General features: G+C 47.3%; 1 protein-coding gene and 1 non-coding gene across 3 annotated transcripts; one reads left to right on the top strand and one right to left on the bottom strand.

The window, feature by feature from the left end:
* Positions 1-4,096: 4,096 nt before the first annotated feature.
* On the top strand, positions 4,097-10,901 carry lepa (leptin a). 2 transcript variants are annotated; one of them, XM_038812060.1, is made up of 3 exons: positions 4,097-4,170; positions 5,314-5,491; positions 10,086-10,901. In XM_038812060.1, exons 2-3 carry the CDS (start codon positions 5,342-5,344, stop codon positions 10,461-10,463), a joined length of 528 nt encoding a protein of 175 aa, XP_038667988.1. In that variant the 5' UTR covers positions 4,097-4,170; positions 5,314-5,341; the 3' UTR covers positions 10,464-10,901. The 2 variants fall into 2 exon arrangements, with proteins under 2 accessions (XP_038667988.1, XP_038667989.1); XM_038812061.1 differs by lacking the exon at positions 4,097-4,170 and adding an exon at positions 5,181-5,213.
* Positions 10,902-47,178: 36,277 nt separating this feature from the next.
* trnam-cau lies at positions 47,179-47,250 on the bottom strand. The gene has a single exon. It is a non-coding gene; the product is annotated as a tRNA-Met (tRNA).
* Between the last annotated feature and the right edge of the window lie 24,839 nt (positions 47,251-72,089).

The following is a 72,089-nucleotide window of genomic DNA, read 5'->3' as shown; positions in this document are numbered from 1 at the left end:
AATATTGCCATTCTGGGACAATAACGGCTGGAGCCTTTGCTTCATCACAATATTGCAAAGCTTTCCTCAAGGGCAATTAGGAATGTGCAACAAATGCTGGCCTAGCCAGCGGCATGGTAGCACAGTGGTTAGCACAATTGTTTCACAGTCCCAGGTTTGATTCCCGGCTTGGGTCACTGTCTGCGGAGTATGCACGTTCTCCCCGTGTCTGCGTGGGTTTCCTCCGGGTGCTCCGGTTTCCTTCCACAATCCAAAGATGTGCAGGTTTATAATGGGCTGGCGAATAATTCAGTTGCCAATCAATATTTTTCGTTTGAATTAAATTTTCCTCTTTAAGTATCCATTTGATATAAATCCCAGAGCCAGACAAGGCAGTGTGCCAATTATATTAAATGGATCAGATGTTCAGGGAAAGGTTTGGACGCGGTTATTAGGTTGCTCACCTGGCTTGTGTATTTAGGTCCAAGACTCTAAATCATAGATGCAAGTGGCCATTCAGCCCATCATTATTGAGCCAGCTCTTTGAAAAGAGAAACCCCTCTCTCCATAGCACCATATATTTTCTCCCGGTTGAGTATTTATCCAATTCCTATTTGGAAGTTATCAGGGCAGCACGGTAGCACAGTGGTTAGCACTGTTGCTTCACAGCTCCAGAGTCCCAGGTTCGATTTTCGGCTTGTGTCACTGTCTGTGCGGAGTCTGCACCTTCTCCCCGTGTCTTCGTGGGTTTCCTCCGGCTGCTCCGGTTTTCTCCCACAGTCCAAAGATGTGCAGGTTAGGTGGATTGGCCATGCTAAAATTGCCCTTAGTGACTAAAAAAAAAGGTTAGGTGAGGTTACCGGGTTACGGGGATAGGGCGGAGGTATGGGCTTAAGTGTGGTGCTCTTTCTGAGAGCTAGTGCAAACTCAATGGGCCAAATGGGCTCCTTCTACACTGTCAATTCTAAAGAAAAAAAATGAGGTGGTGGATGGGTTGCCCATCAAGCAGGCTGCTTTGTCCTGGATTGGGTTGAGTTTCTTAGGTGTTGCTGGAGCTGCACTCATCCAGGCGAGTAGTGAGTATCCCATCACACCCCTGACTTGTCCCTTGTAGATGGTGGACAGGCTTTGGGGATTCGGGATGGTGTGTACATGGACCCCCGGATGTCTTTTGACAAGGTGCTCACCTGGGAGATTGGTGGAGCAGAATAGGGGGATGGAACTTGAGGAAGTGGAGGGAATAGAAAACTGGAATAAGAATTGGGTACAAAGGAGATAAAAGAAAGTAAAAGTTAAGGACAGTGTTTCAGCGTGGTTGAATGTGGGTAATAGTTTACTGATGGACATTACATCTGCTGCATTTCACCCATCATTTTTGTAAGTCCCTCAAAGAATTCTCTGAGGTTTCTACAAGGATATTCTATTTTCTCTTTATCTAGAAATGTGGTAATCTTATCCTTAATTAAAATTTTCCCCATCACAAATATTCCATTAGCCAACTTGTAATTACTCAGATAAATTCTGTCTCATTTTTTGAAAAATAACTACTTTCCAACCCTGCAACACATCTGCATCAACAGTGCCCTGAAATATAATGTTCAAGGCCTCACAAATCTCCTCCCCTCCCCACCATCCTCGGGAACCGAGGGCGGAAGGATGTATCCTACTGGGTCCTGTTGCTTTGTGTTCCCTTAACCTATATAAAATATTTTCCTTTCCTTCATGATATCATTCATGTCCCTCTCAACCATTTTAGGATTTCCTTCATCTCTCCTTTTCTTCCCTATAACCACTGACTAAATACTTTCCCATATTTAGATCATCATCCACAAATTGACGAGCGTCGCCTCTCAGGAATCCCATTTTGCTGATATCATTGTTTAAATACTTTGTTGTTTCTGCCATGGTTCAGTTGGAAGCACGTTTACTCTGAGTTAGCAGGGCCTGGATGTAAGTCCCACTCCAGAGATTTGAGCATGCAATCCAAACTGGCACTTCAGTGGCGTGCTGAAGGAGTACTGTTGGAGGTGCTGTCTTCTGGATGAAATATTAAACCAAGGCTCCATCTTCCCTCCTAGGTATGGACAAGATTCTATGGCACGATTTGAAGAAGAGCAGGAGAGCTCACCCTGAAACAACACTTAAAAAAGCACAAGTCACAACAACAATTTATACTTATCTAGCGCATTTCACATAAAAGGCCCAATGGTGCTTCACATGGGTAGTATATTTTTTTTAATGGCACTGAGACATGTATCAAGATATCAGGTTAGATAACGAAAGGGCCCCGTCAAAGAGGTAGGTTTTCAGGAGTGCCTTAAAGGAGGTAAGTGAGGGGCAGGGGTTTAGGGAGGGGTTTCCAGCGCTTAAGGGCTGAGCAACTGGAATTGCAGCCACCAATGGTGCTGGCAGAGTGATTAAAATCAGGGATGCCGCAGGGAGCCATCATAGAACCATAGAATGCACAGTGCAGAAGGAGGCCATTCAGTCCATCGAATCTGCACCGGCCCTTGGAAAGAGCACTTTTTCCCCATAACCCATAATCCCCCCCCCCCCCCAAACCCTTTTGGACACTAAGGGCAATTTATCATCGCCAACCCACCTAACCTGCACACCTTTGGACTGTGGGGGGAAACCGGAGCACCCGTAGGAAACCCACGCACACACGGGGGGGGGGGGGGGGGCGGGGGAGAAAGTGCAGACTCCGTGTTAGGTAAGTCAGAAGGTTATGGAGCTGGAGGACATTACAGAGGAAGAGAGGGACAAGATCCTGGAGGGTTTGAAAACAAAGATGAAAACGTTATTGCCTGAACTGGAGCTAATGCATGTCAGCAACCACGGGGCTGATAAGTAACCAGGAGAACGACGTTGGTAAAGACACAGGCAGCAGAGTTTTGAATGATTTCAAGTTTACAGTGGTTAAAATATGGGAAGCCAGTCAGGAATGTGGTGGAATGGTTGAGTGGAGAGGTAACAAAGGTGCGTGTGAGGGTGATTGAGCCACAGGTTAGCTGTTCTGGGGGTGGAAATAGTTGGTCTCAGTGCTGCCACAATGATGCTTATCTGGGGGTCAACTATGGGTTTTGCAGAGGGGACAGAAAATGATGGATTCTGTCCTCCCCAAAATTTGTTGGAGGAGATTCCTGCCCATCCAGCGCTGGGTATCAGGTGAACAAGCCTGATAATTTAGCAACAAATTAGAATGGAGGAGTGGAGAGAGGAGAGTGGAGAGAGTGGGGAAATTAATGCTGCTTTTGAGATGCTGTCTTTGAGAGAGGCAACAAGTAGATGAGGAGGGGGGCGGGGGGGGGGGGGTACATTCTTGGATCTTTGGGAGACTTGTTACTATCACAATACTGTTGTGGGATCTTGCTGTGTGAACAGTGACTATACTTCACCATCACGTCATTGGCTCGGATGTCCTGAGCGAGTATAAGACGATATATAAATGCACCAGTTTTGCTTTCGATGTTTTATCTTTTTATCTCTGATAATCACGCCTCATTTCTTATCCCACTCATCACCTTTTTGTCTTATTTTCTCAGCTTCTTCCAGGCAGTGTGGTAGTCCCTCGGCGCGACACTTGAAGTGGCAACTACGGCGTGCTGAAGTTTCTGGAGGGAGTTTCACCTCCCCATCGCCTTTCTGAGGCTGTGGCAATCCAACAAGATACATTATTAAATCCAACCTTTAAAAATCCGTCGCAAATGAAGAAAGTGACATACAGATCTGGACAAAAAGGACAAGAAATCGACTGTAATAAAAAAGAGGCTTCAATAAAGTTGAATAAAGAAAAGCATATTCTACCAAAACAGCACTGAAACATCTGAATGATTACCACCGTTTGGGGTTTTATTTTTAAATGATCTTTCATCTCTGAAACCTTCTGTGAACTCCTAGCTGCTGGATTGCACTGACAACCCGGCCCTGCTCCAAGATTTCCTTTCAACTTTCTCTCTCTCCCTTGTCATACAAGATACATGAATTCGCTCCAAACCCCTAACATTGCTCATCCAATTAGCGATGCAGTTTGGCCAGGTCGGGAGAAAAAAAAACTGGGGACAGGTCGGGTTTCCAAAATGCTGAAAACGACATGAATCACCCGCCCGTTGTGCAATTGAAGTGGCAATATAAGCAGGGCCAGTTCAACTTGAGCAGAGTTGAGAACACGGGTGACAAGCCAGTGTACAGGTATGGAGACTCTTGAGATTGGGAGGAGCAGGAGAGGGAGGGGGGTGGGCTCCAGCCTACAGGGGGGGGGTACAGATTGTGGGTTGGAGACAGGCTCTGAAAAGTTGGGTCTTCAGAGAGGGGACTGAGATGCAGATAGTTTTTTAAAATATATATATAACTTTTGATATCCATTTGAGTTTAATCGAAGCAGCACGTGATGCTTGTTACAGACTTTACAACTTGAATGAAACAGGTTCCTGTCCTGTTAGTGATGTCAGTGAACTGGGCTCCGCCCGGGACTACAGCAGAGAAGGGGAAAGATTTTAACAAATAATTGAAACTTTTTTTGTATCATGTATCTTTCCCCTTTTCCCCCCTGTGTCTCTCTAACTCTCTCTCTGCTTCTCTCGCTCCTCTTCAGGGCATCTTCAAGTTGTCATTCTCTTTTCCCCCAAACTTGTGCATTTATTCCTCGCTCCCTGTCTACTCAGACTTTCTTCCCCCTTTTTCCCTCCTCACTGAATCGACCCCCACTTTCTCGCAGTCCCACTCTCTTCTCTGCCAGGATCTCTGCTTCTTTACCTCCCTCGCTCGACTCCCCTTCGTTCTCTTTCTCCCCTGCCTGCTCTTCCCTTCCCATTCTGCCGCCCCCCCCCCCTCTTTTATTTCACCCATCTCTCTTTCCCGTCCACTACTTTCTCCGCCTGGTTCTTGCTGCTTTTTGCCCCTCCCAGTCGCATCTTTCTGCCCACTTTTGCCGTGGACTCTCTTGAACCCTGTCTGCCTCCATGTCCGAACCTGTCTCTTTCTAATTGAACTGTCCTCTCTTCCTTCTGGGCGATGCAGTCAGACAGATTCTCGCTGTGTAGCAATGATATTTCATAGAAAGTTCGAACTATTACTCAACAAGCACCTGACAAGCTCACACACCTCTGAATAAGAGATGCAAACTCTCGAAAGGGACGTGTAGCAGCGATGGAGATCTAAGCAGGGAGCAATGGGCCACGGAATGGTGCTGGAATGGGGCAAGTTTCTGGGGAAGGGAGAATATTCCCTTTAAGGTATATTTTCCTAATATTTTTCCCCCAGGTGTTTGGCCCAGAATGGTAAGGATTTGTGTGTGTGCATCGCTGCAATAAAGTTGTTTTCCACTGTTGATAGATCCTCCAATTCATCCCCAATTCTCAAGATGAAGAGCTTCGCCCTGCCCGCTTGGACCGTCCTGTGCATATTGGTGCCACTCTGCTCCGGGCGTGCCACTGTGACCGAGAGAATCATCCGAGACACCCGCCTCCTGGCCCAGACCATCATCAGCCGCGTCCAGGAGCTCAATAACCAGGTAGAGTTCATGATGTGGAGATGCCGGCGTTGGACTGGGGTGAGCACAGTATAGAGTTCGGCAGCATGGCCTCAGTCCCCGGCCACAGCCAGTGCAACTTGGGACTGAAGGCGGGGCAATGGGATAAGGATAGGAAGCAGGATGGAGGGAAGATCGTTTTAGCATCACCGCTTTCCAATGTCCCAAATCCGATGCCAGTTGTGTCGGGGTAGCCTCAGTCTTCACCCATCATTGCGACGAGTGATGGGCTAGTCTGTTTGTGTTGGTGTTGGTTGGGGAGGAATGTTGACCAGGATACCGGAGAAATTCCTAGTTATCGGTGCCCTGGGATGTTTGACATCCACTGGAAACATTGAGACGCAAGATCCACAAGGATATCGAACTGGGATGAGAGAGAGCGCGAGAGAGGGATAGTTAGATAGATGGATGGATAGAGGGGTGGATAGATAGATAGATGTATAGATAGATAGATGTATAGATAGATGTATAGATAGATAGATGTATTGATAGATGGATAGATGTACAGATAGATCTATAGGTAGATAGATAAATAGATAGATAGATGTATAGATAGATGGATAGAGAGATAGATAGATGTACAGATAGATCCATAGATAGATAAATAGATGTATAGATAGATGTATAGATAGATGGATAGAGAGATAGATAGATCTATAGATATATAGATAAATAGATAGATAGATGTATAGATAGATGGATAAAGAGATAGATGTGCAGATAGATGTATAGATAGATAGGTGTACAGATAGATCTATAGATAGATAGATAAATAGATAGATAGATGGATAGAGAGATAGATGTACAGATAGATCTATAGATAGATAGATAAATAGATAGATAGATGTATAGATAGATGGATAGAGAGATAGATAGATGTACAGATAGATCTATAGATAGATAGATAGATAGATAGATAGATAGATAGATAGATAGATAGATAGATAGATAGATAGATAGATAGATAGATAGATAGATGTATAGATAGATGGATAGAGAGATAGATAGATCTATAGATATATAGATAAATAGATAGATAGATGTATAGATAGATACATAAATAGATAGGTGGATAGATATATAGTGTTTCGATTCCGTTGAAACATAATTTACCGAAACATTTGAAAGTGTGACTTTCAACAGTATTTCATGTATTCAATGTATTTCAACAGCCTGACTTCAGAAGAGCGATGTTTAAATGTAAAATGTTAGCATGTTTCACATGTTTTAAATGTCAGCATGTTTAATAATTAAAGCCGGCTACTCCGTCTCAGTGAAAGTAACAGCTTCAGGGGAACAAACGATGGAGGAGGTAATTTCGGGCGAAAGAACGGAATAAAAGAGTGAAAGTTAACAGGAAGAAAGGCAAGTGTGGAAGAGAGAAAGTCAGAGGAGGGAGTGACAGAGGCGGGGTTAATAAACTGAGTTTGGGCGTGAATCCAACCGGGTTGGAGTTGGAAACATTTCGTTGTCATAACAAAGCAGTTCCCATCCTTTAATTGTGTCCATGTCAGGTAAATTTCACCACCCTTCACTGTGACAATCTCTAAACAAGATTTCAAATGAAGCATTTGATCAGCCGCGATTTGCCCACTGGGTCGATGAGAGGCGCAGTCACTTCCTGAATGTTTGTCAGTTGCCAAGCGCCAAAAACAAACCTCGAAAGCATAAAGTCGGCCTGGCGAAGCGGAAGGAGAGCCGCCAGCCCTTCCCAGGCAGGAGGAATTAAAGAGCCATCGCTTTCTTGTGGGCGGGGAACATTCCTCATCAGAGGCCAGAGTGAAAAGGTGGTGGCCCAGAGTGGGGAAAGTGGGATTTTCCAGCCAGGATTCTCTGCAGTTAAGAGAAAAGAATTGAAGAAGGAAGGAGCGAGGGAAATGACAGCTGGAGATTTCAGTGTGAGGGGAGGGAAGGAAGGGAGGTGAAGGTGGGCTCTCTGCTAACTCCGGGAGCTCAGGCATTTCACTCCCCGGCCTCAGCCGGACCTGGGCAACATCTCCAGGCGAGGGAGGGGACATCTTCCACCTGTGTTGAATGTTGACTGCATCAGCTCAGTATGAAGGTAGTGGAGGGTTTGTTGGAGAGGTGAGAGTTTCACTGGAGCAGTGCAGAGCGGCTGAGGGCCATGGTACAATCCGCACCCCTCCCCAATGTGCAAGAGACCGTGTGAGCGGCAAATACAACAACAACTGGCATTTGTGTCGCACCTTCCAGGAAGTGAGATGCCCCAAAAGTGTTCGCAGGGAGGGGTGACCAAAGAACTGTCTCACACTCCAGCCCCCACCAGGAGACATTGCTTCGAAAGTTTCTGCCCAAAGGGTTTGGTGATAGAGACAGACCCTAAGCGACGTCTTCAAGGAGTGAGAGAAAGGCAGGTGGAGAGGTTTGGGGTGGAAATTGCAGGATTTAGGGCCGCCAATGGTGGAGCAATGTTAATGGGGGGGGGGGGGGGGGGGCAGAATTGGAGGAGCGCAGAGATTTCAGAGGACTGTAATCTTGAAGGATATTGGGGGGGGGGGGGGTGCAACATTAAGGAGGGATTTTTTATTACAAGAAGGAAAATGTTTGAACAGAAGAACAGCAGTAGACCATTCAGCCCCTCAGGCCTGTCTGGCCATTTAATATCATGGCTGATCTATGGCCTTTGGCCCATTACCCTTAATAACTTTGATTAACAAAAATCTATATCTCCGATTTCAAATGAACAACTGTTCCAGCTTCAACTGCAGAGTTGCAAATCTCTCCCACCCTTAGAGTGAAGAAGTTCTCCCTATCATCATCTCCTGAATGGTCTGACCCGAATTTTTAGACGACAATGCCTCGTTTTCCAATCTCGAGCCAGTGGGAATAATTTATCTTTATCTACCCGGTCTTTCCCAGGTTAATATCTGAAATATTTCCATCAGATCACCCCATAATCTTCCAGGTCTAATGTGTGTAATCTCTCCTCATAGTTTAACCCCTGTAGTCCAGTTACCATCTGAGTGGGGAATACAGAACAGTAAGTCGGAAGAAGTACAAGTAAAAAGCTGCTTTATCCGATTTGGGGTTCGGGATGGTGGAAAGAGAGGCCTCAAAGGTTAGATGTTGAATTGAGCTACATGATACCTAAACCCAAGACAACCCTCACTGCCCAGTTCAAACTAATACAAAATACCATAATAACTTGAGCAATTTAAGGGCAGCACGGTAGCATTGTGGATAGCACAATTGCTTCACAGCTCCAGTGTCCCAGGTTCGATTCCCGGCTGGGTCACTGTCTGTGCAGAGTCTGCACATCCTCCTCGTGTCTGCGTGGGTTCTCCGGGTGCTCCGGTTTCCTCCCACAGTCCAAAGATGTGCAGGTTAGGTCGATTGGCCATGCTAAATTGCCCTTAGTGTCCAAAATTGCCCTAAGTGTTGGGTGGGGTTACTGGGTTATGGGGATAGGGTGGAGGTGTGGACCCTGGATAGGGTGCTCTTTCCAAGAGCCGGTGCAGACTCGATGGGCTGAATGGCCTCCTTCTGCACTGTAAATTCTATGAATAATGAGATACAGCAACATTGAAACTTTACTCCAAGAATCTGCACGTCCAACAAGGGAGCAGATAGAAGGGGGAAAAGGTGAAAATGAAACATTTAACTGTCATGCAAGTTGTTGAATTAAGACTTGAGCAGAATCCATTACAAAATAATGTTGTTCCTCACAGGAGTATTAGCTGTTAACAGGTCCAATTGCTAATATTGCACAGTTATTTTCCTCTGATTAAAATGATCAGGTATTATTAACCCCTTTGAGGAAAATGTCCCAACTGCAAACAACCAGAAATTATAAATAGAAAGGGGATCTGCGAAATATGAAATTAAATCAGAAATTGCTGATTGTTTGTCTGAGTAGTATGAATACCATTAGCAGCATGTGAAGCAAATGACAATTTGGCTCAGCCAGTAGCACTCTTCACTCAGAGTTAGATGTCCCACTCTGGTGTAAGAAATCCAGGCTGATGTGTGCAGTGCTGAAGAAATGCTGCACTGTCGAAGTTGCCATCTTATTGCCAGTCCGGCACAAGTACTGAAATTTGATTACATTAGGGGGTGCTCGGTATCCAGAGACCCCAGTATTTTTTATGTATAAATTTAGAGTACTTGATTCATCTTTGCAATTGAGGGGCAATTTAGCATGGCCGACCCACCTAGCCTGCACATCTTTTGGGTTGTGGAGGCAAAACCCCCGCAAACACGGGGAGAATGTACAAACTCCACATGGACAGTGACTCAGAGCCGGGATCGAACCTGGGACCTCGGCGCCGTGAGGCAGCTGTGCTAACCACTGCACCACCATGCTGCCCTTGAGACCCCAGTATTAAAGCTGAAAACTATCAGTGCCATTTGCACTGGTAACGTGACCCACACTTGTAACCCCTTAACCTAAAAAGCAAAATTATGGCAGTTTTTACTTGGCAGCAGGTAGATGGATAGATGATCCTGGTAGAGAGGTAGCTTTGTCCATTGAGCTTTACTGGATGATTAAAGTGACTCTATAAATTGATGCCAGTGATAAATAGATAAAATCAAGTGTGTTGTATTTTTCTTTCAGTTCAAGCCATCCCCAAGTCTCGTAATCAGTGGACTTGACCTGATTCCGGAACCACTCAAAGAGAATAACGTGGAGAACCTGGGCACTGTGGATGAGGCACTGGGGTGCTTTATTGAGAGTCTGTCCACCCTCCAGATGGATAACTCTATGCAGGTGCAAACTGATGTGAAGAACCTCAAAGTCCTGGTTAAGTCATTAGCCACTTCATTCGGCTGCTCCAGCTCTAGGTGCGAAAAGGCACATCACCTGAAGAGGTTTCTACGGAGGAATTCTGCTTTCATTTTCACCATAAGGCACGTGGTTCTGGACAGGCTCCAAAAATACCTTAATAGGCTGCTCAGGACTTTGGACAACCCCAGGAGCTGTAGGGCTTCTTAATCCATGGATAGGTCCATTGGATACTTGCCTTGAGCATTTGGGAAACGCACCAGCAATACAAGAGTGTGCATTAATGAGACATTGCTCTTTCTCAGCTGTATGTAGTTTAATTCCACAATTCTTAGTTGGCAAAAGGAGTGTTATAATTGGATTCAGAGTCCCTGGGCTAGGGAGGAAGAAATCAGCCAGGGCTGTTGCTCCTGACTGCTAGCTTGTGACTCATGCTGGAAAATATGTCCACGTGAATATTGGGTGAGAACACAATTTTGTGCCTCCTACACATTACTAAGACTTGTAGAGTAAGTAAAATGTGAGGGGAAGAGTGGGGAAATGAGTCATGAATCACAGCCTTAAGATTTGGACGGGAAAATGTTAGAAGGGAAACCATTTACATGTACCTAACTAGAAACCATTTTGTTGACGCGTGATCCCCATAAACATATCACACACACAATTTACAGTGCAGAAGGAGGCCATTCGGCCCATCGAGTCTGCACCGACTCTTGGAAAGAGCACCCTACCCAAGGTCAACACCTCCACCCTATCCCCATAACCCAGTAACCCCACCCAACACTAAGGGCAATTTTGGACACTAAGGGCAATTTAGCATGGCCAATCCACCTAACCTGCACATCTTTGGACCGAGAGATATTTATTAACTGACATAAATACTCACCAGAAGTTAAAATATGAAGTTGCAGAGCAGTGTGACAAGTTCCTGAAAATCCCAATTTGCATTGACAAAACACACTTGCAAGCATCCCAACTCATATAAAGGGATATAATATCTCATTGCAAAGACAATGCGACACGCTATCAATATTTTGTTTGTTGTTTAATACAGGATAACAGCTTGAATGTAGAAATAGGTGAGAGAGAACGAGACAGAAAAATGGGCATCTTTCTGTCCCTCCCTTTCTATATATTAGCCATTCCCTACATCCACACAGCGACATAATAGAATGCAAATGCTTATATTTGGCAAACAGCTTGTAAACGGAGTTGTAAATCAGTCCAAATCAAACCCTATTTTGTCCCCTACCCTACATTTGGCTAATTGGCTTCAATATTTTGTTGAATCTGGCTTTGGTGGAATTCTTACAAAGAAACACATTAAATCTAAACCAAGGTATTTTTCAACTGTTGTTGAAGATAACTGATGATTGATGCCAAAGCTTCCCAAAAGGTGACTGAGGCTAGACCAATCAAAAATTTCAAAACTGGCACCAACCAATAGACCTTTTGTGCCATAAGGATAGTAAGGGAAATGGAAACACGGATTGTAAATGGAGTTGAGATACAGATCAGCTATAATCTAACTGAATAATGGAACAGCCTCAAGTGGTGCAATGGCTTCCTATGTTTCTGTCCCACAGACCAAGAGGACAGGCTGGAAATCTGCTCCCAGTTCCCTGTCAATTCCTTTTGTGAATTTACTTGTTGTAAAATTGCTTTAAGGGACAGCAGACAATAGTTTATTCAATCCACTGGTAATCACCTTCCATTGCCAGAAATTAGATATGGAAACATGTTTGAATTACATCCACTCCACTGTGTCTGAACCATGAGCCCTTAGCTGTAAACGTAAACTGATCCAAAACCCTGCTGACTGAATCCTAACTGATAGTAAGTCCTGTTCATCCAACACCTCTGTGCTTGAGGCCTACATTGACTCCAGATTTGGCAATACCTCAATCTGAACATTTGAATTCCTGGATTCAAATCCTTCCATAGCCTCACCCCTCTCGATCTCTGTAATCTCCTCCAGCATTCCAACCCTCCAAGATCTCTGCATGTCTCCAATTTTGGACATTTACATATCCCTGGTTTTCAGCGTTCTGCAATTGGTGGCTGTATTTTTGTCTACCTCGGCCCTTACAACCGTAGGACATCCCAAAGTTTTGCAGCCATCAACGTACTTTGAAGTGTTGTCACTGATCCAGTCCACTGTAGTAATATTCCAGTGAAACCATATAGTGGATCCCTGTTAAACTGGAATTATGCAGCTACAGGAAGTACACCAATGTCTCATTAACGTTTAACACAGTAGATTTGATAACTTATTTATTTATTTACAGCAAGTAGACTTTACAGGGTAGGAAAGATTTAGAAGCAATACCATTTCCTTGTCAGAAAATCCTTTTCAAGGCAAAAAGCGATAATGTTCCGAACTTTTGCAACTACTGTCACTATCAACTGATCATGCCGAGCATGGCCTAAGCTCCCTCTGTGCTGCCTCAATAAGCATATCTGAATCCTATTTGTGCATGGTTTGATGCTAAATGAAGCTTCCTTCACATTCACCCAATAAAGTGCCTTAATTCCACTCTTCATTGGAGTGGCTCATTGCTAATGATTGGAACAGGGAATAATTTACAGCTGTGTGTAACTCAGTGACATATTCTGTCTCACAACCTCACAGTGCTGTACGCTAACCCATCTGACGGTTAGTTCTCCAACATAGATCTGGCCTTGCCTCCTAATACCGCTCTGCTAAAGTTCATAATTTCATTGGAATACTGGTTGTTAATAACGCCAGTGATTATGTTACTTTGACACACGTGTGATGTTCCCTTCATCTCAGTGCTCCTCCCTGCTCACACACTGTATTTACAAAATACGTACTGTGGTCACTTAGAGTTCTATCAGCTATCCAGTCAGATTGAAACAGGATTAAAAGACTCAATGACTGTATTGCTTCTTTATTGGGCAAAAGTAACTTATTTATAATAATGTAGATTTAAAATTGACGCTTGTATTTTTAACTTATTAAAAATAAATGCACTACTTTAATATTTAAATGTTACTGTCTTATTTATATCTTTCATTAATGTCTGCTTTATCCAGAACACTTTGATGGTCTTAAACTGTCCAACCCACAGAGCACTTTCCATTCTGTGATTCTGATAATTGGTCCCAGAAATGTCTGGCTGCTAACACATAGCAAGCTTTCAGTGCACTGAACTGATTCAATGCAATTTTGAAGAATTATAGAATCTGGAAATTGCTGGAAAAACTGATTGTCAAAGCTTTCTGTCTTGCACTCATCAGGACAATCACAAAAATACCAGTGTCAGGGGGAACAACAACTTAATACCACATGAGAGGAGAGTGCTGTTTTTTTGGCAAGTGGACTTTGATTGGCAGGGGGCATTGCCATGGAGAATACACCAGTTAATAGTGACTGACAGTTAACTGCCAAGCATTTTTGAAAATTTAAACCAGGCAGCTTGGCTTTAATTAATCAAGGCATTGCCCTGAGGAATGAACCACTGAATGACTATTGTCTATTTTATTTAGCTGAAACAGGCACAATGTGCGTACATGTTCTTTCAGTCTGCAAAAGAACAGGGCCCTGTGTATTATTATATGTAGCTTCTGGTACATGCAAATGTGTCACTGTGAGCATGTTACTATTAACACACTGAGGTGCTATCAGTCACCATTAACTGGTGCATTCTATTTGGTAATACCTTCACCAAGTTGTGTTTCCCTGGCATTATTCTTACATTTGCCCTGGTGAGTTTCAAGATGAAAAGCTTCAACAAAATGGGTGGAATCTTACCAGAATTTGGCAAAGTGTCAGACTCGGATTGAAAACTGGTGTGATATTCTCCAACTGCACAGACCAGTTTTCTCTCCAGATATTGAGTCTCTTCGAGAGAGAAAATAATGAGTGGGCGTGGTTAATGCCATCATTCTGGCAGAGTAGGGGCTCATTGAGCCAGCACAAAGCTCCACAGAGATTCGTCGGCATCTTTAAAGGACTCTCCCAATGAGAACTGCAGCCTAACAGCCCAGAAACCCCATCAGGGAACTTTTGGGGGCTTTCCCATACCACCACACACACACCGAACAATCATTGCCAGAATACTAACCACCCCCATCCGATATTCATCACCGACAATCCCCCCACCCTCTGGTCCCCACCCTACAGACAGCATGGTGGCACAGTGATTAGCACTGTTGCTTCACAGCTCCAGGGTCGCAGGTTCGATTCCTGGCTTGGGTCACTGTCTGTACGGAGTCTGCACATTCTACGTGTGTCTATGTGGGTTTCCTCTGGGTGTTTCTGTTTCCTCCCACAAGTCCCGAAAGACGTGCTTGTTAGGTGAATTGGACATTCTGAATTCTCCCTCAGTGTATCCGACCAGGTGCCGGAATGTGGCGACTAGGGGCTTTTCACAGTAACTTCATTTGAAGCCTACCTGTGACAATAAGCCATTTTCATTCAATTGTAGAATGATAGTATCATTCAGCAGAGACAGAAGCCATTCAGCCCATTGAATGTGTGTCAACTCTTTCAAAGAGCTACTTCATAATCTTCCACATATCCCTACAGAACCTTTGTTTACAAGTATAGATCCAATTTCCTTTTGAAAGTTATTATTGAATCTGCTTCCATCACACTTTCGCGGAGTCGTTCTGGAACATAACTTGTTGAAAAAATTCTCTTCATCTTACCAATTTGCCAATTAATTCTGTTTTCTATTTACCGGCCCTCCAACAAATACAGTTTTTTGTTATTTAATGAAAACCCCACATCGTTTTAACCATCTTCATTAAATCTCACCTTAACCTTCTCTGGAAAATAATCCCAATGTTTCAAAGTAGGCAACAGTTTTAGATAGAGGATCTGGATCGGCGGAGGCTTGGAGGGCCGAAGGGCCTGTTCCTGTGCTGTAATTTTTCTTTGTTCTTTGTATAACTGAGAAACATAAGTTAATGTTACACATAAATACAATGACTACAAGTTAGAGGATGGGTATTCTGAGACGAGTAACCCAGCTTCTTTGTCCCCAAAACCTTTCCATCAACTAAAATGCATAGTCAGAGGTGTAATGGAATCCTCTCCACTTGCCTGAATACTCTCTGCTTACCTGGATGAGTGCAGCTTCAACAACACCATTCAGGATAAAGCACCCTGACTGAATCGCATCCCATCCTTCAGCTTAAACATTCACTCCCTCCACCACCGGTGCACAGTGGGAGGAGTGTGCACCATCTACAAGATGCACTGCAGCAATTTGCCAAGGCTTCTTTGACAGAACCTCACAAACATGCAACTTCCATCACTTAGAAGGAAAACGGCAACGGGTGCATGGGGACACTATCACTGACATGTTATCTTCCAAACACACCCTCCTGAGTAGGAAATCAAATCATGAATCTCCATCGCTAACAGCAGTGTAGAAATCCTCACACCAGTTGATTGCAACAGTTCAAGATGACAAGGACATTTGAAGATTGGCCATAAATGCTGGCCTTGATGCCCACAATCTGTGAATTAATAATAAAAATGCATTTAACTCACTCCTTTAATGGGATTAAATGACTTACATTCACAGGAGTGTTACCCAACAAAATGTAACACTGTACCAGTCTATTGCTATTTCAAGTGTCACACACAAACTTCCACATTATATTTCAACTGTGCAATGTTTCTGCAGCAGTATCTGCCAATCCTTTGACCTCCTCCACATAGAAGGACAAGGTCAACAGGTAAAGGGGGAGAGGACCATTTCGGTTTGCCCTTCAAATTGCATACCATCCTGACAAACATATCTCAGCTGTTCCTTCATCGCTACTGGGTTATGATGTTTGAACTCCATACCCAGCAGCGCTGTGGGAGTATCTTCACCAAACAGACTGTAGTGATGCAAGAAGAAGGTTCACCACCACCTTTTCAAGGACAACTAGGGACGGGCAGAAAATGTCCATGAAACACACATCCTGAGAATAAATTTTTAAAAAGCATAAACCCAAAGGGCATTTAAGACAGGTACAAGATGGCAAAATCTGACATACGGCAGTGTTCTTTCAAAAGAAAAGGAAAATAAGGTCAGAGTGATGAGCTACAGCTTAATCATGTTTGACAATAGTTAGGATTTAAAGAGATACAACTTCACCTTAGCAGCAGAAAAATACATTATGTGGAGATGCCGGCGTTGGACTGGGGTGAGCACAGTAAGAAGTCTTACAACACCAGGTTAAAGTCCAACAGGTTTGTTTCAAACACGAGCTTTTGGAGCACTGCTCCTTGAGGAAGTTCCTGCTCCTATTCACCTGAGGAAGGAGCAGTGCTCCGAAAGTTCGTGTTTGAAACAAACCTGTTGGACTTTAACCTGGTGTTGTAAGACTTCTTACTGAAAAATACATTGTGAACTACAAGGTGTAAATCATTCAGTTTCCCACGAGCAAAACCCCAAGGATTTATCCACCAGCACACGTACAATTTTTGTAATGAGTACTGTCACACATTGTTACAGGCAGGGCCGGCTCAAGATACCGGCAACTCGGGCAGTCGCCCGGGGCGCCATGTGCTAGGGGCGCCGCGTAAAAGACTCGGGTCCCGCGCATGCGCAGTTGGACCGGTGCCAACCAGCGCATGCGCGGTGGCCGCCCTCCCTCAGGCCGCCCCGCACAAACATGGCGGATGGATCCAGGCTCGCCGGTGGTCACTCCGCCCCCCCCCCCCGGGCTCACTCTGGCCCCCCCCCTCGGGCCCCCTCCGCCCCCCCTCGGGCCCGCCCCCCCCCCCCTCGGGCCCGCTCCCCCCCTCGGGCCCCCCCCTCAGGACCCCCCCTTCGGGCCCCCCCCCTCGGCCCCCCCCCTCGGGCCCCCTCCCCGCTCTGGCCCCCCCGCCCCCCCCCCCCTCGGGCCCCCTCCCCCCTCTGGCCCCCCCCCCCCCCCTCGGCCCTGCCCCCCCCCCCCGGCCCCCCCCCCCGTCAGCCCCACCCCACCCACCCCCCCCCCCACCCCCGGCCCCCACCCCCGAAGGGCGCCGAAGTTCAGCTTGCCCGGGGCGCCAGCAACCCTAGGGCCGGCGCTGGTTACAGGTGCAAACAACACCATAGCGATCATAACATGATTGAGTTCAATGTAATGTTTGGCAGGAAGTAACACAAAACAGCTGCTAAGATTCTAGATTTAGGTGAGGTTAACTTCAATGCAATGACTCAGAAACTGTCCAAGGTAAACTGGACAAATCTGTTAATGGGTAATCCAGGTGAGAATTTTCAAAAATGGCTTTAGTGTGATTATAGGACCAGTTTATACCCATAAGGGACAAGAGTTCTACTTGCCATAAAGACACCCATAGACAATTAAAGGGGTAGCTTTAGTTAAAATAAAAAAGCACTAAGTTAAAATCAAAAGCACACAAAAACATAAAAACAGATCCTGGCAACTAGAAGAGATACAAAGAATAGCAAAAGGTAACAAAACAAGTAGAAAGAGCTACAACAGGATGCATGAAAACTTGCGAGGGATATCAAAATCAACACAAAATGTTTTTACAATTACATTAGGAAAAAAAAGTGGGTGGGTCAGGAGCAAAGTGTGTAAAGCAAAGAGTTAATGGCTATGTCAATGGGACAATGGTGTTTGTGATGATGGAAGCAAAACATCAAAAGTCAGATGACCAAGAGACTGCAAGAGGGTAAGATCCAGAATGACTTGTATCCAGAAAATCATATGCTTATCACAAGGTCTTTGTACATAGTTCTTAATAAGTAGTTTCAAGAAAAACTATATACCGATGATCGCAAGTCATTCACAGAATAAGCAAAACCTCATCAAGCTGTGGTAACAACACAAAACATGATGGCAGTGCTGGACGTTTAAGAAACTGAGGCCACAGATTGGTAACCCACAGGTGAAGAGCTTGAAGCAGCTCAACCTGGCAATGAAGATTCACAAAACTTAAACATACCTTGATAGGGGACAGTGAACCACACATGATGTCGACAGCTATTGAACAGCCACTACCGTTTTCCAAAACATCAAGGGTCTGTAGAAAGTGGGAGACCATTTGAAAGATATTGAATGGCTTCAAGTTTACCTCAAAAAGTACAAAAACACACGGTCAGTGCCCATTTATATTCAGTTGGGGCCATAGCTGATGATGTGCTGCCATAACAAGGCATTGAGGAGACCTCAGCATTCTGTGAAGAGACTTTGAGGGCCTTTGATAATTACTTCAGCCCTAAGAAGAATATGGCCATTGAGAAGGTGAGATTAAACCAGAGGAGCCAAAGGCCAGATGAATGCATTGACTAATTTATTAACAACTTGTATCAACTGGCCAGTAGTTGTGGCTATGGAGCTTCAAAGTATGAGTTAATTATCAACCGTACGATAGTTGGCTCAACGATGCACTGTTGAACGTTTTACAAACCAAAGAGGACTTAATGCTAGAGAAGGCTGAACAACTTGCAAGGTAGACAAAGCAGCGACAGCAGAATTCGGGTGTACTACGGTGAGACGTCAAGACATGAGAGGGGTTGATCCAGTATATAGATTCAAAGTTGAGCCCTGCATACTGAAAAGCCTGTGAAAAGGCCCACCAAAGGTTTGCGGGGGGGGGGGCTTTCACCTATTTGAAAATGCTCCAGATGCAGCACCAACAGACAGCACTGCCACAAAGACTGTCCAGCAGGGGGAGCCAAATGCGTCCTCTGCAACAAGCCTGGTTATTTTAAACAATGCAGCAGATCTAAATTTCAAGTTAGAGGAAGGAAGATGGAAGGAAACTGGGAATACTGCATTTCAACTCGACGATTTACTGACAATTCCCAAAGAGAAATCAAAGATTCCGATGAGCAGTTTTGGTTGGCTGAGTTGGAATGCAAGAATATAAAACAGAACTGTTTCCATCTCAGCCTTTTGAAGGAAGTAGGTGACAATAATCTTTACATCCTCACTATAATCTTTCCAAGTTCTCTCAATTTAACAGCCATTCATTTGGATTGGGAAATTACACACATCTCTGCATTATTTTTTTAAAATCGGGGCAAAGGAAAGGAATCTTTCACCAGTTAGCCTTACGCATGTTGTTAAAAAATTACTGGAATCTATAATTAAGGATGTAGTGACTGGACACCTTGATATTTTTCAGTTGATCAGAGTGAGCCTGCCTGATGTTTTCTGAGAGATGACTAAAGTAAAATAGACTTGAGAAAAGTTATAGCTCATGGAATAAATGGCAACATGGATCCAAAATGTAGCAATGTGGGTCCAAAATTGGCTGAATGTTAGGAAGCAGAGAATATGATTTTTCAGGCTGGAGGAAGGTTTGCAGTGGAGTTCCCCAGGGATCGGTATTCCTGATTAATGATCTGATATTCCTAGCTTTTCCTGATATATGTTAATGATCTAGATCCTGGTGTGCAGGGGACAATTTCAAAGTTTGCGGATGACGCAAAACTTGGAAGTATTGCCAACTGTGAAGAAGACAGTGCAGAACTTCGAAAGGACATAGACAAGTTGGTAAAGTGGGCACATCAGTGGCAGGTGAAATTCGATACAGAGATGATGCATTTTGGTAGGAAGAACATGAACAGACAATATAAAATAAGGGATAAGGGGCGGGATTCTTCCAAAGGGCAGCTAAGTGCCGACGACGGAGTAAAAACAGGAGTGTTTTACTCAGGTGTCGGCGCCCGTTCCGGACCCCATTCTGCGGCCGACAGGGGGCTAGGACGGCGCTGGAGCGGCCTACGCCAGCCTGATCCCGGCCTGAACATGGCGCCGGGATCAGTGCCAACTAATGCATGCGCAGTGGCCTTCTTCCCCGCATTGGCCCCGACACCAAATGGTGCAGGGCTACAGGAGCCGGCACGCAGTAAAGGGGTCCGGGGGGGGGGGGCAGAGAGGCCGGCCCACCAATTGGTGGGCCCCGATCGCGGTCCAGGCCACTACGGAGGAGCCCGGGGCCGGACCTCCCCCCCCCCCCCCCCCCCCCCCCCCCCCCCCGCCCCCGCAGGCCACCCCCGCAGGCCACCCCCGGGCCCTTCAACACCAAGGTCCCGCCGGCTCAGAGGATGTTAGAACGGTGCCTGCGGGACTCGGCTTTTTGATGACAGCCGCTCGGCCCATACGGACCGGAGAATTGGCGTGCCAGCCCATGCCGGCCCGGGCCGGAGAGTCGGCGCATATCCCGGCTGGCGCCGCGGACGCGCCGATGGCACCGATTCTCCGCACTGCGGCGAATTGCGTCCCGGCGGTGTGGCGTGATTCGGCAGCTCAGCGCTGATTCTCCGACCCGGCAGGGGGTCGGAGAATTCCGCCCAATATTCTTAATGAAGGTGCAGGAGCAGAGGAACCTTGGTGGGGATGTGCATAGGTCACTGAAGGTGGCAGACAGTTGGACAGAGCAGTTAATAAAGCATATAGTGTCCTGGGATTTATTAATATGGGTATAGAGCGCAAGAGCAAGAGGGTTATGCTGAATTTACACAAGACAATTAGACCACAGTTGGAGTGTTATGCACAGTTCTGGGTACCACACTACAGGAAGGATGTGAGCGCATTAGAGAGAGTACGGAAAAGGTTTACAAGATTGGTGCCAGGGATGAGAAGCTTCAGTTATGAGGATAGATTGGAGAGTTTGGGACCTTTCTCTTTGAAGAGAAGAAGGCTAAGTAGAAATTTGATAGAGATGAGGGGGCTGAACAGAATAGATTAGGTAGAAACTGCTCGTAAAGGAATGAAGAGCAAGAGGGCGCAGATTTAAAACGATTTGCAAAAGAAGCAAATGTGATGTGAGAAAAAGCGTTTTCACGCAACGAGTGGCTCAAGGCTGAAAGGCACTCCTGGAATTGTGGTGCAGGCAGGTTCAATCAAAGCATTAGATGATTACTTGAGCAGAAACAATGTACAGAGGTGCGGGGAAAAGCAGGGGTACGGCACCAAGTCATGATGCTCGTTTGGACAGCCAGTGCAGGCACGATGGGCCAAATGGCCTCCTTCTGCACTGCAACAATTCTGTGCTCCTGTGAAGTAGTGGAAATGTAGTGGCACCACACCATGGGAAGAATATACTAGCCTTGGAAGGATTGCAGAATAAATTTATCAGAATGACTCCTGGATCCCAAGGATGAAATTATAAGGAAAAGTTACACAAAATGTCTGCATTGCCTGGAATTATGAACAGGTGCCTGAGGAAGGAGCAGTGCTCCGAAAGCTAGTGATTTGAAACAAACCTGTTGGACTTTAACCTGGTGTTGTAAGATTTATTACTGTGCTCATCCCAGTCCAACGTCAGAATCTCCACATCCTGGATAATGAAGGTCAAGAGGTGATTTGATCTAGTTTTCAGGATATTAAGGGAGCTGGTGGGGTAGGTGGATATTTCTGGTGGTTGGATAATCAAGGACGAGAGAGCGCAGACTAAAAGTCAGATCTTTCTGGGCCGATTTTAAGAAACACTTCCAAACACAAAGTGTGATAGGATTTTGGAATGTTCTTCTGCAAGTGACAATTGGTTCTAGGTTAATTGTTACTTTTAAAATGGAGATTCACAAAAAATTTGTAATAATAATCTTTATTAGTGTCACAGTTCGGCTAACATTAACACTGCAACAAAGTTACTGTGAAAAGCTCCTTGTCGCCATACTATGGGATCTATTCAGGTACACTGAGGGAGAATTCAGAATGTCCAATTCACCTAACAAAGTGATATGGGACAAAGGCAGGTATCTAGTATTGGGTCGATCATGATTCCACTAAATAGTGCAACATATTCGAGGGGTTAAATGTCCTGCTGCTGTTCTTATGTTCCTGTCTTTGAACAAAAACAATGGCTATTCTGAAGTCTGAAATTGACAAGAACTTCTAATTGCCCTCTGATTGACCTCTGGAGTTTACAATCAGTTTGACGTGGCATTTAGCCCCGAAGCTCAATCACGCATTAAGCCGCAGCTGGAATATTGTGACCAGTTCTAAGCATCTCACTTTTGGAAGGGTGTCTTGTAGAGGGTGCAGAAGGGATTTACTGGAATATTGTCAAGGTTCAGAGACTTTGATGATGAGGAGAGATTGGAGAATATGGTGTTGTTCTCTTTGGATCGGTATAACTAGAGGGCATTTAAGTCAAAGCAACTAGAGTGGAAATGGGGAGAATTTATTTTTTATGCAGTAATCTGGGATCTGGAAGTGATCTGCAATGTACTGCCTGCCTGAAAGGGTAATGAAAGCAGACACAATAATAATAATAATCTTTATTGTCACAAGTAGGCTGACATTAACACTGCAATGAAGTTACTGTCAAAAGCCCCTAGTCGCCACATTCCGGCGCCTGTTCGGGTACACAGAGGGAGATTCAGAATGTCCAATTCACCTAACAAGCACGTCTTTCGGGACCTGCAGGAGGAAACCGGAGCACCCGGAGGAAACCCAGGCAGACACGGGGGGAACGTGCAGACTCTGCACAGACAGTGACACAAGCCGAAAAACGAACCTGGGACCCTGGAGTGGCGAAGCAACAGTGCTAACCACTGTGCTACCGTGCTGCCCTGATAACTTCCAAATAAGAATGGGATAAATACTCAACCGGGAGAAAATATATGGTGCTATGGAGAGAGGAGTTTCTCTTTTCAAAGAGCTGGCTCAATAACGATGGGCTGAATGGCCACTTGCATCTATGATTTAGAGTATTGGACCTAAATACACAAGCCAGGTGAGCAACTTAATAACCGCGTCCAAACCTTTCCGTGAACATCTGATCCATTTAATATAATTGGCACACTGCCTTGTCTGGCTCTGGGATTTATATCAAATGGATACTTAAAGAGGAAAATTTAATTCAAACTAAAAATATTGATTGGCAACTGAATAATTCGCCAGCCCATTATAAATTCATGCTACTTTCTGATCTGCGCTCTAATTGGAGTGGAGGGCCTGTCTTACACGTGAGCAGGCAAATCTCATTCACTCTGAAGATGTTGCAACTTGCTGCGGATAACTGCCAGCTATTATTCATTTCAAGGGATCGCGTAGCCTAGTAACTGGGATATTTATTCACAATTGTGCAGATCATGGATCCGATCCAGGGAATTTCCCATTAGATCAAATCTTCTTAAATTAATTCTTCTCTCTCCTGTCCTGAAGGTGCTGACTCATATTGTTCACATGCACCGCTACCCTTTAATATCTCAAGCGGTTACTTCACAGTGTCAATTAGCGGTTTGATTGTTGTAGCGATCGGATTGCAGCCCAATCCCAGTCACACTCAACAGCCGCAAATCACTGCCTTGATTTCCTTTTTCAATTTGACCAAAAGCAGAAATGTATTCATTCAGTTGAAGCGACAATTCTTAAGCCGCATCGTTAGAATCTCCCCCCCCACCCCGCTGCCTTTCAAACCTGTTCCGGTTTTGTATCAGGCTTGTCACAAAATTACAGCTAAATAGGACCGAGAGAAGTGAGGTGGCCTAACCAACAGCACTTCCACCTGCCACCAAAAGCAATAGTGCTCTTTCCACAAGTGGGCAAATGACCAGGCAAAGGAACTACTTAACTCAACAGTGCCCCTCGCTGGCGGTCAGTGGTGTAGCCCTCCATTGACACCCGCAGTCAATACTTCAAATTTTGTTCTGTGAACAATCTATGAATCCAATAGACCTCAATTGCATAAAAGTGATAATAGGCCAACATTTAAAAAAATTTTAAATCAATTGTTTGAAACACTGATGCAGAGGTAGAGACCCCGATGGTATAGAATTTGGAGAAGCTATTCAAGGAGACTAAGTGAGTGTGCAGAGTTCGCAAGAGGACAGGGTGTACATGGGGTACGGGAGGAGATTAAACAGATGGGTAGACTTCCATGATCGGAATGAGTGAATTGATTCTAGTTGATGTTGCTCTCGACCCACCCAATTAATCTCCTCGTGGTAAGAATGGAATAAATGGAGGTGGGTCTCATGAACAAAATGAGTTTAGAAGGGGGGGTGGGACAGAAACTAGAGGGAAAATTAATGTTGTCCTCAACAGTCAAGAATATTTCTGTAAAATTTAGCCTGAGCCAAGGTTTTGACTCTGTCAGCGTTTCCTCATTTAACATCCCCAAACTGAATTCCACCATGATAACTGTGTCAGAAACAAAATCTAATTGTCTAATTCTAAATTGTGCCAGGTAACATCAACCTTCCAACCGCCATTAATATCCCTGAGCTGTACCTGCCCTACAAGCGCTTGTTAGGTAACGTAGAGAGAATCAATTCTATATCAAAGCCTGATCTGGGAGTGTTTGTTGAGGCAGTGTAGAGGGAGATCCAATTTGAATCTCCCCTATGCTATTTCTGACACGGGAGATGCAAATGGAACATTTTCCCTTCCCCACAAGCTTAATGAACACAAAAGCATAAATCCAGTGATAAAATCATTATGTAAAGATGCACTTTATGCACCTGAAGATTTTCAAACAACCCCTTTAGATCTTGAGGGGACTTGACGGGGTGGAGGCTGAGAGAATGTTCCCCACTGTGGGGGTGTCCAGAACGAGGGGGGCACAGTTTAAAAATAAGGGGTCTCCCATTTAAGAATGAATTAGGAGTAACCTTTTTTCTCAGTGGTTGTTCATCTGTGGAGTTCACTTCCAGAGATAAAAAAAAGAAGGTTGGGTCATTGAATTTGTTCAGGGCTGAGTTAGGTAGATTTTTGATCGACATGGATTTTATTTTAAAATTTAGCGTACCCAATTTAAAAATGTTTCCATTTAAGGGGTAATTTAGCATGGCCAATCCACCTACCCTGCACATCTTTGGGTTGTGGGGGTGAGGCCCACGCAAACACGGGGAGAATGTGCAAACTCCACACAGACAATGACCCAGAGCTGGGATCGAACCCGGGTCCTCAGCGCCATGTGGCAGCAGTGCTAACCACTGCAACACCGTGCCGCCCTAATCGACATGAGTTATGGGGGGCAGACAGGAAGGTGGAGTTGAGGCCTCAATCAGGTCCGTCGTGAACTAATTGAATGGAGTAGCAGGCTCGAGGGGGTGAAGGGCCTATTCTTGCTCCTAATGCTTATGTCTTTGTGTTCTTTAGTTCTACGGTGCATGAAACATTCCCCATTAAAATGAAACAGTTTGCCAAATGAAAGGAAAATATTTGGGAGAATTTTCAAGTGATTCTCCTGTGTGCTGGTGACTGCGGTTTATTTTGTAGTCTGTGTTCTGCACATGGTCGCCCGCAGGAGAGAATGTCCCGTTGGGCCAATTCCCAGTCAGTCTGAAACTTAGCCTCGTAGCTTTTGGCAAATGTGGAGGAGAGTCAGCCTGAACTACAACTGCATAGATTGAGCAACATTTTTAATACTTGCCAACATTCCTGGAGAAGGGAACACAGAATGAAGAGGTCACACAGTTTGGGGAAGGTCTGAGGAAACTGAGTCACGTAGGTTGCAGTTGATCTACGTCAATATGTTTTTAAAAACAGAACAGGGAAATACGCTTCACGGATTACATTTTTTATTAACTGCATTCAGTGTCCTGGTTAAAGCAAAGTAGGGATTACGATGTTGGGAAAAAGTATGCGTAAAGGGACAATGAGCAATGGAACTTCCTCACTTTCCACTTTCACTGACGTGCGATGGATTCTAGAATTTTAACCCTTCACTTCTCCCAGGTACAGTTCTTCATCCTGGCGCTCTGGCTCTGTGGGGACAGTAGGAGCCAAGGTCGAGGAGGAAGTCATTCAACTTCTCAAACCTGCTCCAGAATCACAGATCTGTGCCTTAATTCTGTTTATTCACCTTGGCTCCATTCCCTTAATAACCTTGCCAACAAAATTCCATCAATCTCAGCTTTGAAATCTTCAATTGACTCCCAATCCTCAGCAACATTTTAGGGAAGAGAGTTCCTTTCAATCTAAAGATTCTCCAGATTTATTTAAAGTTCCCAAACGATATTATTCAACTGGTGTCAACTGTATTCTGCGGATAACATTCTGAGCCAGAGGCATCCTACAACCGGACATCCCACAGGAACCCATAATTGATAAGGAAGAGGTAGGACATTTGATCCACCCTATCCCATCCATTTACTTCATCCAACTCTTCGTCAAATTACTCCAAGATTTTTCTCTTCATTAATTTATCTGGGAGTCTATTACTTCATAGAATCACTGAACGTAGAAAGAGGCCAGTCAGTCGATCGTCTATACTCCCTCTTTGAACGAGCTGTCCAGTTAATTCCGTTTGCCCTCTCTTACCCCATAGTCATGTAGTTTTCTTTTCCAGCTTAATGATCTTGTAGCAAAATTGAAGCCTATGAGATTAAAAGGGCATTAACAGTGTAGATGGGAATTGGTTCTACTTGATGTAAATTAATGACCTGGGTTTAGGTACACAGGGCATAAGTTCAATGTTTGCAGAAAAGACAAAACCCATGAACATAGTAAGCACTGAGGAGATTAGCAGCAGATTGCAAAGGAAAATAGAAAGTCTAGTGAAATGGAAAAGCATGTGTTGGATGAAATTTAATGCAGAGAAGTGCTGAAGTGATACATTTTAGTCGGAAAAATTAGGGGCGCGATTCTCCGCTCCCCACGCCGGGTGGGAGAATCGCGGGAGGGCCGCTCTGGCACCCCCTGCCATTCTCCCACCCTCCCCAAAATGGCGTGTTGCGTTTTGCGACACGGCGCTCGGAGAATTGCTGCTCGCGTTTTTCCCGGCGACCGGCGATTCTCCGGCCCGGATGGGTCGAGCGGCCTGACGACCCTGACGGGTTCACACTGGCGGTAACCACACCTGGTCGCTGCCGGCGTGAACAGCGCGCGACAGGTAAATGTGGGGCCTGTGGGGGGCGGAGAGGAGATCGAGCACCACGGGCGTGCTCAGCCCTAATTTCTCCTCATTACCCGCCATAACAGAAAGATGTTTTTAATTTCCCCTTTTCAAAATGGTAGTGAATTTCCCAACCCCTCAGTTCTGGAGTGATTCAATCTTTCATTTTTTCTAATAAATTTATCTTTCCAATTAAGGGACAATTTTGCGTGGCCAATCCACCTACTCTGCACATCTTTAGGTTGTGGGGGCGAAACCCACGCAAACACAGGGAGAATGTGCAAAGTCCACACGGACAGTGACCCAGAGCTGGGATTCTAACCTGGGACCTCGGCGCCGTGAGGCTGCAGTGCTACCCACTGCGCTGCCATGCTGCCCCGATTCAATCTTTATTAATAACCCCACAGCAAATGTGAGACAGGGTGAACTAAAAGGGGTTAGTTTATTTTACATAAATTCAAAATGCAGGAGGGGGTTTCCGTAGGTAGCCCCGATACATTAAAAGAAGGATAAGGGAAAGAAAGAGGTACAGACCACATGAAAAATAAGGATTATTGTCTGATGTGAGTCCAGAATTAAACTCCAATGGTGTATTATTTTACAGAGCCAGCAGGTTGAAGACAGATGCTGGATAATCCACTTTTCCAGTAAAGGTGATTTCCCCGATGGGCCAGGTACATAGGGATAATTTAAGGTTTTTTACTTCATTAATGGGGTGTCGGCCTCACTGGCTAGGCCAGCATTTATTACCCATATCTAACTGGCCTGGAGAAGGCAATGGTGGAGCTGCCTTTTTGAACAACTGCAGTCCATATGGTGTAGGTACACCCACAGTGCTGTTAGGGAGGCAGTTCCAGGATTTTGACCCAGCAACAATGAAGGAACAGCGATACATTTCCAAGTAAGGATGGTGAGTGATTTGGAGGGGAACGTACAGATGATAATGTTCCCATGTGGCTGCTGCCCTTGCCCTTCCAGATGGTAGTAGTTGTGGGTTTGGAAGGCACTCATCCGGGCAAGCGGTAAGTATTCCATCACACTCCTGACTTTTGCATTGTAGATGGTGGACAGACTTTAAGAAGCCAGGAGTTGAGTTATTCACCGCAGGATTCTTAGCCTCTGACCTCCTCTTGTAACTACAGTACTTATACGGCTGGTCCAGTTCAATGTCTGGTCAATGGTAACCCCCCCCAGGATGTTGACAGTGGGAGATTCAGCGATGGTAATGCCATTGAATCTCATGGGGAAATGGTTAGATCTTCTCTTATTGGAGATGTTCATTGCGCATTGTTTGGCACTTGCCATTTGTCGAAAATGGCTTTCAAATGTGCCTGAAAACTGAAGTCATATACCTTGATCTCACTGCAGCCTACAGCACAGTGGGGCACAAGGCCTACTGGCCAAGCTTTCCAGGGTCCTACCACCCTGGTTTGTTGATATCATCACCTCTCTTGTTCAAAACAGACTATTGCGAGTCCATCTGGGGCCCCAGGCCAGGACATGGAAGAGGCAGCAAAACACCCTACCTTAAGGATAAGTACTGACTCCCACCCTGTTCAACCTGTACATTAATGACCTTGTTAGACACATCCAGCCACAAGTTCAAGTACATAGATAACATCTACTGTGCTTACCAAGCGAGAAATTTCAAGCACATTAGCAGTACTCTTAATGATGACCTTAGTAAACTCTCTGACTACTGTCAAACTGGTGTCTCAATGCAAGTGCTGCCAAAATGCATCATATGTCTACCAGTTTGACAATGCAAGATGTCACCAAGAACATGATTTCTACCTAAACGTCAGCCACATGAATCATTATCCTACACTTACCTATCTTGGTATAGTTTTGGACCGTACACTGACCTTCAAGCCACACCTGTTGAAAGTTGCAGCTAAACTGAAGACTCACAACAATCTCATTAGCAAACTGGCAGGAACCTTATGGGCAGCCAACATCAGAACTTTAAGAATCTCCTCTTTAGCTCTCTGCTACTCAGTAGCTGAGTACTGTTCTCCTGGCTGGAAGAACTCTGCTCACTGCAAATTGGTAGATGTACAGCTGAATGAGACAATGAGGAACATCTCAGGAGTAATCCAGTCAACAAACACAAATTGGCTACCTCTGCTCTGCAATATTGTAGTTTAGTTCAGTTGGCTGCACAGCTGGTTCATGATGCAGTCAGGCCAATAGTGTGGGTTCAATTGCTGTACCGGCTGAGGTTATTCATCAAGGCCTCCCCTTCTCAACCTTGCCCCTCACCGGAGGTATGATGATCCTTAGGTTAAATCACCACCTCAAAGACGAAAGGAACCTATTGACATCTGGGACTATGGCATGATGCACGATCAATTGCACGAAAGACTCAGATTGGTACAACTGTGGCTTTATTACAGTCAGATGCGTGGCCTCCTGCTGCAGCTGGCGAAATGGCTGATCAGGAGGAGGTCATGCATATTTATACGGCTCCTTGTGGGCGGAGCTAGTCGGCAGGGGCTACCGGCGAACCTGTAGTGCAGGTCCTACCTTACATCCCCTAATACAGGTGCACAGTGGTTCACCACATAGCAATTAAAAAAATAATTTAAACCTGGACAGAGATTTGGTTCTGCTACTGTTTTGTTGATGGGAGATGGCAGGATATATTCTCCACAAGGCAGACTGACTGGTTCTCCCAGCTCGCGGGAGATCATGTGATGTGACTTCTACTTCTCCATTTTGGTTTGGCCAAAGGATTTTTGAGTTGGTTAATGTTTCAGCCATTAATAATTTCAAAGAAGATTTTCAGAGTCCTAGCAGACAGGTAATATCCATTAGCTGGTTGTGGCCTTAGAAATGCAAATAGGACTTCCGGTTGCGGCTATGACTAGCTGAGCCGCACATTTGGAAGCTCCTGCGACAAAGGTGTTTTCGGGCCAATTGGAGGGCCCCAACGGTGCTGAAAAGACGAATCCCGGTGGGGGAAGGTCCCCTGATGAGAACTAGACCGATTTTATGGTCGGTACTCGGAGTGGAGCGGCAAGAAAAGTGGCAGCAGCTCCCCAAAAAAAGCGGGGGAAGAAAATCAAAATGGCGGCCGGCGGCGCTCCGGAGGGATGGAGGGAATGGGCGGAGGAGCAGCAGGCCGCTCTCCTCCGTTTTTTCACGGAGCTGAAAGTGGAGCTCTTAGAGTCCATGAACGCGACGACCACCAGGTTGGTGGGAGCCCAGGCGACCCAAGAGGCGTCGATCAGAGAGCTGCAGCAGGAGATGACCGCGAGGGAGGAGGAGGCCACGGTCCTCGGGGCAAAGGTGGAGGTGCACGAGGCACTCCACCTGAAGTGGCAGAGCCGTTTCGAGGAGCTGGACACTCGGATGAGGAGGAAAAATTTGAGGATCCTGGGCCTAGAAGAAGGCCTGGAGGGGTCGGATCTCCCGAGATATGTTGCGGAGATGCTGAGCTCCCTGATGGGGGAAGGGGCCGGTCCTGCGCCCCTGGAGCTGGAAGAGGCATACCGGGTCATGGCCAGGAGGCCTAGGGCAAACGAGCCCCCGAGGGCGGTGCTGGTGCGGTTCCAGCGGCTATGTGATCGGGAGAAAGTCCTGAGGTGGGCAAAAAGGGAGAAAAGCAGTAAGTGGCAGAACTCGACGGCAAGGGTGTACCAGGACTGGAGTGCGGAGGTGGCAAAGCGGCGGGCCCGGTTCAACCGGACGAAGGCGGTGCTACACGCGAAGAGGATCAAATTTGGAATGCTGCAGCCGGCGCGCTTGTGGGTCACCTACAAGGACCAACATCATTATTTTGAGTCCCCAGAGGAGGCCTGGACCTTTGTACAAGAAGAAAAGCTGGACATGAACTAAAACCTGGGAGCACCGGCGGTCGTAGCCGCCTGGGTACTCTTGATTGAGCAAGTGGCCCTTATCTTTTCAGGCCAGGTCGGAGCTGGGTAACAGTTTCTTGGATTACTTGGCTTTTCTTGAACGTTTGACTTTTTGAATATCTTGAAGGTTTCGAGTTGTTTGATGTTTCTGTATATTTGAACTGTTGAAATTTCTATTGCGGGTCGTTTTCTTCTTATGGTGTGTTTCTTCCCGTCTCCAACTTCCCTTAGTCATTTACCCTTTTTACCCCTTTTTCTTCGGGTGTTTGGTCCCCTTTTTTTTTTTTTTGTTTTTTCTTCCCTCTCTGGTTATGGTTATCTGTGGTTATTTATACTGTCTGATGGAGGGTGATGGTTAAGCACATTGTTAGTTGATAGCTATTTAAGTATTTTGTTATTTAAGTATGTAGTTAAGTATTTATGTATTTAGTTGCCATTGGGTATTTATATTGTTAAGTTGGGAAGACGGGACGGGGGGGAGTGGGTTGATCATGCGGGTTTATCTCTGGGGTTTTAAGGGGATCCTTCACGGGCGTGGATGGGGATGGGGGGGAGTGGAAGATGGCGGGGCGGGGTGTGGCCGGGCGAAAGCGCGGGCTTTCCTCTGTTTTTCCCGCGCGCGGGATGGAGGAGAGAGGAGGGGAGAAGAGTGGGGCGTGGCCAGTAATGGCGGCCTTTCCCGCGCTGGAGCGGGGTCAGAGTGGAATGGCGGGGGGGGGGGAGGTCCCTCCCCCCCCTCGAACCGGGAGGAGTCGGAGTGTGGCAGGAGCAGCCGGGTCAGCGGAGATCAGCTGACTCTCGGGAGTACGATGTTGGGCACATCGCGGCTAGGAGGGGTCCTAGCCAGGGGGGGGGGGGGGGGGGGGGGGGGGGGGGGGGGGGGGGGGGGGGGGGGGGGGGGGGGGGTGGGGGGGGGGGGGGGGGGGGGGAGGGAGGGTTAGGGGGAGATACCGGGTTGCTGCTGGAAAGACCAGGGACGAGAAGGGGAGAGCTGGGGGGGGGGGGGGGGGGGGGGGGGGGGGGGGGGGGGGGGGGGGGGGGGGGGGGGGGGGGGCATCGCTATGGGAAACGGGTCAGAAAGGGAGGGATGACCCGGGGCGAGCAAGGGACAGAACATGGCTAATCGACAGGGAGCAGGGACGGGTCGCCCAGCGATCCGATTGATTACGTGGAATGTAAGGGGGCTGAATGGGCCGGTTAAAAGATCAAGGGTCTTCTCGCACCTGAAGGGACTGAAGGCTGATGTAGCGATGTTGCAGGAGACTCACTTGAGGGTAGCAGATCAGGTCCGCCTGAGAAGGGGGTGGGTGGGACAGGTGTTCCACTCAGGCTTGGATGTCAAGAACCGGGGGGTGGCGATTCTGGTGGGAAAGAGTGTGTCGTTCGTGGCGGCAGAAGTGGTGGCAGACAAGGAGGGCAGGTATGTGATGGTGAGGGGTAGGTTGCAGGGAGAGAATGTGGTGCTGGTGAATGTGTATGCCCCGAATTGGGACGACGCGGGCTTTATGAGGCGCCTGCTGGGCCTCATCCCGGGACTGGAGGCAGGGGGCCTGATCATGGGAGGGGACTTTAATACGGTGTTGGACCCTGGGCTGGATAGATCGAGTTCCAGGACGAATAGGAGGCCGGCAGCGGCAGAGGTGTTAAGGGGGTTTATGGAGCAGATGGGAGGGGTAGACCCATGGAGATTTGGTAGGCCTAGGGCGAGGGAGTATTCTTTTTTCTCCCACGTCCACAGGGTGTACTCCAGGATAGACTTTTTCGTATTGAACAGGGGGCTGATACCGAGAGTGCAGGACACGGAGTACTCGGCCATTGCGATATCGGACCATGCACCACATTGGGTGGACGTGGAATTGGGGGAGGCGCGGGATCAGCGCCCGTTGTGGCGCCTGGATGTGGGGCTGTTGGCGGACGAAGAGGTGTGCAGAAGGGTTAGAACGGGCATTGAGAACTATCTGGGTACGAACGACACGGGTGAGGTGCAGGTGGGGACGGTCTGGGAGGCCCTGAAAGCAGTGATTAGAGGAGAGCTGATCTCCATAAGGGCACACAGAGAGAGGAAGGAGAGGCAGGAAAGGGAGAGGCTGATGGGGGAACTCCTAGAAGTAGATAGGAAATATGCGGCGGCACCAGAGGAGGGGCTACTGAGGGAGCGGCGCAGTTTACAGGCCAGGTTCGACCTACTGACCACTAGGAAGGCGGAGACGCAGTGGAGAAGGGCGCAGGGTGCGGCGTATGAGTACGGGGAAAAGGCGAGCAGGATGCTGGCACACCAGCTTCGTAAGCGAGATGCAGCCAGAGAGATTGGGGGAGTGAGAGAGAGGGGTGGGGACGTAGTGCAGAAGGGGCAAGAGGTGAATAGGGTCTTCAGGGACTTCTACAGGGAATTGTATAGGTCTGAACCGCCGAAGAGGAGAGGGGGAATGGAGAACTTTCTCGACAAATTGAGGTTCCCAAAGGTACAGGGGGAGCTGGTAGAAGGGTTGGGGGCGCCGATAGAGCTGCAGGAGCTAATTAAAGGGATAGGCCAGATGCAGGCGGGGAAGGCGCCGGGGCCGGATGGGTTCCCGGTGGAGTTTACAGGAAATTTGTGGACTTGGTGGGCCCAGTGCTGGTGAGAGCCTTTAATGAGGCGCGCGAGGGGGGGGTTTTGCCCCCAACAATGTCGCAGGCCCTGATCTCCTTGATTTTGAAGCGGGACAAGGACCCGGTCCAGTGCGGGTCCTACAGGCCTATCTCCCTCTTAAATGTAGATGCCAAGCTGTTAGCAAAGGTCCTGGCAACCAGGATAGAGGATTGTGTGCCAGGGGTAATACATGAAGACCAGACGGGGTTCGTGAAGGGACGCCAACTTAACACAAATGTCCGGAGATTGTTAAACGTGATCATGATGCCGGCAGTGGAGGGGGAGGCGGAGACAGTGGTAGCGCTAGACGCGGAGAAGGCATTCGATAGGGTGGAGTGGGAATACTTGTGGGAGACGTTGGAAAGGTTTGGGTTTGGGGAGGGATTTATCAGTGGGTAAAGCTGCTCTATTCGGCCCCGATGGCGAGTGTGGTAACAAACGGGAGGAGGTCAGAATATTTTGGGCTCCATCGAGGTACTAGGCAGGGATGTCCCCTATCCCCCTTACTCTTTGCATTAGCGATTTGAACCGCTAGCGATGGCACTGAGGGGTTCAGGGGGGGTGGAGGGGACTGACAAGGGGAGGGGAGGGAGCATCGGGTCTCGCTCTATGCGGATGACCTGTTGCTGTATGTGGCAGACCCGGAGGGGGGAATGCCGGAGGTTATGGAAATACTAGCGGAGTTCGGGGACTTTTCGGGATATAAATTAAATCTGGGGAAAAGTGAGGTCTTTGTAATACACTCGGGAGACCAGGGGAGGGAATTGGGAGGCTCCCCTTCAAAAGAGCAGTAAAAAGTTTCAGGTACTTGAGGGTGCAGGTGGCAAAGAACTGGGGGACCCTCCACAAGCTGAACTTCTCTAGGCTGGTGGAACAGATGGAGGAGGAGTTTAAGAGGTGGGACATGGTGCCGCTGTCGCTGGCAGGGAGGGTGCAGTCAGTTAAAATGACGGTCCTCCCGAGGTTCTTGTTTTTGTTCCAGTGTCTGCCCATCTTCCTCCCTAGGGCCTTTTTCAAGAAGGTAACGAGTAGTATCATGGGGTACGTGTGGGCACATGGCACCCCTAGAGTTAGAAGGGTCTTTTTGGAGCGGAGTAGGGATAGTGGAGGGCTGGCGTTACCCAATCTTTCAGGATATTACTGGGCGGCAAATGCATCGATGGTACGAAAGTGGATGATGGAAGGGGAGGGGGCAGCCTGGAAGCGTATGGAGAGGGCGTCCTGTGGCAACATAAGCTTAGGGGCACTGGTAATGGCACCATGGCCGCTCCCTCCCACGAGGTATACCACGAGCCCGGTGGTGGCGGCCACCCTCAAGATCTGGGGGCAGTGGAGGCGACACAGGGGGGAAGTGGAGGGTTTGATAAGGGCACCACTAAGAGGGAACCACAGATTTGCACCGGGAAATACAGGAGGGGGATTTCTGAGCTGGCAGAGGGTGGGCATTAGGCAACTGAAGGACTTGTTTATAGAGGGGAGGTTTGCGAGCTTGGGAGAGCTGGAGGAGAAATTCGGGCTCCCCCCGGGGAACACGTTCAGGTACCTCCAAGTGAAGGCATTTGCCAGACGACAGGTAGAGGGGTTTCCCGTGCTTCCCGACAGGGGGGCGAGTGATAGGGTGCTATCAGGGGTCTGGGTCGGGGAGGGGAAGATCTCGGACATTTATAAGATTATGCAGGAGGTGGAGGAGGTACCAGTAGTGGAGTTGAAAGACAAGTGGGAGGTAGAGCTGGGGGAACAGATAGAGGATGGGACATGGGCAGACGCCCTAGAGAGGGTCAACTCGTCGTCGTCATGTGCGAGACTGAGTCTCATTCAATTTAAGGTACTGCATAGAGCCCACATGACGGGGACAAGGATGAGTCGGTTTTTCGGGGGTGAAGACAGGTGTGTCAGATGTTCGGGAAGCCCTGCGAATCATGCACACATGTTTTGGGCATGTCCGGCACTGGAGGAGTTCTGGAAGGGGGTGGCAGGGACGGTGTCGAGAGTGGTGGGGTCCAGGGTCAAGCCAGGATGGGGACTTGCGATCTTCGGGGTTGGGGTGGAGCCGGGGGTACAGGAGGCGAGGGAGGCTGGAATAGTAGCCTTTGCGTCCTTGGTGGCTCGGAGGAGGATCTTGATTCAGTGGAGGGACGCAAGGCCTCCAAGTGTTAACACCTGGTTAAACGACATGGCAAACTTCATCCAATTGGAAAGAATCAAATTCGCCCTGAGAGGGTCGGTGCAGGGGTTTTTCAGGCGATGGCAACCCTTCCTGGACCTCTTAGATCAGAGATAGAAACTGAGGTCGCGACAGCAGCAACCCGGGAGGGGAGGGGAGGGCGGGAGGGAGGGGGGGGGGGGGAGGGTGTGGGGGAGGGGAGGGGGGGGGAGGGGGGATAGCAACGAAGGAAACACGGTATCGGGGGTGTCACGGCAAGGCCTGCCCGAGGACACTGCCAGAAATGACAAGATGGTCGGGCGGCCGGTTCGTCGGCGGGGGGGGGGGGGGGGGGGAGGCGGGGGGGGGGGGGGCGCGCGGGTAGGGGTGGGGGGGATTCTTGTTAAGTAGGGGGGTTTGACTTTGTTTTGATATAATTCAAATGTAGGGGGGGTTAAAATGTTTGTACTCTGAAAAATTTCTTCAATAAAAAGTATTTAAAAAAAAAAAAGAAAGAAATGCAAATAGCATTTGTTCAATCCCTTTGTAACTTGGTGTCTGCAAGCACGGGGCTTTTTAATGTATCTTCAGGGATAATGCGATTATAGCTGTTCTGAATGTCAGGAAGGCTCTCGTGTTTGAGTCATAATCAGCAATGGTTTTGTGCATTGTAAAGACTTTATCCAGTTTTAAAGATTTTATAAACATAAATATTTTACAACAATATAGAGGGAGGCCTTGCCTCTGGGATAGAGGAGAAGATATATAATCTTAACAATGCATCTTTAAAGTAGTGAAAGAATAGAGAAATGTCAGGGTGAGCTAGCATAAATATGTGAAGGGTATGCAAGAGTCCTTCCTGTTTATTTGATTTTGTTATTTTGGTCCATTTACCCATAATTGGACATACCAGTAAGCAGAAGACTCAAAGATGAAACAGCCTGCATGCCAGCACACTGTGGTTTTGAATTTTAGAAGAGAGAAGGCAGATTCTTTGGCACCAAGTGGATTTTAGGAACCAGGTTTAGAGGGAATGGATTTGATTGGTTAACTGCCAACTGATGGGTTGGCCAGGGACAGTTTTTTGCCTGACAATGGTCAGTGATTGGCCTCTGCATGGTGCTTTCTGAGAGAACTTAGCAGAAGTGTTTAGACTTTGGAAGCGAAAGGAACACTCTCGCTCTCTCTCTCCTGCTTGCTGAATTGCAAGAACTGTTCTATTGTTCTGAAAGCATTGAGTTCTGAGTCCACAGAGAGGGCAGACAACCTTCTAAACCATCTAAAGCCCAGAAGGAAGAAGTACCAAAACGAAAACGAAAACCTGAACTTCAGAAAGACATTAACTGGAAGCCATCCCAGTGAATCAAAGATCCCTATCCTTTTATTTTATTAATATTTTATTTCCCTTTCCACCACCCTTTCTCCTCTGTGTTGTTTGTCTGTGTGTGTGTGTGTGTAGAAAGTGGGGTCAATTTAGGAAGTAGATAGTCTATCTGTTTAATTCTAATACTGTACATAATACAACATTACTTGAGTTGTAAAGTTACAAACTTGGTGACTGCAGGTAATTGGACTTAACCAATAAGGGTTTCAGGTATTTTAAATAAAATGTAATTTCACCTGTGTTTCAACTCCAGGTCAAGTGGGACTAGAATTGAGCGCCCACTAGCCCAGGGTTTCGTAACAGGCAGGTCCAGTTGAGAAGGCTATTAGAATAATCGAAAATGGCTACAGCTTAGAAGGAGGCCATTTAGCCCATTGTGTCCATGCTGCTCTCTGTAAGAGAGCTTATCCAATTCCCTTTTGAAAGACACAACTGAATCTGCCTTCACTAGACTTTCAGGCAGTGCATTCCAAATCCTAACACTCACTGTGTAAAAAACCATTTCCTCAAATCGCCATTTGTTCTTTTGATTAAATCAGTGTCCTCCGGTTCTCAAATGGGATCAGTTTCTCGTATCTACTCTTTCTAGATTCCTCATGATATAGAACTCCAAGGTAATATGGTGGCGCAGTGGTTAGCACTGATGCCTCACGGCAGCAGTGCCAGGTTCGATCCCGGCTCTGGGTCACTGGCCGTGTGGAGTTTGCACATTCTTCCCGTGTTTGCGTGGGTTTCGCCCCCACAACCCAAAGATGTGCAAGGTAGGTTGATTGGCCATGCTACATTGCCCCTTAATTGGAAAAAATGAACTGGGTAATCTAAATTTCTAATTAGAAAATGATATATAGAACTCCTCTGAATTTTCTCTATTCTAGGGAGAACACCTAATCCATCCATGCAATTTAAGTCCCTCATCCCTGGGATTATTCTCGTAAATCTTTTCTACACCCTCTTCCTAAAGTGTGGTGCAGTGGAGGCTGAAGCAGTGTTTTATAATGTTACCCCCCCCCCCCCCCCCCCGGGTTAGTCTGCAGTCAATTCCAGCCCCACTTGACGCGAAGTCGCAAAACAATTGAAATTAATAAATATTTCTTAGGTCTGGAGGGGTTTCCCCAGGTTGCCGGGATACGTTCTACTTGAGCGACTGCTGCTCCCGCATGTGGAAGGGGAGGGAAAAATTAGGGATATATATAAGTGGCTGGGGAGCAGGGAGGTGAGTGGGTGGTGAAGATCAAGGAGAAATGGGAAGCGGAGATGGGAGGGGAGATCAATTGGGGAGTATGGAGTGAGCCACTGCGAAGGGTAAATGGGACCTCCTCTTGTGCAAGGGTGAGCCTGATACAGTTTAAGGTGGTGCACAGGGTGCATATGACTCGGGCGAGAATGAGTGGGTTCTTTCATGGAGTAGCAGATGAGTGTGAGAGGTGTGGGCATGGGCCAGCGAATCATGCGCTCATGTTTTGGGGTAGCGCAAAATTGGGAAGATTCTGGGCGGGACTGTTCGCGGTCTTAGTCAGGGTAGTGGAGGAGGGAGTGAACCCGGACCCTTTGGTGGCGATATTTGGGGTCTCAGAGAAGTCGGAGCTCATGGAGAGGAGGAAGGCCGATGTCGTGGCCTTCGTCTATCTGATTGCATAGTGGCGAATTTCACTGGAGTGGCGGTCGGCATCGCCACCGGGGGTAGCAGCATGATTCCTGTGGTTGGAAAAGATAAAGTATGAGTTAAGGGGCTCAGCAGGGGAGTTTGTGAAAAGGTGGGGGATGTTTGTGACTGTGTTAGAGGAGCTGTTCGTCAGTGGGGGTGGGTAGTGGGGGGAGGGGGTAGGTGAAAAAAGGGAGAAATCTGCAGACTGTACAGTTGATTGTTGGGAAGTATGTTTCCCGGAGTGTTTATTGGCTGTAACCTGCTTTGATACATGTTTGGTAATAGAAAATAAGTAAATAAGTAAAATATTTCTTAGAAAAAAAACGCCTATAGTCTTCGGCCCTTAACTGCCCAATAACTACAGTCACGAGGTTTGTGAATTTAAACACAATTAGATATATTAATAACAGTAACTATAATTAAATATGCAGCAAATACAACAGGTTAGCTTTTTTATAAAAGTATTTTTATTCAGGTTTTGCAGAATCTTTCATAATAAAACAATAGTAACAATAATAACAAAACAAACTAGAGTGAACATTAACATAGTGCAAAAAGAGAATATACAATAACTATTAAATAGACATTACCCCACGCGACCCAGTCTTCCCACACCATCCCAATGAAGCACTCACCGCCCCCCCCCCCCCCCCTACGGATTGCTGCTGCTGCTGACATTTAAATTTTCCCCGAGAAAGTCGACGAACGGCTGCCACCTCCGGGAGAATCCTAACATTGACCCTCTTAAAGCAAACTTTATTTTCTCAAGGCTGAGAAACCCAGCCATGTCACTAACCCAGGTCTCTACACTCGGGGGCTTCGAGTCCCTCCACAATAACAGGATCCGTCTCCGGCGCTACCAGGGAGGTAAAGGCCAGTACGTCGGCCTCTTTCACCCTCTGAACTCTTCCGACACTCCAAAGATTGCTATCTCTGGACTCGGCACCACCTGTGTGTTAAGCACCTTGGACATTACCCTCGCGAACTCTTGCCAGAACACTCTAAGCTCCGGGCATGCCCAAAACATGTGGACATGGTTTGCTGGACTGCCCTTGAACCTCGTACACCTGTCTTCCACCCCAGAAAACTTGCTCATTGTCGCTGCCGTCATGTGTGCCCGGTGGACCACCTTAAATTGAATTAGACTGAGCCTGGCACATGAGGAATTCACCCTGCCCAGGACCTCTGCCCACATACCCGCTTCCAACTCCTCCCCTAGCTCTTCCTCCCACTTGCCCTTGAGCTCCTCCACCGGGGTTTCCTCCGCCTCCTGTAGTTCCTGGTAGATATCCAACTCCCTCCCATCCCCCACCCAGGTGCCGGAGACCACCCTGCCCTGTATCCTCAGTGGCGGCAGCGTCGGAAAGGCCACTACCTGTTTTTTCAGGAAGGCTCGTACTTGCAGATATTTAAAGGCGTTTCCTGGCGGCAGATTAAATTTGTCTTCTCGCACCTTCAAACTGGGAAAGCTTCCGTCTATGAACAGATCTCCCATCCTTCTGATGCCTGCCCCCTGCCAGCTCTAGAACCCACCATCCATCCTACCCAGGACAAACCTGTGGTTGTTGCATATCGGGGTCCAGACCGACGCTCCCTCCACCTTCTTGTACCTCCTCCACTGTCCCCAGATCCGCAGTGTCGCCACCACCACCGGACTTGTGGAGTAACAGGTCAGCGAGAATGGCAAAGGAGCCGTTATCAAAGCTCCCAGACTAGTACCTTTACATGACGCCGCCTCCAGCTGCTCCCATGCCCCCCCCCCCCATCGCCCACTTCCTAATCATAACTATATTGGCCGCCCAGTAGTAGTTGGGAAAGAACAGGTTAGCTATTATCCTATTATCTCATTCCGACCCCCCTCCATTTAAACTCCGCACCCTCTATAAATACACACACACAAGACAGACAAACGCAAGGTTGGGATAAGAGAGGTGTAAAAATAATAATGAAAGTAAAAAGATAAGAGTCTTAGTGTCCGACGGCTTTTTCTCGCACCTTTCTTCTATCTAGACTTCCAGCTCAAGGTTTTCTGTTTCCAGTTTGTAATGTTATTCACTGTAGATTCATTCAGGTGTCCACAGTTTCAGAAATACAGCAGAAATGCGAGCAGACCCTTTCCTCGGAGCATCCAGGATTCCAACTGTACTTCCCCAGCTCTCTGCAAAGCATCCCACTCAGGCTGGACACAATCATCGCCTGTTACTGGGCAGAATATGACCTTTTGGCCAATTCGTTGGCCACCAGCCAACCAACCGAACCGAGTCCCACCGACCTCTTGAGTGTCGAAAAGTCTGGGTTTTGCTGTCTGAAAGCTAGCACAGTGAACTGTTTCATAACATTTGAGTTCCTTTCTTCCCCTGCTCAACTTAAAGGTATATGTCTATTAGCATCCATGGATCAAAATGATGACAGCAAAAATAAAGAAATGGGATGTAAAGGGATCGCCAGGAAGGGCCCTTACAATAAAAGTCCATTGTAACTGCAACACAAAAGCAAAGTACTGTGGATGCTGGAAATCTGAAATAAAAAGAAAAAGTGCTGGAAATACTCAGCAGGTCTGGCAGCATCGGTGCAGAGAAACAGTTAACATTCCAGGTCAAAGTGAACCTTCATCGTAACTTCATTATGTCTCTATTTATAAAGCCCAGGATCCCATATTCCTTGCCATCACTTGCTCAGCCTGCCCTGCCACCATCAATGTTGCTCCACATATACCCCCAGGTCTCCCTGTTCATGCAGCCCCATTAGAATTGTATCCTTTGTTTTATATTGTCACCACTGCATTAAATTTTGTCTGCTCCAAATCTAAGCATTTCCGCTTGCCTGCCTAATTCCTCTTGGAGTCAATTACTATCCTTCACACAGTTCACAATACTTCACATTTTTGTGGCATCTTCAAATTTTAAAATTGGCCTCCCAACATGCAAGTCTAGGTCATCATTCTATATCAAGAAATACTACCATCCTAGCCCTGACCCCTGGGGAAACATGCTGTACACTTCCTCCAATCCAAGAAACAACTGTTCAACATTGCTCAATGTTTCCTGTCACTCAGCCAACTTTGAATCCACATTGCCACTGTCCCGTTCCTTCCATGTGTTTCAACTTTGCGGACAAACCTTATGTGACACTTTATCAAACGACTTTTGGAAGTCCATGTACACCGCATAACCACATTACTGCCATCAACCCTCCAAATTACCGCAGCAAAATATTCAGTCAAATTAGTTAAACGCAGTTTGCCTTTAACAAATCTGTGCTGCCTTTCCTTAATGACTATCATTTTTGACATAATTAACGTTCCTAAAAGCTTTCCAAAACTAAACTTTAAATAAACTAATAAACCCAGCAGGTACACGCCAGTCAGCTTAACAGTACAACCTTTCTGAGCAGGGGTTTAACATTTGGAATTCTCCAGTACCCCCCCCCCCCCCCCCCCCCCCCCCCCTGTATTTAAGGAGGGTGGGAAGATTATGGTGAGCACCTCCAAAATTTGCATCCATACTTCCTTCAGTATTCTCAAATGCCTCCCATCCAGTCTTAGTGGCTAATCAACATTAAGCACAGCCAATCTTTCTAATGCATCTTCTTTATCAATTTGTAGCCTTTCTAATAGCTCAACTACCTCCTCTTTCAATATACTTTTGATAGATCTTCCTTGGTGCAAAGTATTCATTTAGTAGCTCAGCCATGACCTCTTCATGCATATATCACCTTTTTGGTCTGTAAGCGGCCCACACATTTAATCTTGCTACCCTTTTACTTTCTATGCAACTGTAAAAGACTTTTGGATTCTTTTGTTATAGAATTTACAGTGCAGAAGGAGGCCATTCAGCCCATCGAGTCTGCACTGACCCTTGGAAAGAACACCCTACTTAAGCCCATGCCCCACCCTGTCCCCATAACCCAGTAACCCCACCTAACCATTCTTTTTGGACACTAGGGGCAATTTAGAGATTCCCTTTTTAGTTAGCTGCCAGTTTCTTCTCATACTGTCCTTTTGCCTCTCATTTCTTTTTTCACTTCCTCTCTCAACTGGGTACTCATTTGTATTATCTAACATATATCTGACATCTAACTTTTCTTAATTAAAATACAAATGCCAAAAACTTGGTAAGAAACGCTTCTCATTTTACCTTCTATCTAATTTGTTATACAGGGGGGCTTTGAATCTTCTTGCCCTAACCTTCCCTCTTGTGAGAACGTACCACAACAATACTTTTCAGACAGTCCATTGTTCCATTACAGTTTTTAACCTGCCAATTTTTGATTCCAGTTTACCCAGGACAGTTCCCACTGAAATTGGCCCTCCTCCAATTAAGCAGCTTTACTCTGGATTGCTCTGTGTTCTTTATTTAACGTAAACCTCGTAAAGCTATGATCACTGTTCCCTAAAGGTTCCTCTACTGGCATTTGACCCACCTCATTCCCCAGAAGCAGATTCAACAATGCCTCCTCCCTCATTGAGCCAGAAAACTACTGATCAAGAAAATTCTTTCTGAACATGTTTCATAAACCCTTCCCTTACCCTTAACACTATTAATACCCCAGTATAAATTACAGTCATTATTCTATAGTTTTTCTCTGTCATTACCCTGCATATTTGTTCCTCCATATTTTTCCTACTATTTGGTAGCCCATAGAATACACCCACTACTGTAATGGTACCTCTATTGCTTCTTAATTCTAACTAGAAAGGCTTTGATCGGGATTCTCCTTTGCAAGTCCACCCCGCTACCACTGCTCGCGAGAACGGAGAATCTGCGCTCAGCCAAATTTCCCATTCACTGCACCGGGACCGGAGAATCTCGCTGCCGTGAATGGATGGAGAATCCCGGGATTTGTTTTTGGCTCTTTCAGGACATTCTTTCTGTCCAGCACTGCAATATATTCCTTAATCACTTCTGCCACCCCTCATTCTTTCTTTCCATCCCTATCTTTCCTCAGTACCTTGCATCCAGGGATATTTAGTACCAGTCTTTGAGCCACGTCTCCAATAATGCCACAAGTTTAAGAGACGCGGAGCTATGCTGCAACTGTACAGGACCCTGGTGAGACCACATTTGGAGTATTATGTGCAGTTCTGGTCACCTCATTATGGGAAGGATGTGGAAGCATTGGAAAGGGTGCAAAGGAGATTTACCAGGATGCTGCCTGGATTGGAGGGTAGGTCTTATGAGGAAAGGTTGAGGGAGCTAGGGCTTTTCTCATTGGAGCGAAGGAGGATGAGAGGCGACTTAATAGAGTTTATAAGATGATGAGGGGTATAGATAGAGTGGATGTTCAGAGACTATTTCCTTGTGTGGATGTAGCTGTTACAAGGGGGCATAACTGTAAGGTTCGGGGTGGGAGATATAGGAGGGATGTCCGAGGTAGGTTCTTTACTCAGAGAGTGGTTAAGGTGTGGAATGGACTGCCTGCTGTGATAGTGGTGTCGGACACTTCAGGAACTTTCAAGCGGTTATTGGATAGGCACATGGAGCACACCAGAATGACCGGGAGAGGGATAGCTTGATCTTGGTTTCGGACAAAGCTCGGCACAACATCGAGGGCCGAAGGGCCTGTTCTGTGCTGTACTGTTCTATGTTCTATATTACTTTGTGGTTATCCACGCCTGCAGCTCACCAACATTATTTACCACACTTTGAGTATTTGCATATCTGAACTGTAAATCTGACTCAGACCTTATTGCATTCTCTCCAGTCTGACCCCACCCAATTGCTTTCTATGTCTTACTCCAGTGCTATCTGTTTCTGCCAATCTTTGTGCAACTTGTTTCTGGTCTCTAACATTACATCCTGGTTCCCAACCTCCTGCCACGTCCATTTAAATCCTCCCCAGCAGCAAACTGTGAGGAAGTTGGTCCCGGCTTTGTCCAGGTGCAACATGTCCAGCCTCCCCCGGAACTATTCCTCATGTCCCTGGAATCTAATGCCCTCCCTCTTTTTAAAGAAAACATATGGGAAGTAGCGAAGCAGAGCTGTTTAGAGAGTGTGTTTCAGAATTTGGCGCCTCGGCAATTGAACATGCAGCCACCAAAAATGGAGTGAATAAAACTGGGAATGTGTAAGAGGCCAGAATTGTCGGAGTGCAGTTATCTCAGAGGGTTATAGGGCTGGAGGAGATGACAGAAATAGTGAGAGATAAGGCCATAAAGAGATTTGAAGACAAGGGTTAGAATTTTGAAATCGAGTAATTGCCAGATCAAGAGCCAATGAAGATCAGTGAGCACAGGAATGAGGGGCGAATGGGATTGCTGTGATACAGGACACAAATAGCAGAGTTTTCAATGAGCTCAGGTTTTTTTTTTCCTTTTTAAAAAAATTTAGAGTACCCAATAATTTTTTCCAATTAAGGGGCAATTTAGCGTGGCCAATCCACCTAACCTGAACATCTTTTGGGTTGTGGGGGTGAAACCCACGCAGACACGGGGAGAACATGCAAACTCCACACGGACAGTGACCCAGGGCTGGGATTCAAACCCGGGTCCTCAGCGCCGTAGGCAGCAATGCTAACCACTGTGCCACCGTGCTGCCCCATGAGCTCAGTTTAAGGACGTCTCTCAAGGTATTGTGTGACTAGAGCAGTGTTATGGGCCAGGATTTAGAGAACCCCAAAGTGTATCATGGAGTTCACCTGACCCACAACTTTTAATAGATTGTGGTATGGGGAGCACATGGCCCATTCCACAGGTGTGGTACAGCAGAAATGGAAAAGTATTTTTTAAAGCAAAGCAATGTTTATTCTATGAACTCATTTTAACCTTTTTAAAACATACAGTGAACATCTTAGCAACCATCAATTCAAATGCAACCCCCAAAGAATGCAACACTAAGTAATCCTTTAAGCTTGCCTTTAACATCCATAAGACTTAAAACACCTTTTACCAGAAGCACATTTGGTTTACATTCACTGCTGAGAACATTTATAATTTTGAATTCACCAAATGATTAAGAGATAGTCTTTTGATGGCAGAGAGAACAGCAGTACACCTGCTTGGTCTGGCTTTAGCTTCAACACTGAAAATGAAACTAAAACACACCCTGCAGCAAACAGCCTAAAATGAAAGTAAAAAGCTGACAGACAGCCCAGCTCCACCCACTCTCTGACATCACTGCAGTAATAAACACCCATTTCTTAAAGATACTCTCACTACAGATATTTATATGCACACCCATTTATAAACACCCATTTCTTAAACTACTCTCACATGACACCTCCCCCCAAGAAAAAAAAATAAACCATCAACTTCAAGATGGTTTCATTTTTCACCTTTTCACTATCCTTTACGAACTGCACACAGTAAATATCCTTTTTCGTTTCAAAATAAAAAAACAACACTTGTAACAGGTACAACAATATGGTCCATTTTTTGTTTTTCTTCCAACTGGAATCCTTCTCGATTGACAGTCTCTTTGAACAAGAAGGTCTCTGCATGATCCATCCATTTCTCTACGCCTCGGCATGTCTCTTTAAAGTCAGATACTTTAGTTCAATCTGATCACAAAGTCCCTTGTAATTCTCCAACACAGGAGCATTGGTTATCACAGCTTTCAGGCAGTCAAATGCCTGTTGAAAGTCCGCTATCCACTGAAATATTCGATGTTTCTTCAGCAAGTCCATCAGCGGAACAATCAAGCTACAAAACCTTTGCACAAATGTTCGATCAAATCCACTCATGCCAAGAAATTGCATTATTTCCCTTTGTCTTGAGGGTTTTGGAAACTCCTCAATAACTGTTGGTTTCACATCCCGTGTGACCATTTGACCCTGTCCGATTGTATGGCCAAGGAAAGTGACTTGGGCTTTTCCAAATTCACTTTTGGCTAGGTTTACCATCAGACCCACCTCCTGAAGTCGATTGAATAACTCCATCAGATGTTTTAAATGCTCTTTCCATGTCTGGCCGAAAATTACCAGATCGTCAATATATATCGCACAATTGGGTAATCCTGAAACCACTTTGTTAGTTAACCATTGAAATGTGGTCGGGGCTGTTTCATGCCAAGTGGCATAACTTTGAATTGGTATATACCATCTGGAGGCACAAAAGCTGAAATCTCATTCGTCCTTTCGGATAAAGGTACCTGCCAGTAATAGAACATAGAACATAGAACAGTACAGCACAGAACAGGCCCTTCGGCCCTCGATGTTGTGCCGAGCAATGATCACCCTACTTAAACCCACGTAACCCGTATACCCATAACACAACAATCCCCCCATTAACCTTACACTACGGGCAATTTAACATGGCCAATCCACCTAACCCGCACATCTTTGGACTGTGGGAGGAAACCGGAGCACCCGGAGGAAACCCACGCACACACGGGGAGGACGTGCAGACTCCACACAGACAGTGACCCAGCCGGGAATCGAACCTGGGACCCTGGAGCTGTGAAGCATTGATGCTAACCACCATGCTACCGTGAGGCCATAAAGGCAGGGTGATAGCGACATGTTTACTTTTGGTGTGAGTGAGAATATAGATAGCAGAGGATGGTTTCGATCCATCGACCTCTGGGTTATGGGCCCAGCACGCTTCCGCTGCGCCACTCTGCTCCTTAAAGCCGTAATCTTTAAGTAAATCCAGTTTGGAAATAAAAACTGATTGTCCCACTTTCTCAATGCAATTCTCCAAACCTGGGATAGGATAAGAGTGAGTTCTTGTAACTGCATTAACCTTTCTATAGTCCACACACAACCGTTGGGTACCATCACTATGGGTGAGCTCCATTGGCTGCAACCCACTTTAATTATGCCATTTTTAAGCATACTCTCAATCTCTTTGTTAACCTGTGCCAATTTTAAAGGGTTAAGTCTATATGGATGTTGTTTGATTGGAACAGCATTTCCCTCATATACATCATGTATAGCCATTTGAGTACTTCCCAATTTATCTCCACAAATATGCCCATGTGATGTCAATAACTCTTTCAGGTCAGTTCATTTTTCCTCTGGAAGGTAACTCAACATTTATCCCAATTTTTAAGAACATGCTCATTTCCCAATTTAATTTGAGGTATGTCAAATTCCATGTCATCTGGATTTGGTTTGTCACTTTGAGTTAGAATCATTAAAATTGCCTCCTTTTTCTCTCCTTCCCTTTCAAAAACCTTTTAATCATATTCACAAGACATACTCAGTGAGTTTTCCTTCTATCCGGCATTTTTACCACATAATTCACCTCACTTAGTTTCCTTTCAATCTGATAAGGTCCACAAAACCTTGCTTTCAAAGTTTCACCGACCGCTGGTAACAATACTAAAACTTTATCTCCACTGGCAAAACTACGAACTTTGGATTTCTTGTCCGCTACCAGTTTCATCACATTTTGTGCAACTTTTAAATGTTGTCTAGCCAATTCACCTGCTCTATTTAATCGTTCCCTAAAATTTGACATGTAATCCAATAATGTAATTTACGATTTCTTACTCACCAATTTTTCCTTAATCAATTTAAGGGGTCCTCTTACCTCTTAACCAAAAATTAGTTCAAAAGGACTGAATTTGGTTGACTCATTAGGTGCATCCCTAATTGCAAACAGTACGAATGGAATTCCTTTATCCCAATTCTCTGGATAATCTTGACAATAAGCTCTCAACATTGTCTTTAACGTCTGATGCCACCTTTCTAACGCTCCCTGTGATTCTGGATGGTACGCAGTTGATTTAAATTATTTTATTCCTAAGCTATCCATAACTTCTTTGAATAACCTGGAGGTAAAATTTGATCCTTGATCCGATGGTATTTCTGTCGGTAGTCCATAGCTAGTAAAGAATTTAAGTAACTCTTCCACAATCTTTTTAGCTGTAATATTGTGTACTGGAATGGCCTCTGGAAATCTAGTAGACACTTCCATTATAGTCAAAAGATATTGATTCCCACTTTTTGTTTTAGGAAGCGGTCCTACGCAATCAATTAGGACCCTTGTAAAAGGTTCCTCACTCAAATGCTGGAATGGGTACTAAGGGCGCTGGTTTTATCACTGCTTGAGGTTTCCCTATCACTTGACATGTGTGACATGATTGACAAAATTTAACTACATCTTTATGTAGTCCAGGCCAATAAAAGTGTTTTTGTATTTTAGCTTGAGTTTTCCTTATTCCCAAATGACCTCCCACTGGTACCTCATGTGCAACTCGCAACATCTCCTTTCTGTACCCTACCGGCAATAATACTTGATGAACATCTGCCCACTTTTCATCCGCCTGCATATGTAAAGGTCTCCATTTTCTCATCAAGACATTACTTTTATGGTAATAACACTCTGGTGCACACTCAGATTCCTCTTCCATATATGCTTTCTGATACATCCGTTTTATTTCCATATCTTTTTGTTGTAACTCCGCCAGTTTTCCTGAACTAAAAATATCCACCTCATCCTCCACCTGTTCTTGTTCTTTTTCAACCATCTGATCAAAAATCGTTTCTGATAATTGCACTTCAATGTCATCTTCACTCTTTGATTTATCCTCTTGTTTTAACCTGTGACTTTGCGACCTTGTCACTACACAATCCGGAAAATCCCAGGATATTCATCCTTCAACACTTCAGTTGTCTGATTTTCCACTGGCTTATCAACTACAGTAGGCATCACTCCCACCTGCTATCCAGCTATATCATTACCCAAGATAAACTGTATTCCTGGACAAGATAGTTTCTCTATTACTCCTACTATCACTTCACCAATCTTCACTGGACTTTCCAAACTTACCTTATATAATGGAACACTACTCCTCTCACCCTGAATTCCACATATTACCACCTTTTCTTGCAACATTCTTCCCAAACTAGATAACTCCTCATCTCTTACCATTAAAGATTGACTAGCTCCCGTATCTCTTAAAATTGTGACTTCTTTACCTGCTCCTCCTGATACACATGAGTAAACTTTACCCACACAAGTCAATTCTTTAAAGAGATCTGGCACCTTCTTATCAATCACCCCTTGATCAGGCTGCACAATATTTTGCACCTCCTTCGCTTCACTTGGCTTTCCTTTACCTCTTTAACAAACCCCACTCTCTTATCCTGTTTTACCACATCAGCCTTCCCAGTGCTTTTCTTCAACCACCAAGACTGTGACTTTACATGGCCTAGTTTATTACAGTGAAAACATTTGAAATTTTTCATTTCTTTTCCACCCTCCTGGATTTCTTTTTTAATCTGAGGTACACTCTCCTTATTATCTCCCATCAGATCTCCTTTACCTTTACCACTTGAGTATTTCTCATGTCCCCAGTTTCCATCCCTCACAGGCTGGTACTGATGTCTGAAACCAAACTTTGATTGATGACCTCATTCATAATCATCTGCCATTTCTGCTGCTAATCTCGCAGTTTTAATCCTCTGCTCTTCCACATGAGTTCTCACTACATCAGGAATTGAATTTTTAAACTCCTCCAAAACTATAATTTCTCTGAGAGCTTCATACATTTGGTCTATTTTCAAAGCCCTTATCCACCTATCAAAATTACTCTGTTTGATCCTTTCAAACTCCATGTATGTTTGACCAGGTACTTTCCTTAAATTTCTAAACCTTTGTCTTTAGGCTTCAGGCACCAGTTCATATGCACCTAAGATGGATTTTTTCACCTCCTCATACGTCCCAGATACCTCCTCCGGTAGTGATGCAAACACTTCACTAACTCTACCTATCAGCTTTGTTTGAATCAGTAATACCCACATGTCCTGTGGCCATTTCATTTGTTTAGCTACCTTCTCAAATGAAATGAAAATGCTTCTACCTCCTTCTCATCAAACCTTGGCAATGCTTGGACATATTTAAATAGATCCCCGCCATGCCTTCGACTTTGCCGCTCTTTCTCACTATCCTCATCACTATCCTCATCACTATCCACCAACTGTACCTTTCCCTTTACGTCTGCCAATTTTTTTTTATAAATGTTTTTTATTGAGTTTTCATATTTTATATCCAACAAATTACAAATTATTAGAGAGAGAAAAAGAAAAAAAAAAAGAAAAGAAAAAATACGCAAAAATTAACATGTATATTTACAGGTAAGCATCTTCATAATAACAACTGTGGCCGCCCCCTTTAGCCGGCATACATATTTTACATTCCCCAATATGGCCGAGGCACATGTTTATAGGCATTTATTTACAGTTTCCGTCTGCCAATTTTAACTGACTGTCATGTTTCATGGCCATTTTCTGAAGTTCAAACTCTCTCTCTTTATCTTTTTCCCTGATCTGTACCTACCTTTCTCTTTCTTTTTGTTCTGCCAGGGCTATTCTTTCTGTTTTCCTTTCTTCTCTCTCTTTTTCCTCTCTCTCTTTCTCTTTCTCTTTCTTTTTCCTCTCTCTCTTTCGTATTCAAGCTGCTTTAATTCTTTCTCATGTTCCATTTGTTTAATTTGTAACTGAATTTTTGCCATTTCCAATGGGTCAAACTGTATCTCAGGCAACTTGAAATGCTCAGCCACCACCATAATTACCTCATCTTTTCGCATTTTGTCAGGTAATGTTAACTGCAATGTTTTTGCCAAATCTAACAGTCTGCTTTTAGTCTCTGTCCGTAAGGTACTGCGTGTGACCGTCTCCACCCCCCAAAAACTTCTGAGCCTCTGAAAGAGCCGTTGTCCACAACACACTCCCTACTTAAACTAAAATACCACACATGAAAAGCAACCACAATATGCTCACCCCTCACTGTCTTTAAGGTCACTAAGTCAATCCAATAGATAGATTTTATCCCCCTCGAGCCCCCAATTTGTTATGGGCCAGGGTTTAGAGAACCCCAAAGTGTATCATGGAGTTCACCTGACCTACAACTTTTAATAGATTGTGGTATGGGGAGCACACGGCCCACTCTACAGGTGTGGTACAGCAGAAATAGAAAAGTATTTTTGAAAGCAAAACAATAACTCCCCGAACAAGTCCCCACTATTTTCTAATGCTCAGCAATTTCTCAATCATTCACTGAATTTATATATTGTAATTTGTCTTTGTGCGTGTTTCAGGGGTAGTTGCTGTACATCTATATCGGGGCCTTTACCAATATGACAGTCATAGCACTCCTGGTGCAGAACATCCACGTGAACACCAACTGCCAAGTAGGAAGCCTGGTGCCAGTTTAATGTCTCAACACAATTCTAGGCCTTTTGAGTGTACATTTGGACATGGACAATTAAGCTTAATATCCATCTGAGAAAACCTGGCACTGTAAACAAAATATCATGTTGGCGTTGACATCAATCTTCCCATCTGCTAAAAATAGCGGCTCCCCCAGTGTAGGATGTTCCTTAAAACTGAACATCTGAATGGCAGGTACAGGAACAGGAGTGGACAAGTCTCTCAAGCCTGTCCCACCTTTTGCATTCGAGCTCCGTCTCAAATAGGAACCTAATTTGACAACAAGAGTTTAAAATGGTGAAGTGGGGGCAGCACGCTGGCGCAGTGGTTAGCACTGCAGTCTCATGGCGCCGAGGTGCCAGGTTCGATCCAAGCTCTGGGTCACTGTCCGTGTGGAGTTTGCACGTTCTCCCCGTGTTTGCGTGGGTTTCGCCCCCACAACCCAAAGATGTGCAGGGTAGGTGGATTGGCCATGCTAAATTGCCCCTTAATTGGGAAAAATGAATTGGGTACTCTAAATTTAAATAAATAAATAAATAAATAGAATGGTGAAGTAGAGGACAAAAATTGAAAGAGATCAAGAGGAACCACATTGGGGGATGGGCAGGAAGTGTGGATCCTCTCAGGATCCAGCCAAGAATACCAATGAGACCATTCATAACCCAATAGTGAGTTACAGATGGAATCATGGGTGGCTTCAGGTGATTAATCAGCCAGTAATTCAACCAAGGGCGGGAGATGGTATATTATAAGCCACAAAGCAAATATCAAATGATTAGTGAATGTCATTTAAGCTTTCCAATTAGACAATATCCTTTTAGTCAGTATTAACTATTTTATATTAACTCACGCGGACTATCATAGTCATAGAAAAACTGGTTTATTTCAACATTTCTGATCCACCAATTGAACCACAATGATGTGTGCCTCATACAAACAGCACAGTTCAGTGACAGGAAAGTGAAAGTAAACTACAGATATCACTTGTCTGTCTTAATCACCTCAAAGGTCAACTCTTCAAACCTCTTGGCCAATTCCCATTATTGCCAATAATGACATATAAAATGTTTTTTTATATAAAACCGTTACTAATAATATTAACACAAAGACTTGAGGCATTACCATGCCAGGTACTGGGGTTTTCACTATAATTTCACGACTGTTGTGTTTGAGGACATCGGCTATTCGTAGCGTTGTCAAGTTTTTTTATTCTTTCAAGAGATGTGAGAGTTGCTGGCAAGCCCCTGACAGGGCGGTGGTGAGCCACCTTCTTCAATCGCTACAGTCCATCGAGTGAAGCTGCATCCACAGAGCTGTTAGGAAGTGAGTTCTGGGATTTTGACCCAGTAACTGAAGGGATGGTGATTATAGTCAGGATGGTGTGTGGTTTAGGAGGGGAACTTGCAGGTGGGCCTTCCCATGTGTCTGCTGCCCTTCTCATCCTGGGTGGCAGAGGTCACAGGTTTGGAAAGTACTGTTGTCGGAGCCTTGGTAAGGTGCTGCAGTACATCTTGTAGATGTTGCTGCGACATGTCCATTGGGCTCAGAAAGAAAGTTTATAGATGACTGCTTATCGGCTGAAGTTTCTATAAGTAAGCAAATCTAAATTTTCCACCAAATATTTAACTGGAAATAAAACTTCTATGTCCCGCCTTTTAAGAAAAATTCATTCAAAAACTACAAATATAAAATGTAACCATTTCCTTACAACCAGGGCACAAATGGTTAAATGATGAGGCAGGTTGCATCGATTAAGCTTGCATTCCCTTAAGTAGATTTAAGGTGATCTAACTGAACTGTTGAAGGTGATTAAAGATTTTGATAGGATAGACAGTGGGAAGCGATTTCCTCTCGCCAGAGAGGCTACAACATGGGGGCATAACCTTTAAATTAGAATGTGGTCTGTCAGGGATGATGGCAGAAGTACTTCTTCATATAAATCGAAATCTGCAACACCTACCCCATATAGTTTAGTGTCAATGGAAAATTTCAAACCTTGGAGATCACAGTATTTTTTGTTCAGCGAGGATATTGAGGAATATGGAAGCGAGGCAGGTAAATAGATTTAAGTTACATATTAACCATGGCATAATTGAACAGCATGGAACAGGCTCAAGGGGATGAATGGCATCCTTCTGTTCCTATGTGTCAAGTATGTCTGTTCTTCAAACTCTGCAGCCACCTTTAGCTGTTTGTCCCGACTGACCTTCCAACTCAGGTCTCTTGAACCTTAACCCTCTGCCCTCAATCTATCATCAAACCTTTCATCTCTTTCCCTGAGACTCTTGAGTTGTTTCCTCAATCTCCTCTGATTTGCTCTGTCCCTTTCTCCTGGCTTCCCCACAATCTGCATCTTTCATCAGGCTCCACTAATGCCACGGATACCCCAGCGAGGCTTTGAATCTAAAATAGAACACTTTGCGGAAAATTCACAATATCGGATCTGCTGCATATATATAGAATTAACTGTAGCTGTTGAAATACGAAAAGTATTTGCACCAGCAAACTGAAAAACACTCACTCACAATCGGGCGGCACGGTAGCACAGTGGTTAGCACAGTTGCTTCACAGCTCCAGGGTCCCAGGTTCGATTCCCGGCTTGGGCCACTGTCTGTGCGGAGTCTGCATGTTCTCCCCGTGTCTGCGTGGATTTCCTCCAGATGCTCCGGTTTCCTCCCATAGTCCAAAGACGTGCAGGTTAGGTGGATTGGCCATGATAAATTGCCCATAGTTTCCAAAAAAGGTTAGGTGGGGTTACTGGATTACGGGGATAGGGTGGAGGTATGGGCTTGAGTCGGGTGTTCTTTCTAAGGGCCGGTGCAGACTTGATGGGCTAAATGGCCACCTTCTGCACTATAAATTCTACGAATCTATGAACCTATGGATCACTGAAGAGATATTCTGCTCAGCTCGAGAGTTGTCATGTCAGACTCTGGTTTATCCTATATTCCTTCAGCCCTGGCTCCAGGTTCAACTTCAGTATAAATAGATTAGGCGGGGGGGGGGGGGGGGTTGATGAAGGTTCCTGATATTTGATAGTCTTTTGGTGCTGCACAAAATGAATTTAGGGCAATTTGAAGCCAGTTTTTAACAGGTGTAGACCCCAGCATAAAGCTGCTCCTAATTTGGCATTAAATTGTCAATCTTATTTTGAGAGGTCCTAAGGAATGCAGGTTGTGGGGCTGGGGAAGAATGGGGGGAAATCTGTACTGGTGGTGAATGTCATATTTCTTTGGCGACTGTTCAATGATATTTCAATATTACCCTCCTGGGCATTCTTGTACTGTTTGCGATGTAGGTCTAGATTCAATGGTGAAAGTAATAAGATCCCCTCCATATATTCGCACTATACAGGGACGTTTATTGGACAAATCACAAGGGACACATAGAACATAGAACAGTACAGCACAGAACAGGCCCTTCGGCCCTCAATGTTGCGCCGAGCCATGATCACCCTACTCAAACCCACGTATCCACCCTATACCCGTAACCCAACAACCCCCCCCTTAACATAACTTTTATTAGGACACTACGGGCAATTTAGCATGGCCAATCCACCTAACCCGCACATCTTTGGACTGTGGGAGGAAACCGGAGCACCCGGAGGAAACCCACGCACACAGGGGGAGGACGTGCAGACTCCACACAGACAGTGACCCAGCCGGGAATCGAACCTGGGACCCTGGAGCTGTGAAGCATTTATGCTAACCACCATGCTAATTACTTTCATTATATGTTAAACCAAGGACCCACCTGCCATCTCTGGTGAATGTAAAAGATCTCTTGACATCATCTCAAAGAAAAACCAAAGGGTTCTCCTTAGTGTCCTGGCCAATATCTATCTGATTTGTCTGGATCAATGAGAATATTATGTTGAAGCAAGAAGGTGTGTTTGGTGGTGAGGTCGTGCTGAAGGAAGCAGAATTGGCAGGGTTGGGTTCGTTAAATGTAGAGATTGGTGGGGTGGAATATCATGTCAAGGCGGATCCTAGCAGATTCTAGGAGGAAGGAAATAATGAAGGCAGAAGTGCGGGAAATGGGACAGACGCAGCCAGGAGTCCTGTCAACCACAGTGGAGAGTAGTCAATGAGATTGTTGTCCAGCTGCAAGTGCATGCGAGTGGACGTTTCCACGTTGTTTTTAGATAATATAGGAGCGTTTCTGGCCCATGAACCAGGTAAGGCTTCAAATGTATGCATTTCAAACTGCTCCGAACTTTTAAGCTGCAGAATATGCTGAAATGACAGCAAAGAAACCAAGACTCTGAGAAAAAGATCAAAAGAAAGCAATGTTAGGCAGTCAGGGGCTGAAGCCAGTGCTGACTTGATCTGGGTCAGAAGCATAACTGTTCAACCATTGAGATGTCCAGAGACAGCTGAGTGGTGGTCTGATCCTCCAGGACCGCAGTATCAACAGTGACCACCACTCCCGGTGGCGCTATTACGACCTGAGACCATTAGATTTCCAGCAACTCTCGGATGTGGGACGTCGTCTGGGATCAGGGAGGATGTCCCACCACCTGACAATTAACAGCGTGGCAGCTGTTAGATGATCACAGGGCAGGCCGGTCATTTGGGGGCCAGCTCAGTGCTGACATTTACACCCCCGTGTAAAGTTCAGTCCTATGTTAGGGAGGCACCTCGTTGTAATTTCATAGACAGAACAAGAAAATAAACAACTGCATGTTTCTTTTCACAACCTCAAGATGAAATACCTTAAAAGCATGGTCACTGTTCTAGTAAAGAAATAAATTCCTCCTCATCTCCATCTTAAATAGGAGATCCCTCATTTTTAAATGGGGCCCTCCTAGTTCTCGATTCCCCCACAAAGGGAAATCCTCTTAAAACCCATCCTGTCAAGCCCCCTCAGAATCTTACATGTTTCAATATGATCACTTCTTATTTTTTTTAAACTCCAATGGGTATAGGCCTAACCTGCTCAACCTTTCCTCATGAAACAAACCCTTCAGCCCAGTCAACCTTCTCTGAAATGCATCCAATGCAAGTATGTCCATCCTTAAATTAGGTGGCCAAAATATACTCAGCCTTCTAAGTGCGGCCTGACCAATGCCCTGTACAGTTGCAGTGAATCTACCCTACTTTATACTCTATCCTCCTTGCAAGAAAGGGTGATGTTCCGAATTATTTACTGTACATGCATGCTGAATTTTGTGATTCATGTATGAGGGCACTCAGGTCTCTTAAGTGCCAAATACCCAAGCATTCTATTCTGCAATCTGTCTCTACTTAAACAATATTCTGCGTTTCCATTCTTCCTGCCAAAATGGAGACCTCACATTTTCCCACATTGTACTCTATCTGCCAAATGTTTGCCCACTCGCTTAACTTACCCATATCTCTTTGAAGGCTCTCTGTACCCTCCTCACAATTTGCTTTCCTACCTTCCTATATTCCTATTGTCAGCAAATTTAGGTACAATATAATCGGTCTCTTCATCTACATCAATAATATAAGTTATAAATAGTCGAGGGCCGGTATTGAAGCACCATGAGGAGGGACCCTGCCTCGGAGCCAGAAGCCCTGGGTTCAAGTTCCACTGCAGGACTTAATGGCCAAGGAAGATGCATTCATAATGTCACCAAATAGGTTGAGTATGTCGGCCTGTAAATCTTTCCAAACGCGGCAATGACTGGCAATAAGAGCGGGAGGTACTCTGGTCAGTAATCGGGGGAGAGGGGACATGTGCGCTGTGTCGTAGGGGTGCGGGGGGCGCTGGGGGAAATTGGGGTTGGTGGGGGGTGTTGATGTAGGGGGAGAAGGCCGCACGCCAGCGGTGCCCCTCAAGCTATACGCCGCTGGTGACAGACTAGCAACCTGTTCCAGGAGTAAGTAGCAATGGAAAGACAGCCTTTGTGCGTAATGTACCATCAATTGGACTCAAGACACGATTAGGATCCAAACTGTGGCTTTAATCAGCTAGTTGTTAGCCCGGTGGTCGACTACAGAGTAAGGCCAACCGCCGGGAACTCTGGGTAGTTATACCCAGCCTCGGAGGCGGAGTCTACTTGCCTCGCAACCAATTGGTGAGCAGTCACATGACTAGTCCCAACCAATCGGACGAGGGGCACATGATCAGCCAGAGCCAATGGGAAACCCATGCTCTGCACCAATGGCAGTGCTCACATTCATACCACCACATTCACCCCTTGTGGAGAAAGAAGGAGGGGGGGTGTAAGTGGAAGAGAGAGAGGGGGGGGGTCCGAGGACTGGTGGTATGAGCAGCAAAAATCTAGAAAGGTGGGCTGCCCACTGGCTCGTGGCAAAAAAAACAACACTACTACTACTACTTAAGGTGCAACAGAATAACAACAAAGTCCCAAATGTCCCATGGCCGCATCAGATGGACACGATCAGCCTGTCGGGTGCCCGTGGTGTTCTGGAGGACCGTCGCAGTGGAGCCGGTGACGTCGGGCCGATGGTCGTCCTTGCCTCCGGGACTGTCAGTCGTAGATGTGTCTCCGTACCCCGGGCCGGTGGTGGAGGCGTTGTAATCGGGGGAGAGGGGACATGTGCGCTGGGTCATGGGGGTGCGGGGGGCGCTGGGGGAAATTGGGGTTGGGGGGGGGAGGTGTTGGTGTAGGGGGAGAAGGCCGCACGCCGGCGGGTGCCAGGTCCCAAAGCGAGACCGTATCCTGTCGACCGTCAGGATACTCCACGTACGCATATTGCGGGTTGGCATGGAGTAACTGGACTCGTTCAACCAACGGGTCGGACTTGTGCACCCGCACATGTTTCCGGAGCAAGATAGGCCCGGGGGTGGCCAGCCAGGTCGGGAGAGGGGATCCTGAGGACGAATTCCTGGGGAAAACAAGAAGACGTTCATGAGGTGTCTGATTAGTGGTAGTACAGAGGGGAGACCGGATTGAATGCAGGGCGTCGGGGATGACTTCTTGCCAACGGGGGATAGGGAGATCTCTGGACCGGAGGGCCAGCAGGATGGTCTTCCAAATGGTGCCATTCTCCCACTCGACCTGACCGTTACCCCGGGGGTTATAGCTGGTCGTCCTGCTAGAGGCAATGCCCCTGCTGAGCAGGAATTGATGCAGTTCGTCACTCAGAAAGGAGGACCCCCGGTCGCTGTGGATGTATGCGGGGTAACCGAACAGGGAGAAGATGGATAGGAGGGCCTTTATGACGGTTGTTGTGGTCATGTCGGGACAGGGAATGGCGAAAGGGAATCGAGAGTATTCGTCGATAACACTCAAGAAATATTTGTTACGGTTGTTAGAGGGGAGGGGACCCTTGAAGTCTATACTGAGACGTTCAAAGGGCTGGATGCCTTGATCAGATGCGCTCGTTCGGGGCGGTAGAAGTGCGGTTTGCACTCGGCGCAGACGTGGCAGTCCCTGGTGACGGTCCTGACTTCCTCAACGGAGTAGGGCAGGTTGCGGGTCTTAATAAAATGGTAAAAACCCCTGGATGGCAGAGGTCCGCGTGGAGGGAGCGGAGGCGGTCAATCTGTGTGCTGGTGCAGGTACCGCGGGATAGGGCATCGGGAGGCTCGTTGAGCTACCCAGGACGATACAAGATATCGTAGTTGTACGTGGACAACTCGATCCGCCACCGCAAGATCTTGTCAGTCTTGATCTTGCCCCTCTGTGCGTTGTCGAACATGAAAGCTACTGACCGTTGGTCTGTGAGGAGGGTAAACCTCCTGCCGGCCAGATAGTGCCTCCAATATCGCACAGCTTCTACTATGGCCTGTGCCTCCTTTTCCACCGAGGAATGGCGAATTTCGGAAGCGTGGAGGGTTCGTGAAAAGAAGGCCACGGGTCTGCCCGCTTGGTTCAGGGTGGCCGCCAGAGCTACGTCAGACGCGTCGCTCTCGACCTGGAAGGGGAGGGACTCGTCGATAGCATGCATCGTGGCCTTTGCGATATTCGCTTTGATGCGGCTAAAGGCCTGGCGGGCCTCCATCGACAGGGGAAAGGAGGTGGACTGGATGAGGGGGCGGGCTTTGTCAGCGTAGTTGGGGACCCACTGGGCGTAATATGAGAAGAAGCCCAGGCAGCGTTTGAGAGAGTTGGGGAGAGGGAGTTCCATCAGGGGGTGCATGCGTTCGGGATCGGGGCCTATCACTCCGTTACGCACTACGTAGCCAAGGATGGCTAGACGGTCGGTGCTAAACACGCAATTATCCTTAATGTAAGTTAAATTAAGGAATTTTGCGGTTTGGAGGAATTTTTGGAGGTTGATGTCGTGGTCCTGCTGGTCGTGGCCGCAGATGGTGATGTTATCGAGATACGGGAAGGTAGCCCGTAAACCGTGCTTGTCGACCATTCGGTCCATCTCCCGTTGGAAGACCAAGACTCCATTTGTGACACCGAATGGAACCCTGAGGAAGTGGTAGAGGCGCCAATCTGCCTCAAACGCGGTGTACTTTCGGTCACTCGCGTGGATGGGGAGCTGGTGGTAGGCGGACTTAAGGTCCACCGTGGAGAAGACTTTGTACTTCGCGATCCTGTTAACCAGGTCGGAAATACGGGGGAGAGGATACGCGTCCAGCTGCGTAAATCGATGACCATCCGGTTTTTCTCCCCAGTCCGAACGACCAGCACTTGGGCTTGCCAGGGACCGTTGCTGGCCTCGATAACTCCTTCCTTAAGGAGCCTCTGGACCTCGGACCTGATGAAGGTCCGGTCCTGGGCGCTGTATCGTCTGCTCCTAGTGGCGACAGGTTTACAATCTGGGGTGAGATTAGCAAACAAGGATAGGGGGTCCACTTTGAGGGACGCGAGGCTGCAAACAGTAAGAGGGGGAAATAGGGCCGCCGAATTGAAAGGTCAAGCTCTGCAGCTGCACTGGAAATCCAGGTCCAAGAGTGCCGGAGCGCATAGACGGGGGAGGATGAGGAGTTTGAAGTTTTTGAAAACCCTCCCCTGGACTGTGAGGTCCGCTATGCAGCACCCGGTGATTTGGACGGAGTGCGAACCCGAGGCCAATTCAATCTTATGCTTAACTGGGTGGATGGTGGTGCGCACAGAGTCTTACCGTGTCGGGGTGGATAAAACTTTCCGTGCCCCCGGAGTCCAGCAGGCATCTCGTTTTGTGTCCGTTGAGCTGGACCATTGTCGTAGTCTTGGCGAGCGTGCGTGGTTGCGACTGGTTGAGTGTGATGGAAGCCAGTCGTGGCGAGAGTTCCAGATCCTCCTCGGTGGCAGAATAATCGCCGGCAGGGCCTTCCGTGTTGGCCCAAGATGGCGGCGCCCAGGACCCGCACATGGCGTCCGGGGCCCAAGATGGCGGCGCCTGTGGGAACCTCGTGGTGGCTGGGGGCAGTGTCAGCGGCGTCTGCGGGCTGGTCGGTGCAGCTGGGAGCGAGGGTCGGGAGGACCATGGGGCCGTTGCGGGAGCTGGGAGGCGGGCTGGAGAGGTCGGTGCGCGGCGCGGGGCCCTGGGGGGACCCGGGGGGGGCAATCCGCGGTCGCTGTGCGGAACAGCAGCCAACGACTTGGTCTGGCAGACCACCGCGTAGTGGCCCTTCTTCCCGCAGCTCTTGCACAGAGCGGAGCGGGCCGGGTAGCGTGGGCAGGGGTGCTTTGAGAGGCCACAGAAATAGCAACGGGGCCTCGCTAGTTTGTCGGAGCGACCCGCAGCACAGGCTTGGGGGGTGTCAGGGTCCACGGAGGGCGGGGTTGGCGCGTGCCATGAAGTCCAGGGGGTTGCTGCGCGGCCGCGGGCGTATGCACGGGCGTTCAGGTCAGCAACCTCCAGGGAGGTTGCCCGAGTCCGTGCCTCAGCTCGGCTGAGGGTGTTCTTCTCCAGCAATCATTGGCGGATAGAAGGGGACTGCATGCCAGCAACGTAAGCGTCTCTGATTAAAGGTTCCATGTGCTCGACTTCCGGTTGCGGCTATGCGGAGCTAAGCCACACGTTCGGCAGCTCCCGCTATCTTAGGACTTTTGGGCTCTTTTAAGGGCCCCAAATGGCGCTGGTTCAACGATTCCCAGTGTGTGAAGCTGTCTGGAGTAATATCCCCCAGGATTTATGGTGTGGACCCGGAGTGGGGCAAGGAAAAAAACGGCAACAGCTCCCCTGGAAAAGCGGGGGAAGGTGGACAAAATGGCGTCCGGTGGACCCCCCGAGGAGTGGAGGCAGTGGGCGCAGGAGCAGCAGGCGGCCCTTCTGTGCTATTTTACAGAGCTGAAAGGGGAGTTGTTGGAATCCATGAAGGTAACGACTAGTAAGCTGCTGGAGACCCAGACAACCCAGGGTGCAGCGATCCTTGAGTTGCAGCAGCCGGCCTCTGAGCGCGAGGTTGAGGTCTCGGCCCTCGTGGGGAAGGTGGAGATGCACAAGGCGCTCCACAAAAATTGGCAAGATCGCTTTGAGGAGATGGAGTTTCGGTTTTGCGGATCCTGGGCCTCGCGGAGGGGCTGGAGGGGTCGGGCCTGCCGGCTTATGTGGCCGTGATGCTGAACTCGCTGGTGGGGGCAGGATCCTTCCATCTGCCCCTGGAGCTGGAGGGGGCCCACAGAGTACTGGCCAGGCGGCCTAAGGCGAATGAACCCCCGCGGGCGGTGCTGGTGCGGTTCCATCGGTTCAGTGACCGGGAGTGTGTGCTGCGATGGGCCAAGAAGGTGAGGAGCAGCAAGTGTGAGAATTCGGTAGTACGTATCTACCAGGACCGGAGTGTGGAGGTGGCTAAGCGGCGGGCCGGGTTCAACCGGATGAAGGCGGTGCTCCACGGCAAGCAGGTGAAATTCGGCGTGCTGCCGCCTGCGCACCTGTGGGTCACCTACAAGGACCGGCATCACTACTTTGAGTCCCCGGAGGAAGCGTGGGCCTTTGTGCAGGCTGAAAAGTTGGACTCGAACTAGGGATTGGGGACTGTGGGGGTTTTTTGTATCACTGTTTATGCTGTTGCTGGCTATTCTGGGGTTTTTTTTCTGCTTTCGGATGGTGGTGATTATGGTTTTGTGTTTTAAGGTGGGTGTTGGGGGTCTGGTTTTTTGCACAGGGTTGGTGGATGGGTTGGGACTGCTGTTTGGGAGCTGCACTGGGGGGGGTGAGGTGGGGCAGTGTGAAAGCGCGGGCTTTCCTCTGGTTTCCCGCACTGCGGGACGAGGGGGGTGGAGGTGGTGGCAAGGGGCGTGGATATCAGATCTGTTTTCCCACGCTGGGGCGGTGCCAAGGAGCTGCTGCAGGGTGGGGGTGACCCCATATCGGGAGGGGTCGGAGTTAGAGCAGGAGCTGCCGGGGTCAGCAGAGGTCAGCTGGCTCACGGGAGTACTATGGAGGGAGCGTCGCGGCTAGGAGGGGTCCTAGCCGGGGGGGGGGGGGGGGGGGGGATATCGGGTTGCTGCTGGATTGGTCAGGGAGGAGCTAGTGCGGGTCGGGGGGTCGGGGCGAGGTTCTATCGCCATGGGAAATGGGCCGAGTGGGGGGGTGCTGGCCAGGGGCGAGCAGTCGATGGGCTATGGCTAGTTGGTGGGGGAGGGGGGGCGGGTGCCCCCTGATCCGGCTGATCACGTGGAACGTGAGGGGGTTGAATGGGCCGGTTAAGCGGGCCCGGGTGTTTTCGCATCTGAAGGGGCTGAAGGCGGACGTGGCCATGCTTCAGGAGACTCACCTGAAGGTGGCGGACCAGGTTCGTCTGAGGAAGGGGTGGGTGGGGCAAGTTTTCCATTCAGGGCTCGACACGAAGAACCGGGGGGTGGCGATCCTGGTGGGGAAGAGGGTGGCGTTTGAGGCGTCTGAGGTGGTGGCTGATAGTGGCGGCAGATATGTGATGGTGAGCGGTAAGCTGCAGGGGGAGAGGGTGGTGCTGGTAAATGTGTATGCCCCAAATTGGGATGATGCTGGTTTCATGAGGCGTACGTTGGGCCGCATTCCTGGCCTGGAGGCGAGGGGCCTGATAATGGGGGGGGGACTTCAATACGGTGCTGGATCCCCCACTGGATCGTTCTAGTTCTAGGACAGGCAGGAGGCCGGCGGTGGCCAAGGTGTTGAGGGGGTTTATAGACCAGATGGGAGGGGTGGATCCCTGGAGGTTTGGGAGGCCGAGAGCTCGGGAGTATTCTTTTTTTCTCCCACGTGCACAGGGTTTATTCCCGTATTGATTTTTTTGTCCTGAGTAGGGTGCTGGTCCCGAGGGTGGAAGATGCCGAATATTCGGCTATAGCGATTTCGGACCATGCTCCGCATTGGGTGGATCTGGAGATGGGGGAGGTACGGGACCAGCGCCCACTTTGGCGTCTGGACGTGGGGTTGTTGGCTGATGAGGAGGTGTGTAGGAGGGTCCGGGGATGTATCGAGAGGTACCTCAAGGTCAATGATACTGGGGAGGTCCGGGTGGGGATGGTGTGGGAGGCTCTGAAGGCAGTGATTAGGGGGGAGCTGATTTCCATCCGAGCCCATAGGGAGAGGGGGGAGAGGAGGGAAAGGGGGAGACTGGTGGGGGAGCTGTTGCGTGTAGATAGGAGGTATGCGGAGGCCCCGGAGGAGGGATTGTTGGGGGAGCGGCGTAGCCTGCAGGCCAAGTTTGATTTACTGACCACCAGAAAGGCGGAGACACAGTGGAGGAGGGCGCAGGGAGCGGTCTATGAATATGGAGAGAAGGCGAGCAGGATGCTGGCGCATCAGCTCCGCAAGCGGGACGCGGCTAAGGAGATTGGTGGAGTGAAGGATAGGGGTGGGAATGTGGTGCGGAAGGGGGTAGAGGTTAATGGGGGCTTCAGGGACTTCTACAGGGAACTGTACCGGTGGTTGGGAGGGGGGGGGGTGGAATAGAGAGCTTTTTGAACAGGCTGCGATTTCCAAGGGTGCAGGAGGAGCAGGTGGAGGGACTGGAGGAGCTGGTCAGAGGGATTGGCCACATGCAGTCGGGGAAGGCACCGGGACTGGATGGATTCCCGGTTGAATTTTATAAAAAATATGCTGACCTGTTGGGCCCCCTGTTGGTTCGGACCTTTAACGAGGCATGGGAGGGGGGAATTTTGCCCCCGACGATGTCACGGGCGCTGATTTCCCTGATCCTGAAGCGAGATAAGGACCCCCTGCAGTGTGGATCATGTAGCCACCTGGGGTGGCCACTGCCCAACACAAAATGGAAGATTGCAAGGAATGCAGGGAAAATGGACATGTTGTGAAGCAAGCAGCTTGCAAAGCGCTTGTATATTGGGACGGCTGCAGAAACCAGTTTTGACTGCTGCAGAAACCAGACAGCACTGTGAAAAGAAACCAGTTAACATACTAATGAGGCGATACCGGGCGATCCCCAGATACAATGGAAACAAGTTAAACACAGATCGATGCATTGAATGGAAGGCCAGACCTTTCGGCGCCAGAGAAGCCCAAAACGATAAGTCCCAAGAACCGCCCCAGTGACCGAGGAACTGCCCCATGATTGGGGGGGTTCAAACATATCGATTGGGAAGAGACCCAATCGATTCCAAGCAGGTAAGGGAGTCCGCCCAAAGGGGCGCGGATCCCCTGGGACCTATAAAAGACAGGTCCCACACATGGTTCAGTCTTCTGATCCAGCCCTCCAGTCCTTCTCTCTCTTTGACCAACACTCCTCCGTGGATCAGCACCTCGACCAGCTTTTGCCAAGAAGATCTTGAACGAGAGAGAGGAGAGGGTTCGGACAGCAGCCGCCAACAAGTAAGTGCCTCACAACGATCGCTACCAGAGATAGGCACTCCTGACCCCTTTTAACTTATACCAACCTGAAGTTTGCAGACCAGAGCAGAGCAAGAGGCCTTGTTCCCTGACCCAGCAGTTCCTTCGAGATAAGTATTAGTTTATTTAGCAGTAGGAATAAGTTTAATCCTTTTAGCGTGTGCATGGGTAGTTATTATAATTGTATTATAATAAACTCAGTTGTTTGGATTTACTAATTGGTGTATGGTTTTATTGTTTTGAACTTCACCTTGAAACTTGTGGCGATGTCTTATCGATACCTAGGTACTCCAGAGCTAAGTAACGAAACAGAGTCAAATTGAGTGTTAAGCACACTCACCCAGAACGAGCAACATTTAGTGGCAGACTCTGCCGGGACTCGATTAGAAGTGCCCCCCCCCCCCCCCCCCCCCCCACTCCGAGAGAACCCAGAAATTTGAATTGGAAATCCAATTGGGAAAAGGAAAAACCACAAGTGTTCAAGGAGTTCAAATCAATAGTCATAATTCGGAAGTGTGCTTTTGCATGCGTAACTAACAGGGTTGTAAGGTTAAACCGAGAGATTTTTGTTGCGTCAAACTGTCGGGAGTTTTATAAGTCGGAACATAGCGAAAGCCGTACCCATATTTTAAAGCATTACTTTATCATCCCTTGTTCCAAATTAAAGAGAGAAAGAGGAAATGGCCATGCAGGCAATGGAACGCCTCATGAACCCAGAGCAGTTCGTGGTCGCAGCAACCAGCAGTAGCAGAGTAGGCCAGTGTCCCGTATGGGAGCTGGAACTCAGGAAATATCTCAAAGGGAAAGGATGGCCCCTTTGGAGTGAGTTTTGTTTGAATGAGGAGACAGGTCCCGGGAGTATAGGACATACTTGGTGGGAGAACCTTTCTCAAATTCACAAGAAGAGTTTAGGAAAAGCACGCAAGCCGATGGCAATTGTGTCCTGCTTGGCACAATTGCGAGGCACAGAGGAGGTCGTTCGGACGCTCCACAAAGAATTAGAGGAAAAGAATAGGATGAGCAAAGTGGATGTCAGGGACATCGAAAAGGAAAACCTAGAGTTAAGAAGGAAGCTGGCAGAGAACGATAGAGAGGTGGATGATGCCAAGAGGGCACATCAGTCCTGTGTAGCCCATCTGAGCAGTTCCCAATCCCAGAATGAGAAAGGCTCAGGATGTGCAGCGAGCAGTTCTGATAAGGGAAAATTCAGAGAAGCAGGTAGAGGCACTGCAAAGGCAATGCTCTGACCTAAAGGCAGCTTTAAGAGCACTCCATGCTGCCATCACTGAGCAAAGGCAGAGCACAGTGGACCACGCAAAGTGTAGGAAGCAGATTGCGGAGCTGCAATCTCTGCTTTCTGTACAGAACGGGTTCCAAAGCACCTTTGGAACACAGTTAGATGAGGAGAATGCCCCAGATTGGCAGGAATTAAGCGAAACCGCGCAGCGCTATGTTCAGGGAACATGTGCGCCAGCAGCGCAACAGAAAAGGAAAGCGCCCCAACCCCCCACAGATCAGATAGCACCCGCACCTATGAACCCAGTAACCACCCAAAGAAAGGCAACCACAGACGGCGCACCCGAATTCACATACACCACCCCCTTAACTGTAACACAACTAAGGGACGCGTGTGAGAAAATCACCCCGTTCCTCCCCACTGCAGACCCCCAAAAATCTTTCGCGAAAGTGAAGCAACAGGCAACCATGTACGGCCTGGATGAGCGAGAGCAAGTGAAGCTCACAGTTTTGAGTTTAGACTCATCGGTTGTAGCAGCCTTCCCCGACCCACAGAACGTTGGAGGAGGCACCCTTGAGGAGATGCATACAGCTATTTTAGACGCGATAGGGTACAACAGAGGAGACCCCCATCGAAGGCCTAAATAAGTGTAGGCAGAAGAGGACAGAGCATCCCACAGCATTCGCAGGAAGGATTCATTTCACTGCCGTTTTTGGTGATTTAGACCGAGCACATTTAAACCGAGATAATATGGAGATAATAATGGACCCGCACTATTATATCCCACGCCACAGATGCAGGACAGAATGTCTGCGGCAATTATAACCCCTCAGAAGAGGCCCATAATGAAAAATGGGTATTGAAAAGATTGCCCCGCGCTTGGGAACAATCCGTCCATGGCAAGGTTAAAGTAAAGACCCCAGAAGAAGCTCAGGCTGCAGCAGATATACAGGCAGTAAGAGCGCCCCAAAACCCCGCATGGGTAAACGAAGGAAAGAACAGCCCCCCACAGAAGTCGCAGGAATGTTACAACTGCGGACAGTTAGGGCATTTTGCAAGGGAATGCAACGGCCCACAGAGATCTCAGAGAGATCAGCAGACAGGCACTCTGACCAGGAACAAAGCAAAGCCAATCCATAGTATAGGGACGCAGTCAGGACAGACCAATGTGATGGAACGGACTGACGGTGTTCAGGCTCCCCCACTTGGGTCTGTGACACCCTCTGGGACCGATCCGGAAGGCCGGTGGTCACAGCAAAGATTAGAGGGAAGCCCATAGAATTACTTTGGGACACAGGAGGGTCCCGCACAACCATTAATTCCACCACTACAGCACAGGCAGACACGTGGCCGACCACATCCACAATTACACTCAGCGGATTTACAGGTCACTCGCAGCAGGGACACATTACAGCCCCTGTATCAATCCAACTGGGGAATATCTCCACCAGACACCCCATTGTTTTAGTTAATCTACCCCGCACAGCAGAACACATACTGGGTATTGACTTTATGAATGCCCATAGCCTGTCGTTCGATCCAGTAAATCAGTGTGTCTGGAGAATGGCAAAATCTGACAGAGCACCCGCAACTCTCACAGTAGGAGAGTATGCAAACAGGATTAGCGCAGTAGGCCACTATTGTTTCGACCCAACCACGCTTAGCACGGACAAACAGGTTAGGGCAGTTTTGAACAGACACAGGACAGCATTTGCCAGTCACCGGCACAACTGCGGCAGAATGACTGGACAAGTTCAAGTTACTGGATCTGACCCGAGACCACAAGAGACAGTACCGATTTCCCCTAGAAGCAGAGGGAGAAATTGGAAAGGTTATAGAGAGCTTATTAGAGCAGGGTGTACTTAGGACAGTAGCCTCAACTAATAATGCACCTATTTGGCCAGTGAGGAAGCCCGACGGATCATGGCGTCTGACCATTGATTATCGGGAACTCAACAAAGTTACCCCAGCAGTAGCCCCCACGGTAGCAACAAGTCCCGAGACCATGCTCAAGCAGGGACTCCACTCCAAATATTTCACGGTATTGGACATTAGCAATGGCTTCTGGTCAATCCCATTGGCAAAAGCGTGCCAGTTCAAATTTGCCTTCACATTTAAAGGACAGCAGTATACGTGGACATGCCTCCCACAAGGATTCCACAATTCACCTTCCATTTTCCACTGACAGCTGGCAAATGGATTAGCCAAATTTTCCCGACCCGAATGTCTGGTACAGTATGTGGACGACCTATTACTGCAGACAGACACCAAGGCAGAGCACTTCACGCTTCTGTCCGAGCTCCTGGAAATTTTACAAGACATTGGATGTAAAGTTAACCCCAGAAAGGCCCAAATATTAGAGAATCAAGTGATGTATTTGGGTACAGTCATCACGTACGGCAAACGCGAGATCGAGTTCAAAAGAATTGAATCGATTGCCAAATTGCCCCTTCCCCAGAATGTTTCAGCCCTCCGGTCGTTTTTAAGAAAGTTACAGTTTGCCAATCTGAAAATGACCTGATTATCCCGACTGTCTGTTTCCTGATAGTTATCCAGCTCTATTCATGCTGCATCTCTGGCAATGCAGCAGTCCCTCAGTGCTGAACTGGTGTGTCAGCGTACATTATGTGCTCAAGTCTCTGAAATGGGGCTTGAACCCAAAAAGTATTAACTTGGAGTAAAGAAGGTTACCAATTCCAAAGAGTATTAACTTGGAGTAAAGAAGGTTACCAATTCCAAAGAGTCACCAAAGGCAAAGCATCAACGTCAATGGGAAATGAAATGGATCTGAGGGCAGGTTCTTGTCGTATTTTGTGTGAGCTCAGTGCTGTTCATCACCTTCATTATGGATTTTAATTAGGGAAAGAATGGAACCGTTCACAATACTGTAGATGGCATAAAATGTGTATTCGGTTGCAATGTTATTTAGACAAGTTATGGAAATGGAACTACATGTGACAGATGTGATCAATTTGATGAAGAGCTGTGTATGCATTTGGGCTTGGTAAACTCCAGCTATGTACCTACCTGCTAAAGAATATAGGTCAAGAAATGGAGATCGTGGTCAGAACTGATCTACCATTAAAGCTCCACAGACAGTGTGACTGGGCTGAGAAGGAAAATGGGGCTTTTACGTTTTATTGCTAAGACTGAACAATGCAAAACCAAGAATGCTTAATTGAGGTTTCACTCATGGGGGTACATTTAGAGATCTTGGAGAAAGGTACATAACAGGGTGACCAGAACAAGACCCAGTCTGAGGGCTCTTCAGACAGATTTCAGAAGTTGAGTAGAGTTTCACTGAAAGCTTTGATGGGACATGATTGAGATTTTTTGAACAATGAAGGTTTCTGGCAAATGGATAGGTGGCTATGTGTGATAGATTGGAAAGATAGAACCAGGCAAACGTGCACCCCTTTGGCAAAGATCTATGTTAGCTGTAAGGAAGTATAATTTTTCTTTTAATAATTTACAGGATGTGAGTGTCGCTGGTTAGGCCAGCATTTATTTCCCACCTCCAGTTGCCCTTCAGACGGTGGTGGTGAGTTGCCATCTTGAACTGTTGCAGTCCCTGAGGTGTAGGTACACCCACAGTGCTGTTAGGGAGAGAGTTCCAGGGTTTGGCCCCAGCGTAGGTTAAGGAAAGGAAATATATTTCCAAGTCAGGGTGATGAGTGACTTGGAAGGGAACCCTCAGGTAGTGGGGTTCCCAGGTATTACTGTTCCTGTCCTTCTTGATGGTAGCGGTCGTGGGTTTGCAAGGTGCTGGCTAAGGAACCTTGGCAGGTTTCTGCAGTGCATCTTGTAGATTGTACGCACAGCTGCCACCATTCGTCAGTGGTGGAGGGTTTGAATGTTTGTGCAAGGGGGAGCAATCAAGCGGGTTGCTTTGTCCTGGATGGTGTCGAGCTTCTTGAGTGTTGTTGGAGCTGTACTCATCCAGGCAAATGAAAAATATTCCTTTACACTCCTGACTTGTGGCTTGTAGATGGTGGACAGGATTTGGGGGTTCAGGATGTGTGTTACTCTGCCATAGCATTCCTAGCGTTTGACCTGCCCTGGTGGCCACAATATTAATATAACTAATCCAGTTCAGTTTCTGATCAATGGTAAACCCTGGGATGTTGATTGTGGGGAATTCAGCGATGGTAATGCCATTGAATGTCAAGGGGTGATGGTTAGATTGTCTCTTGTAGGAGATGGTCATTGCCTGGCACTTGTGTGGCACGAATGTAACTTGCCACTTGTCAGCCCAAGCCTGGTCTTGCTGCATTTGGACATGGACTGCTTCATTATCTGAGGAGTCACAAATGTTGCCAAACATTGTGCAAACATCTGCAAACATTCCCACTTCTGACCTTATGATGGAAGGGAGGTCAAATGCTGCCTTGATATCAAGGGCAGTCACTCTCATCTCACCTCTTTTTTTAAATATAAATTTAGCCTAGTCAATTTTTTTTTCCAATAAAGGGGTAATTTAGCATGGCCAATCCACCTACCGTGCACATTGTTTGGGTTGTGGGGGCGAAACCCACACAGACACAGGGAGAATGTGCAAACTCCACACGGACAGTGACCCGGGCCGGAATCGAATCCGGTTTCTTGGCGCTGTGAAGCAGCAGTGCTAACCACTGGGCCTGCGTGCTGTCTCTTACCTCACCTCTGACATTCAGCTCTTTTGTCCGTGTTTGAACCAAGGCTATAATAAGGTCAGGAGCTGAGGGACCCTGGAGGAGCCTAAACTGAGTGTCCGTGAGCAGGTTATTGCTGAATAAGTGCCATATTGTTTGCCAAGTAGATGCCAGTGTTATAAAGTCAAGTGTAAAGTTGCCATAGTCCCAGGTGACCACAGGCTGCTTTCCCCTTTGAGGGGGAGAGTTTTTTTTATAAATGTTTTTTATTCAGTTTTCATGTTTTATATTGAACAAATTACAAATTGTTAGAGAGAAAAAAAAAAGAACACGCAAAAATTAACATATATATTTACAGGTGAGCATCTTCGTAGTAATAACTGTGGCCTCCCCCTTTTCGCCGGCATACATATTTTACATTCCCCAACATGTTTATTGGCATTTATTTAGTTTGGTTTTGGGCCTTAGCTAGCCATCAAACCCCCGTAACGAGCCCGTAGCCCCCCCCCCCCCCCCCCCCCCCCACTCCCCGCCGGCTACCTTCCCCCGACTATTCTTCCTCTTGTTCGTTGGCCACAAACAGGTCCCGGAACAGTTGCATGAATGGCTCCCACGTTCTGTGGCAGCCGTCGTCCGACCCTCGGATGGCGAATTTGATTTTCTCCATTTGGAGAGATTCCGAGAGGTCAGACAGCCAGTCTGCAGCTCTGGGCGGTGCTGCTGACCGCCAGCCAAACAGGATTCTACGGCGGGCGATCAGGGAGGCAAAGGCAAGGGCGTCCGCCCTCCTCC

Source organism: Scyliorhinus canicula, chromosome 11 (assembly GCF_902713615.1).
Source record: "Scyliorhinus canicula chromosome 11, sScyCan1.1, whole genome shotgun sequence".
NCBI lineage: Eukaryota > Metazoa > Chordata > Chondrichthyes > Carcharhiniformes > Scyliorhinidae > Scyliorhinus > Scyliorhinus canicula.
Note: the sequence above shows the minus strand (reverse complement) of the source record. Positions and strands in the feature narration are given on the sequence as shown.

Coding starts and splice junctions, on each gene's coding strand:
- lepa (XM_038812060.1), top strand. CDS start 5,342: ATGAAGAGCTTCGCCCTGCCCGCTTGGACCGTCCTGTGCATATTGGTG. Junction 5,492..10,085: donor TCCAGGAGCTCAATAACCAG/GTAGAGTTCATG, acceptor TTTTTCTTTCAG/TTCAAGCCATCCCCAAGTCT.